This window comes from Palaemon carinicauda, chromosome 24 (assembly GCF_036898095.1).
Source record: "Palaemon carinicauda isolate YSFRI2023 chromosome 24, ASM3689809v2, whole genome shotgun sequence".
Classification (NCBI taxonomy): domain Eukaryota; kingdom Metazoa; phylum Arthropoda; class Malacostraca; order Decapoda; family Palaemonidae; genus Palaemon; species Palaemon carinicauda.
In genome coordinates, this window is record NC_090748.1 from 93,445,030 (window position 1) to 93,517,118 (window position 72,089).

At 43.4% G+C, this 72,089-nt stretch overlaps 2 protein-coding genes across 2 annotated transcripts in view; one reads left to right on the forward strand and one right to left on the reverse strand.

The window, feature by feature from the left end:
• Positions 1 to 2,181: 2,181 nt before the first annotated feature.
• On the reverse strand, positions 2,182 to 59,862 carry LOC137618216 (uncharacterized). Its single transcript, XM_068348334.1, has 8 exons — positions 59,718 to 59,862; positions 54,074 to 54,231; positions 28,044 to 28,503; positions 19,442 to 19,656; positions 16,336 to 16,713; positions 13,098 to 13,250; positions 12,421 to 12,498; positions 2,182 to 7,425 (listed from the first exon to the last, which is right to left on the reverse strand). The coding sequence occupies exons 2-8, from the start codon at positions 54,203 to 54,205 to the stop codon at positions 5,317 to 5,319; spliced, it is 3,525 nt and encodes a 1,174-aa protein (XP_068204435.1). The 5' UTR covers positions 54,206 to 54,231; positions 59,718 to 59,862; the 3' UTR covers positions 2,182 to 5,316.
• A 3,340-nt stretch (positions 59,863 to 63,202) lies between these two features.
• The window catches only part of LOC137618217 (lysosomal alpha-glucosidase-like), a 109,314-nt gene continuing 100,427 nt past the window's right edge, over positions 63,203 to 72,089 (forward strand). The window contains exon 1 of the mRNA XM_068348335.1: positions 63,203 to 63,358. The gene's annotated coding sequence lies outside the window, so the exon portion shown is untranslated. The remainder of the gene's footprint in view (positions 63,359 to 72,089) is intronic.

Here is a 72,089-nt window from a genome sequence, read left to right on the forward strand (position 1 = left end):
TTTCACCAGATAGTATAATTAGGATCACGGTGCACGTTGGATTAAAATTACAGCATAGTACAGGTATTACTATTAGGTAGTTAAGGCAGATCAAAGAGTTCAAATTGTAAACTCAATTATGGAAGGCCATAAAGGTTTACTCCTCAAAAAACAATTTACATTCTAACAAATTGCTGATCTCTGGAAATTTAATATTGATAAAAATTAAATTGAAGATCCTGAGAAAATTTCCTTAATTGTTAAAGATTCTGCCAAAATTTCCTTAAATGTTTCTAAAATCTGATATTTATTATTGGTTAAAGTTTCAACATTCACATAAAACACATTTAACATTTAGCGTTTGCCTGCATTCTGTGCAAAAAGGGACTGAGTTATGTGGACTAGAGTTATGGGAAATTTTCTTCAAAAGAGTATGAATAATTTTCAAATGAAATGAGCGAACTTCAATCTGTTGCTTCTTGTTTGAAAAATGCCACAATCTAATGTACTGTCAAATTTTAAATCTTCATTAGGCTAATTATTCAATGAAGTCAGCCACGTATTAAAGATGATGGTATAGGGATGCTAAACAGTCGCTCACAAAACGGCTGTATTAATCAAAGTCGGATCACAGTAGCTGTGGTTTGGCTATTGCAGCAGCATCTTTATTTACCCTTGATGGCCACATGGACACCTGTTCCAAAGTTTACAGAAAGTAGTTAGCCATCACTTTTCACCTTAAATTAGACTTTTGGTAATAATAATTAATTCAAAATATCTTTGTGATATCTTCTTAATTTCTCTCATAGATTGGCAAAAATCAGTTGATTTTGCAAAATCTTTCTCATCTCTGGAGACAAGTACAGTACCAACTCTGGAAATGACTGATTTATGTTGTCTTCAAGACAGCATTCCTTCCTTTATTAGCTTCTGTCTATATGTACTGTAATTTGTAGAGACCAAATTTTATATTGCTTTATGTGTATTAATTTCTATAAAAAAAGTGTTAATATTTTGTGTGATATTTCATCTTATATCTCATACAGGTATGCAATATTTTCATCTTCTATTTAGGACATCTACTCACCTTTCTAATAGCTTTGCTATTGCATCACATCATCAAAAGACTTCATGAATAATTAGAAGTGCCGTTAGAACATGGGATAGGCTTCTGTCCATAATTGGCAATGAATGTTGTGATGGATTTTTTAATTTAGTCATGCCTACTTATGCATTGACACTGGGAAAGAATTTATGGTGTCCAATAGATATAATTTCCAACCAGCCAGGTGGAGACTAAATTATGAAGTATGTGTGGTTATGCTGCTTTGCTGACATACTGTTAATACTGGAATCCACTTACTTTTGTAAAGATCACAGCATGTATTTAAATAAATCCTATTGACAATTCAATAGAAAATCATAGTTACATGAAATAATGAAAACGTTACACAGTTATTACACAACAGAACCCATTTATATCCATTAGCTGCTCAATGTAACATCCTCTATTACCAGCTGTAAGGCAAGCCTGTTATCAAGAGCAGCTGTTAAGAATTACTTAGAAATTATAAATAACACTAAGTCATAATTTCTAGTGGGTTTGTTGTAAAAATTAATTTTTGCAAAATTACCTTTAAAATAGTTTAAAAGGTAATACTTGGAGATTATTTATTGCCATGCATAACATTTTTTCAAGTACTGTATGCAAACTTTCATTCATAAAGTAATTTCTTCACAGTTTGATTAAAATGTTATGAAGTTACCAACTCAAAGAACTGTCAGTTGTACAGGTCTTTCATTTTTTATAACCCTAAAAGCAACAAGGACCTTTAAGTGTGATGTTATGAAGTTATCACCTTAAAGAATTGTCAGTTGTACAGACGGTCTTTCGCTATCTACAACTGCAAAAGCAACAAGGACCTTTAAGTGTGAGCCTAATCCTTCCTTCAATGTGTGTAAGAACAGAAGCATCTCCAGCAGTGGGGAGTTCAACAGAACTTCCACGAAGAGGTTCTTGTCATCTAACTATCAGTTGAGATTGTCCCTCAAGTTGGGTGAGAAGCTCCAGGAAATTGGACGGATTTCTAGAGGACAAACAGCGCTTACTTCACTAATGAAGCTAGCACTGGTGGAATTGCCATTGAGGCAAGAAGTTCTCCAAAAATGACAGATAACCAAGTAAAACCTGCTAAAACTCCAGAGACCAGAACTGCATTGTCAGTCTCTGAAGTTGAAGATATGAAAATCAAGAAAAAAAACATTTGCTGCTATAGTATCAATAACTATATCTTGGCATCTCAAGAACTATTAAGAGTGAAAATCAAAATTCTACCAATTTATCATAATCACCAGACACTCAAAAATATGCGGTATAAAATGTGCATCCATGATCTGATAATGCTAGTGCTAACTGACTGTCATAATACAGCAAAAGTCTTATACTATACAAATGGACCAATGCTGAATACAGGATAAATAGTCATATGAACACAAAGGTAGTCGTCTGTTCAAGGCACAGAACCTTGAACTGGATGGTAGTTCCTTTATAGACAAATCAAATGTATTTTCTGGTGGTGTGTTGAATAGGTATTTAAAAACACATACCTATCAAAAGGGCATGCAGCTGGTGCCCCTGATGGAAACCAAAAGAGAATAAGGAATTTCCATCTAGAGAGGAGTAAACGAACTTGTTCAACCAAGTGAAATAGTGATGACAAGCCTAAATCTCCTGTTGACTTCACCAGGAAAATCAAGACTTCACAAGCCCAGAGATATGTCTTCTATAACTTGCAGAGCATTCTTCTAAAACATTGTCTTCATGTCTACCAACAAGGCTAGGGTTTTGGGGAATGATGGTATGTAGGCTGGAAATCATCAATTAATGAAAGGTAATCTGCAACCATCCCAAAGGACACAGACTACCAGGACTCAAGTTCACTGACACTGCCACATTAGAGAACTCTTTGACCTTGATATCAGACTGTTCCCCTTCTCCATCAATACCTTAGCAAGCAGCAAACAGAGCCACCAGGGCAATAGTCTTACCTTATGAATGGACCTTAAGGTGCCCTCAATCATCATGAGCAGGCTCAAGGTACCTACCAAGGATGCTTTCCCAAGATTGTTACACTCACAAATAAGCCTAATGATTTCTCAGAAGTGCATCTGTGAGCACAGGAGCTTCTGTTCATAAAAGGTCGCTAGCAGATAGAGAAGGGGCATCAAGTCACAATGGAGGGCAGAGCTGCACCAACTCAGACTGGTTACTGCCCACAGGACCCTGGCACTGAATATTTGGAACTACAGATCCTGACACTAAACAAAACTCATAAGACATTGGTGTAGACTGAGCATAATCCATTCTCATTTGGAGCACCACATGTACCAGAAGAAATGGACTTGCTAGAACTGGTACCAGTCGTGAATGATACTGACATAGGAGCTGGACAAACCAGGTTCAGTATACGGCAAATGGCATGGGTGAATGGTAACGTTAAGGATCAGAAAGATCAAGTCATGAGGAGGGCTGACTCTTCCATCTAAAATTTCTGAACTAGCTTCTCATAAATATAAACAGAATCTGTCAGCCTTCTTCAAAGACGTGACTTCAGTGAAGCATACATAACCTTACAAGGGAAAGACTTTTAAGCCTTTTTCTTAGGCTTCCACAGAACACCAAGAGCAGCCAGTGATAAGGGAGCAGAGGTAGGAAGAACAGAGGCTTGGTAACCTTTCTCACCAAGGCCGGTGAACGCAGGTTTAATTTTCTCTGACCTGACATTTCAGTCCATGTACTGGGGAGCCTGGGGAGAATAAGCAGGGCCACCCTCCCCAGGTAAGATAGAGTCTGGGGAAGAAAACATCAGGGTATTGATATAAGGGTTAAAGGTAATGTATTAGCCACCCATGATAGTTGCAACAACTTTTTGTCCTATTTACGTCTGATCTCATACTTCAGGAATTGCAACAGAAACAAAACAGAATACTCTTCACACACATAGTCCAGAGTACACTTCTGGCTCTTGTCAAAGGAACAAAGACTAGGAGGATTTACCATCAAGGGTAACACTGCACATCTAACCTATTTACTTACACTTCTCAATAGAACAGCCTTCCATCATTCTTTTATACAATCAGTATACAAAGGCAAGTTTAGAAAAAAAAAAGTCAAAGATAAATCTTAACCACACCACAGCAATGGACACATCGGTCTGTACTTGATGACACCTAAAGAAACTATGACACATAGTCAAGGGAGTAGGGGTACACCGAAACCTCTCATATACCTGCTCATTAACTACTTTGATAAATAAAATTTCAATGACCAATTCCTGCCTGTGCCTGGGAATACTCTAATACAATATAATAGGATTTATATTTTTGTGAGAAAATAACATATGGTGGCTCACTCCAAATGGTGCATTTTTTGGACGTATCAATGAACATTTGAAGAAGTTTGTGTGCCAAAAACTGTCAAATCTTCACCAATACTCATTAAGAGTTCATCTCCGAGTTTCATTTAAATACAGATATTACCTTCCTGGTAAAAATAATAAAAAGAAGGGTAACCAATTATCGGTAAACATCACATTCCTAGACATAATAATAAAGAAGGACTACAATAAAAATATCAGCCAAAAGGACAATTGAAAAGTAATTCACATTACTGAAATGTTCCTAGATCATGAGTCAAAGCCATCAATGTTAGTCTGCTTGAGGAAACTCCACCAAAGCCTGAAATACTAACTGATGCAGAGCCAAGATCACCCTTCTCCTGCTGCACACTCCCCAAGGACTGAGACAGGAGTTTATACACAGATGCCTCAGCTACAAATGACCTCAACGCAGAGAGAAAGGAATTATAAAACTTCTTAAACATTATCTAGGGCGTTGCCAAGGCTGGAGACGTAGTCTTCCTTCTCCTCATCAAATCATAAGCCTGCTACTGAATGAGAGGCCATGATCTTCATGGGGATGACTGAAAACAATTCTGACCATTACAAGAAGCACAGAGAGAGTGTGGGTCTACTTCTGGTATTGCTTTAACTAGTTGCAGCACTCACCCTTTCACACCCCCACAAATACAAAATTAAATATCCATGGTCATAAAAAACTAATCCTAACAATAATCAACAATCAAAATCTCTGGATAAGGTCGCAACAGCATGTCTGTACTTCTTGCGGCTGAATACCAAAGTGAAGTGTCTTTGACAAGAGGGCGGTGGGGCTACTCACTAATGCGAACCACCTGTCATTAACTATCTCAAGAAATTCAATGACTGTTCAACCTTGGGCTGATGACATTCCCCTATTTTAAAGGACAAAAGGTTTGCATTAATATTTACTACGCAAATCACTATATGACCCTAACAACTTTGGACAAGAATTCCTTACTTTAGCGGTAGTTTGGTCTTGTAAAACATATGGCTGGAGCTCGGTTCTATTCACGTATTTCTCTTCCGTCTTTGAAAATCGACTCTGACTATATGAATGAAACTGATCTTGAAAAGTATTCTGGTAAATCTCAGAGTGAGGATGAAAGGATTCCCTTTCTTGTTCTTTACTGTTATCCTCAATGTGACTAAGTCTTTGCTGTCCCCGTTGTTGATGTACAGATTCTTGAACAACCTCTCTATTACTGCTTATAAAATTGCCAGAATGACGAAAGCTCATATGGAGATCTTCACAGGAATCCTGTTCTTGACTGATATCTTGAAGAACTGAACCTTGAAGCAAAGCAGACTCTTCATTGGTATCAAGATGATTGTAATGTTGATTGTGATGATGAGATGACTGCAAAGAAGGAACAGTTTTGTAGAATTCAGTTTGTGAAATATCAAAATCAAATGAATGATGTTGCATATCTTCTCGTAGTGAGTGTTGTGAAAGTGTTCCCTGAGTTTCTCCTTGCACAAGTGACTCTCGATCTACATTTTGAACATTATTATGAACAGAGTTGTGCCGAAGTGCTTCCTGCATTGAGTGCATAATATTAACATTTGCGGAATGTTGAGGGACTTCCTGAGCTGGCTGTTGATAAGAAATTTCTTGAGGAATTTCATTTACATGTTCGTATACACCACTGTGAGCAAGGCTGACTTGAGCCGATGTGCAATGCTGTGACTGCTGTGAGCTGGAAGTGGAAGCCACAGGTAATGGAACAGGCACTGGAGATGGATCCGAGCGTGGAGGAGCTTGATAACTAACTTCACTACCTGAGCTACTACCAGCTGCAGCCAACACTGCTGATACTAACTTCATGGCACTCACTTCCTTGCTGTTGTTCTGCGAAGAAATGTTTGGTTTGATTTCAACTGGTTCATTATCCACTGCATCGAGATCCCTACAGAGGCAGTACTTCCAATGTGCCCTTAACTGCCATTTCCTGAGGAAAGTCTGGTCACAATCTTCACAAACATATTTGTCTTTTATTGATTCCTCATTTGCTTCTGAAACAGGACTTAAAGTTTGATGATGTGTACTTTTATGTCTTGCAAGTTCACTTTGGTCTGAAAACCCTGAATGGCATGTTGGACACTCATACGCAAAATCCTTCGCCGTGTGAGCTTCTATCACGTGACTATCTAAAGACGTCTTTGTTTTGAAGACTTTTTTACAAAATTTACAAGTAAAGCTTTCTTTGGATGGAGATTCATCATCTGTTGCTAAATTAAGATGAATTCTTATATGCCTTGTCAAAGTTGCCCTTTGGTTGAAAGCTGCCCCACACTGTTCACATACATACTGATCAGAGCCTTTGTGAATTCTTAAATGTGATCGTAACGTCTCTTTTCTAGTAAACGTGGCATTACATTCTTCACACCTAACTGAACCTTTCCTATCATGAACCCTTTTCTTATGCTGTGTAAGATACTTTGGAGAAGCAAAACTTGAAGAGCACTTATTGCACTTATATGGTTTATCTCCACCATTATGGAGCATTTTATGAGTTTCAAGCTTTTTGCTATAGTTGAAACCTGCTCCACAAATGTCACACACAAATGGCCAAATTATCTTATGAAGGAGGAGATGCCTCCGGAGATTTTCTTTTTCTCGAAACTTGAAGCCGCAATGATCGCACTCGTAAGGCTTAACATTCAAGTGGGTTCTTTTGTGGCGACGTAAAGCTGCTTTCTGGGTGAATGACTTTCCGCACAGCTCACACGAAAAGGGTTTTTCTCCCGTGTGTCGGCGACTGTGACTTTTCAGCGTGGACAGAAGCCTGAAAGACGCACCACAGTCATTGCACACGTAAGGCTTTTCGCCGGTGTGTTTCCTTCTGTGTGAAGCTAACATTCCGGCACCACTGAAAGCTTCATTACAAAATGAACACTTGTATGGTCTATCTCCTGTGTGCTGCCTCATGTGAACTTTCAAACTCCCAGATTCAGTGAAACTCGTCTTGCACTCAATACATGAATAGGGTTTTTCACCGGTGTGTATCTATAAGAGATAAAATAAATCACATTCAACATACTTTATGAATATAATGCTTCATTAAATCATGAAAGCTTAATATTTGTATATATAATAAAAAAAGAATGAAAATCCTCATTAGTACTGTATCATAAAAGATCACAAAACTCTCAATGCAGCATTATACAATGATTTTATCTATATAAGTAAAATATCAATTGAATATATGATAAACAAAAGCAAATAAAAACAGGTAAGCAAAGAATAGAGAAATCAAATAGTGAAGAGCTTTTTGAATAAAATAATAATACATCAAGTTTTACAAGGACATGCAAAGGAGCACAGTTTTAAAGAATATTACAGACATAAGAGAATACAGATTTAAGACCAGGTAGCACCTTATTCCTTAACAAAAATTTCAAGTTCCATAAATACAATCAATTATTGTGGTGTAAAAAATACAGAAATCTTTGCTGATCTTAGCAAGCATATGATTATTAATCCCTTCTGTACCAAATATCATGACGAGTATAAGCGTACTCACTTCCTTAAAAACAATGATTTCTTCAGAAAAAAATTAGGAGTAAAATTGCACTCACTTATAAAGTTACTGTTTTCAAAACTACAGTATTCTTAGCTGTGCTGTTTTATTCCGTATCATCTTATGAATAATATTGGAACCTGACATGGTAATACCTGTTTCTTATAAGGTTCCAAAGGAAAAGCTGAGTGATGACATTATTATTTATGACCAATCATAATTAGCTTCATGTGATGAAATTACGAGTCTCCTAATGAAAAAAAAAAATTAATATTCTTAATCTTATCTATAATGCACAAACTAGAGTTGGCATTACTGAATAATCATCTAACAGAGGTCACTAGTACCATCTAGGGGTGCATAGATTATTTCGATCTTGTGATGGTGGTAAAAGAACCGAACTGATGATACCAAAGTTTAATGGTACATACATATACCAAGGCACTTCCCCCAATTTTGGGGGGTAGCCGACATCAACAGATGAAACAAACTACGTTCCTCCCAACCTAACAAGGGACTCAACCGAGTTCAGCTGGTACTGCTAGGGTGCCACAGCCCACCCTCCCACATTATCCACCACAGATGAAGCTTCATAATGCTGAATCCCCTACTGCTGCTACCTCCGCAGTCATCTAAGGCATCGGAGGAAGCAGCAGGGCCTACCAGAACTGCGTCACGATCGCTCGCCATTCATTCCTATTTCTAGCACGCTCTCTTGCCTCTCTCACATCAATCCTCCTATCACTCAGAGCTTCCTTCACTCCATCCATCCACCCAAACCTTGGCCTTCCTCTTGTACTTCTCCCATCAACTCTTGCATTCATCACCTTCTTTAGCAGACAGCCATTTTCCATTCTCTCAACATGGCCAAACCACCTCAACACATTCATATCCACTCTAGCTGCTAACTCATTTCTTACGCCCGTTCTCACTCTCACCACTTCGTTCCTAACCCTATCTACTCGAGATACACCAGCCATACTCCTTAGACACTTCATCTCGAACACATTCAATTTCTGTCTCACCATCACTTTCATTCCCCACAACTCCGATCCATACATCACAGTTGGTACAATCACTTAACAAGTTTAATGGTAACAATTATAAAATAGCTTGGCCCAAGAATGACACATTATGGACTCTTTTTTTCCTCCCCTTTTTCAGAACTTCTATTCTACTTTTGCTGCAAACTTTCCTTTGTGCCATACTTAATCAGTAATGGATTACTTTTATAATGAAAATATATTGTAATTCTACAAAACTGCAAAATATTTTCCACTGAAAAATTAGCACGTTTTCTTTGTGATGAGAAAGGCTTCTGCAAAAGCATCCACAATGACACCGCTGGACTTGGATTCTTTCTTGGTAAGTTGGGTTTGGAGAACAAGAAGGAAAAATGCCCAAGCCTACTTGAATAATTTATTGATATATATTCTTTATAATCCTCATATAAAATGGGTGAATTGTGATCAAAGAAACTATAGAAAACTTAACCTCCATAACTCTGCAGTAGGGGTATGAGAATAATACACTAGTATATCAAGTGCTTAGTTATTTTACAAAATATGTATAATAAATTCTACCTCATGATCATGAGATTTATTGGGGAACAAGAGGTCAGATTTTCTATAAAGAACTATTTTCATTAAAAAATGTTCTTATCATTACAGCCAGTGATCGAACAACAAACAGTACTCAATTGGCACCTACTGCCTGATGACTGTTAAATGGAGTTGAGGATAGAAAAAATTGTCAACTTTGTTATCTCCCAGAGCTTGTAAAATAATGATATCCTACATCATAAAGTACCTAACCATGCTGTAATATTGCAAAACTTTAAAATAATAAATCAACTCATCTTACATTTACCACATTTATCATGCCGATAGTGGTCACATACTGAAGTAATTTTACTACAAAAGTAAATCATAGGGTTAAAGGCCTAAAAACAAAAGCCTATAACTCGAGAATTATGATAGACATTTCCTTATCCTGTGACATTCATCTGATGATCAAGCAGATGTAACACCAACCTGGGCTCAACACCTCAGTAAGCATCATCTCTATGAGACCAGAAAAACTTCTAATACTAAGTGAATAGAGCCCTGCCACCACTGAAGTTCTTCGTGCTACCACTCAAAAGTTACGTATGAGTAATCTTCCTTGAGACTCACAGCTTATAACAACCTCAACAGCTACTGCTGGAAAGACTGCAACCTCCCATGGATGTGGAAAGTTTTTCACGAAGCACAAGATAACCATTAATGTATTGCAAGTTCAACTTGATTACAATTTTTTGACTGAACCAGACCTATTAGATCAAAGATGACAACCTCCTGAGCCTGTCCTCTGTTAGGTAAACAAGTTTTAAATCTTTGTAGATAACAATGCATAAGTAGTGTGCAGTACATAATTCTTATCTATGGAATTGCTCTAACTTTTATTTGATGGTCTTAGAAGTTGAATATCTGGACATAACATAAACAAATGTCATTTCTGCTGTTGCCACCATCACAAAGACTTAAGATGATCCTTTCAAACACTTCAAGGTTGTTTCTTCATATCAGGTGAATAAAAATAGGAATGTGAAAATGTGTAAGGAAGCTCACCTCCCCGGTGGATGATCATGCTCGCCCCACTATCCTCGTCTTGAAGTGGGTTTGCAGCACAAACCTTATATAGCAAGTGGAGATTGACGACTTATGCTGCCAGTGGCACCAAAAACGGGTGACCGTAAAATGAAGGCAATCAATCTCGCAGCGTCACAATTGTCTGTTTCTCAACAACAATCTTACCTTGGTGTCCAAATCCCAGGGTTGTATGCCAATACCTTCGCAGAGCAAGAGGCTCCAAAGAAAGATGTACATGTACAATCATCCCATCTGGCACATAAATAAAATGCCAAGTAGCCATGTATAAAATACTGTATTCACTTATAGAAGTTATCTCAAAGATGTTCTAGCATGTGATGGATGGCAAAGCTACAAATCCTGTTTTTTTACTTATATTTTAAATATTGATTTATAAGTTCATGGAGTTGGCAAAGGTAGTCTTATACTGGTTATCTTCAGTGTCTTTACAGTATGGATTTTCACTCCATAACAGTCTGTTAAAGAAGGTGATGAATGCAAGAGTTGATGGGAGAAGTACAAGAGGAAGGCCAAGGTTTGGGTGGATGGAAGGAGTGAAGGAAGCTCTGGGTGATAGGAGGATAGATGTGAGAGAGGCAAGAGAGCGTGCTAGAAATAGGAATGAATGGCGAGCGATTATGACGCAGTTCCGGTAGGCCCTGCTGCTGCCTCCAATGCCATAGATGACCGCGGAGGTAGCAGCAGTAGGGGATTCCGCATTATGAAGCTTCATCTGTGGTGGATAATGTGGGAGGGTGGGCTGTGGCACACTAGCAGTACCAGCTGAACTCGGTTGAGTCCCTTGTTAGGCTGGAGGAACGTAGAGAGTAGAGGTCCCCTTTTTTGTTTTTGTTTCATTTGTTGATGTCGGCTACCCCCCAAAATTGGGGGAAGTACCTTGGTATATGTATGTATGTAACAGTCCCTTACAAGTCTGTAATAGATGACGAAACTGAATCTAAGAGTGCATAATTACAACCTCTAATATCTCTTTCCAGACTGAGGGTTCTGTCTTTCTGTTACAGCTCCCTGATGTTTAAAGAACAAAATTTTGCAGTATGATGCTTAAATTAACTGAACACCACCAAACACATCCTTCATATTTCAATTAACTGAATGGTAGCTTAACAAATTTGTCACGCTTCACCTAGAGTGAAGTTCGAGTGTTATTACTGATGGGTCTTTGATACCCCTGTATGTTTGTATAACTCTTCCCACATTTTCAGTGGAAAATCCGCAGGTCCGGCCCTGTGGGTCAAAAAGCACAAAAATTTCAATGTATCAATCTATGTCCTGATTATGTCCGGAATTGATTCAGGGAGTCACTTTAGAAAATGTAAATACCCAGTAATTATAGGGTACACATTTTCCCCTCTTCTGACCCCTGTTCTTGCTGTCAATTGTGAACTGTATTGTTAGTTCAGTTTTCTTCCTTTTTCAGCCATTTACCACAAACACCCAAAGACCATAACAAACTGGTTTAATTATCCTAATTGACTTTACTTGGTGAATCCCAAAACTGTTACACACAGGCACTACAAAAACTACACAAATTATGAACAGAATTAAAAGGTCATGCACGAGCAGTACTCGCCAACTGAACGTAGTTTTTCTTCCTTCAGAATATTTGTCAGGGGCATTTTGTGGCAAACTAAATAGACAATGTAACAAGAGTAATGGATTTGCAAGAAATATTTTTTTTAAGCTTATTTTTAAGGAGCCTATTACCCCTACAAAAGCTCAATTTTTTATACAAAGTCTGAGAATATGAGTATGAATTCCTAAAGACAATCCTATCACAATGTTAAACTAAAATCTAAAAGTACAGAAAAGAGTAATATCTTATCCTACCTTTTTGTGCCTTGCTAACATTGTCTTGGTACTGCAAGTAGTAGTGCACTCACTGCAATGGAATGGCTTATCGTGTTCCTATAAATAACAAAGTATTAGCTTCAACTTTTATCAGTAAAGGGAATTGAATAATTTCTTGTTGTTTTCCAAGGTTTTTATCTTACAGTTATTACTTAAATTGCAATAATGCTTGAAATAATTAACTTTTAGATGATGGATTAAAAGATTCAAGTCAATTCATTTGTGTGTAGATTATGCAAACGATAAAGAAAAACAATTGGGCGACATATTGTTTTCATCTTTTTGTTTAAATTCTGTCACAATGAGATAATATATTTGATCTAGATAGATACTTCTTTATGAAACAGTCTTTTGAATTAAAAGAACAAATCTAGATAGATACTTCTTTATGAAACAGTCTTTTGAATTAAAAGAACAAATCTAGATAGATACTTCTTTATGAAACAGTCTTTTGAATTAAAAGAACAAATTACCTTCAATCAAATAATGAAGAAATTCTTGCTCAATTATCCTTGTTTTAAAATTTTTTTTTTAAATAAAATTTCTGACCATCAAAATAATAACTAAATTACAGTACAATATAGCTCTTTTTCATAGTGCTTATATCAACATTCAACAATTACAGAAGCTTAAATCTCTACCAAGATCAACTATACCTTTAATTTTTCTGGCTTAGAAACATTTTCCCCACACTGCTTGCATAAACTAGAGGTCTGACCTGCTTGATGCCTCTGAGGACGCTTATTCTCCTCTGTCACTTGCGATGACGGATTTTCTTCTACAACTTGTGCACAGCCCTCTGGTAACACCTGTTTATGATAATAATGATAATGATAAAGATTACAACAATAACAATTAGAATAATGAGGATGATGGTAACAATATTATTATCATAATCACTTACAATAATAATAAGTCTAGTACAGTAATACAGAACTATAATAATACTAGTGATAATAATAATATTCACATAATTTTGGTAATAACTATTATTAGTCTAGTACAGTAATACAGTACTATAATAATGATACTAGTAATAATGATACTGTATTCATATAATTATGGTAATAACACAAGAAAGCATTCTGAGTATATATCTCCCATACTGGATCCCAAGCATTTAAACTAATTTTAGCAACTGAATTTCTAGGTACTTGTGTCAATCAGTGCAGACTCATTTCTTATTAGGTTTTTAGTCATCAATTACCAAATTTTTTTATAACAGTACTTGTTTAACCCTTTTACCCCCAGGCTCTTTGGAAATTTCCAACCCTTAACCCCCAAGGGGTTATTTTTTCCCCAGCACATTTTGCAGTATATTTTATTTAATTTGCTCTTACAGCCTTAATTTTTGTCATAGAGAGGTCAGGTTGGTCTCATTCTCTTGGAAAATGCCTGAATTTTCTCAAAAAATTATCAAAAATAGGAAAAAAAAAAATTTTTATAGCATTTTTTTGCAAGGACGTACCGGTACGTCCATGGGGGTAAAGGGATGAGTTTTGTGAAACGTACCAGTACGTCCTTTGGGGGTAAAAGGGTTAAATGCTCTCTCATAGTACTATTGCTTTCTCTTGCATGCCCCTATTATGACAGGTATTTCAACTAGATCTATCAGCTCCAACTTTCCATCTTCGATGTTATTTTCCAAAATTGTGAAGTTGATGTCCTCAAAGATCATGATAATGGTTATCATAGCACTAGCAGGCTTTTGTCTTTAACTTCTGTTAGTTCATGTTTTTAACTTTATAGTCCATAGTCCTTTGGTAAGTCCTTAATTATGACATATAAAGAATCTACTTTCACTGTTATCAGTGTGCTTTTTCACATCCATCTTGTTGACCTTGAGTTTCAAGGTTACCCCACTGGTCAACTCCCCTTAACTTCATTGATCTCATACAATGCATTATGCTTATCCCATAAGCTTTATGTAGGGCTCAGCAAGCTTTATCATCTCTCCAGTTTTTTTTTTTAGGAATAATATCATATCAGTCATTCAAATATGTATTGAAAAACTGTTCGCTTATGAGCAATTCTGTTAAGTCGTTAAAACTTTTTTCTGCACACAACCATTTCAATTCATCTGTTGAAATATCTTACAGTACTACTACAAACTTCTCCAGTTACATTGCATCACATCAAAACTGCTCTCATCAGCCTGTCATAGTTCAGAACTTATCTGATGGCACACTACAAACTACTTGAGGACCTTTATCTGTAAGTAACACACTGAGAAAACACCCCCAATCATCCCTAAGCTAACCTTAGCTCTCAGCAAATAACTAAATTCATCCGGTGAAATTATTCATACAGCCTAAGTTATCCAGATGGGAGTGTGGGTTGCCCTCCCATTAGGGTAATTTAGGCTTCATAGTATCTACAAGGGAGCAAATGTTGGTTACATGATCCACTTGAGTTCCACTACCATTCTTTGCCATGAGTCTTAATACTTCAAGTTCATATACATGCCCTTCTGCTTGCACCTTCTCTTGAGGAGCTCTGTCGCTCTTCATCAGCTCTTGTCTTCCCTACTCTTTTCTTTGTTTTAGCCTCCTTTTGTCTTTTATCCTTCTCATGGCATATTTTCTCTTTATAATGTCTTTATAATTCAGCCTCTTCTTTTGCTCCTCTTCCTACTTGCCGGAATATTTCCCAGTATGTGTCTTGCTGTTCTTCAACAAAATCTCCCAATTTTTTACCAACAAGTGCAATTTTGTTATCCAAGTAAATAGGGTTTGTATTACGCCAAATTTAATACATTTGAAACTTCAATGAAGTTCAGGCCTATAAGCAGAATCACACTGAAACACTTTCAAATCTTGTCAGACTTGCCAATTGTTTATATGCATATAATGTTATAAGATTAGTAAGATTGGGGCCAATTACTTCATAAAAAATTTAATTAGAACATCTTTTTAAATTTCATATAAAAATACAATGATTACTACAATACTTGCACAGTAATATATAGAGGTACTTTAGTACTCGTCACTAATTGGTTCCAGATGGCATATCCAGTGCCAGAAATTATGCATACCAAGGGAATTTTCTTCACAAAGAATAATGCAAATTGAACTGATCTATTCCAGGCTCCCTGTAAGGCTTATGCATTAAAGGAATTTCACTATGTTTTCAACCACTAATAACTACTAAAATAAAAGGAATTGGTGTAATCAACACTCACAAATAGGAAATCTCCTGAGAGGGGATCAGAACTAATTTCTGCATGTTCACCATAATTCTTCATTGCTTGGAGGGCATAGCTCTCATACTTTCTTTAGTACCACAACCATCACTACAGGATACAGGTTACTGCTTAAAGAGTGCTTTTTGCTACAAGTTGTAGCCAGTGTTAAGGATTCTTTGCAGATATTTTGGACTGCAGCTGTTTGGCTTTTAGCCATTTATTCTTCATTCGATATCTTAGCTCTCTTTCCACTAAGTTGTCTGGTTTATTCAATATTACCTAACTCAAATTTTTAACTTTCCTTCCTATCAAAATCTTTCATCAAATCGGATATTGTTACCCTAATCCACTCTTATACTTTAATACTTAAAATAACAATTTATCTTTTAATAATCATCTTAATGTTTTAAACCAGACCACCAAAATGGAGCTGGCTGGAGAGATTGGTTCTTATTTGGGAAGTGAACGATGATGTAAGAGAAGGTTTAATAGCTGGATTATCAGGGGGTGAAGACGTCAAATGGAATGAATCAAAAGTAAAAGCAAAAAGAAATGTAGTTGGAAGCTAAAAGGACTTTGCAAATAACCTTTAACACAGTTTACACCTGCCCAAGGTATGTAGAACTTCAAATGGAAGATTTCTAAAAATCTAATGAATTAGACAACGAAAACCCAATAAATAAAAGTAATAACTACAATATATTACTTACAATTGCACAGTTACTCTCCTCAATATGTTGATTCAAGTGTTGGGCATGAGAAAAAGTAGCTCCACAACGATCGCATTTTAGTTCAGGTGGATAGGCCAATACATCATCTGGGTTTTCCTCATTTTCTTCATCAGGAGGTGCAAGGCTGATACTGCCTTCAAGATTTTGGTGGTAAGATAGTTCTTGCTGTTGTGTTCCTGTGTCAAAATCACCAAGAGGATTCTGTGACGGTAATAACTGGTGGGCTGAGGAGGACTGAACAGTAGGAAGGGGGGATGTCTGAGACGGAGGCACTGGAGACACCTGAACGGGTGAAACTGGAGACAGATCGAGCGCAGACGAAGACATAGGCATTGACGACTGCTGCATACGCTGAAGCTGCAATTATAAAAAATTTCATTACTTAATACTCGGGGTTGTTACACATACAGGATTTCCTCATTACCTCTCACCACAGTAACTATGGAGCTATAATAAACTAGTCAATTAATCTATTTTGTTCTTGCAAACATGGGAGAAAGTGCTGAGGGAAAAGTTCAGAAAATTTATAAAACTAACAACGGTATCTATGATGCAAAAGCAAGGATATCAAGCAGAGGGGATTTTGATGATGATACAGCTACAAAAAATGCCAAGAAAATGAGATGAAATTATATCATATATTTTAAACATTCAACATTACCTATAAAAGCCATTTATCTGTCTAATGCAAAAGCAGATATATTGAAATATCTAATGAGTAAGAGAAAATACTATATCATGGCTCAAATACAGAATACAGATAAGGGAAAATAAACACAAGTTCATAAAAAATTAATACCAAGGCGAGTGTCCATTTAAAATGAGCAGTAAGTCTTCTATTGTTTAATATTATCATTGCAATAAAAGAGGTTATGAAAGAGTACAGAAAGGGAGAGATCTTGGAGCAAATGGATGAAGATGATTTGCTGGTGACAGAAGAATCAAAGAAATAGGCCTTCAAACTATGTATCAAAATTAATACATGAAATCACAAGAGATGTTAACAATTTCAAAATTTAAAGAGAATAAAGAATTATTGATATCAAGAATGATAAATGTATCTGAAAGCAAAGGGATGAAGCATTGTGATCATCCTACTATGGATATGTCAACCTTGAAAGTAGCAAAACATTTTAATGTGTGAAGCTCATTTGTAACCATACAGTACAAACCCAAGTCCTTTCAATGGGAGTATGTCTTAGTGAGTTGAAACAGCCATTGAAACTTTTAAAAGCTAAGTGCAGTAGTTATCAGGAGATAGGAGTGGAGACATCTTTTTGCTAGACTGCATCAAATCACTTTTGACCTTCGGTGCTATGGAAGTGTAACTTAAAGGAATCAGGCTTGTGTAGTTAGGAAAAATACAAATCACTTTCAAATATGTGATTTATTCTTATACGAATACAGACCATCATTTTTTAAATAGAAGACTCATTCTTTGGTGCGAAGTAGTCCCTTAGAACCAAACTGGAATATTCTTTTCTTTCCCAGACATGTCGACCTTCCTGGACCCAAGCGGGAACATGGAAGGTGGCTCCAGCAACCTCCTTAGCAATTGGTCTTCTTTGCCCTCTCTGACATCTTTTAAGCAACAGCGTGGGAAGAAGCATATGAAAACAAGGTGAAACTTGAAGAGGGGAAGCCCATAAGCTTCTTCTACTAGCCAGTCGTTTTTGGAGTCTGGTTGTTTAACGACATTCACATGGAAGAAGAAGCCTCAGGGGCTTCCTTAACAGGGGGCAAGCTCCCTCCAATGTTGAGGTTTGACCCAATGAGTTACACCAAGCTTCTTTCCAGGAAAAGGTCCCCATCCTAAATCATCTAAGGAGTTGGTGTCCAGTCTAAGAGGAACCATTCACCTGAGTTAATACAAACAGCTGTCACAACAGTCTCAATTCTACTAATCAACCCGAAAGGTACAAATCGCAAATAAAATACTAAGAGAATCAATAAGTAACAATAAAAATTCATATGAGCACCACAAGGCTCAGGGAAGAACAAGACAAATAACCCTCATTGGGCTACTATCAAGATAAAATGTTAACTAACCCTGAAGGTACCAGTCAGCAGGGAGCCCCAAACAGGGAAGTATGCTAAGAGAAAGGAACAAACTTGCCTTGTCATGACAGGAAACAGGAAAGATGAATGCAATGCCCAACATTTCCCTGCCCTCTATACTCAGATCTGCTTGACTGATCCCCATGGAGAAGAGAGATTACCAAGTCAAGAGAAACTAAGCATGAGGCCTTCCTGCACGACTATCCCCCTTTGTCAACAACTTTCTCAGGGGAAGTGCCCAATGAAGAGAATGGGAAGGAAGAGAACACTGGCATTTAACAAAGGTTACTGACTACCAAGAAAGAAGGAAAGAACTAACACTAGGGCTTCAATGGAAAATTTCCTCCTAAATGGAAATCCAAGCAAACCAAGTAACACCCCAAAAGAAATTCATCACTTTGCTGATCAACAGCACGATTCCTTTGGCAGCAAGATCTCTATTGGGGGACTGCAAACAGTCCTGCCCTTCAGTAGGGGAGTCTATGTACTGTGCAAGTCCCACTCCTCAGGAAGGTGACTGCTTATAATCCCATCCTTCAGGAGGGGAACTGAACACAATCCAGCCCTTCAAAAGGTACACAACACGTGGGACAAGTTTGTATCATCGTGAAAACCTATTTCACCTTGCCACATGCACACCTTTGATGTGCTTCAAGCGTTAGGTAAAGGCGCTCACAAACACAAAAACAAACACTTATCACAAGCAAAGAAAAGATCCAACAGTCTCTGCGGTGAAAGACAAAAGTGATGTGATACGGTCAGACAGGTGGGTGTCACCTCCTACCTCCCTCCTGCTAACTACCGCATCTATCTTTTTTAAAGCTTCAATGGTTGTTGCACCTCGCTCAAGATATATTCCTATTTAAAGGACAACAGTTTGCATTTATGTAAGAACAAATTACATAAGCATCTTAAATGTGCAGTAACAGCTTATATGTAGATGAAGTGCATAATCTTATTTTCTCTACAGTACTAATTTATTACTGTATTAAAAACTAACACAGTTTATCAATATCAATTACCCTACCCCTGAATTTGATGATGGAATGGAAGTCTGTGCTTCTGAAATCGTCAAAGGTGGAAATGATGATGGAAATGAATCCGCAACCAACTGTGAAGGCACAAGGTACTGGATCGTACCAACTGTTGTACTTTCGACCAAAATTTTGTTTGAAGAAGTACCAGTATAGCTACGCTCATCACCAGCAGAGCGCGCCCACACCCACTGCTGTGCATCTGAAACTAAAATCAATATGGAATTAGAAAAAGTTCCACAATATTTAAACCAGTAAACCTGGATACAGTAATTACTGAACAAACCTCACTTCCCATTTTCACACTAAGCCAGTAACCACCATTTTTTCCAATTATCATATTTGCTGTCCTTGAAGAGGTTGAATTACAAAACTTTTGTATACCTAAAGTTGATTAAGCTGATTATGTATTTTGAGAGAGAGAGAGAGAGAGAGAGAGAGAGAGAGAGAGAGAGAGAGAGAGAGAGAGAGAGAGAGAGAGAGAGAGAGAGATTTTGGCAAAAGGCAGGTGTACAGTACCTACTTGTCCATATACCATTCAAATTAATACAGTACATGAAAATTTCCAATGGATATTATAAGTAAAGACAAGCATCAAAAGTGAAGTAAAAAGTCACAAACTGTAGCATATCTAAACTCCAAACAAAACACTAGGCTTTATTACACAAAATATCAAGCAACAATTCACCAATCCAAGTTATAATTAGTATTAGCTTTTTAATATAAAAAAAAAATTCTATGATATGCTTTAACTTTATATATGGACAAGAAAGTTTTAAAAAAAATAAGAAAGTCCATACTGATGAAAATAAAAATAATGAAGTAATAGCTCGGGGGAGGAGCTTAGGTGCTCATCAAATGTACCGGTATTTACAGACTAATCGGCCTCTCAAACACTGTCCTGTCCTTAGCATAAGCAACTCACGAGGAACATTTAAACCTTAATTCGTAAATGGTTCAAGCATCATACGACATTCCAAGGGTCTTAATCTTATATTGGCTTTTAATGTCAAATCACATTCATACATCATTTAATATTCCAGTTCCCCGAATGTCTTAAATGGGTGGTAAACTGGATAATCACTTTCCTGGAAGTATCTGGTATTTTGTGATTCATGACTTTTCATCACAATGAAAGGAGCATATATAAGTTCTTTGGGACACACTTTTGCTTGTTCATTAAATGCTTCTAAATATTGTTTATAGGAGGAATATGTCAATAACAGACTGATATTGATGCTTAATTGCTAACCTAATTAATACTATAACGGTGAATTTATATATACATGTTGAAAACTGGAAAGAAATACTCACTACCAAACTTTGTTACTGAATTTGTATGACAACTTTTTGAGGAGAACACCATACTACTTTAATATTGAATTACACAAATCTTCTAATCTTAATAATTACACAGAAATGTTATTTTCATTAGTAAAATAAATTTTTGAATATACTTACCCGATGATCATGTAGCTGTCAACTCTGTTGCCCGACAGAAAAAACCTAAGGTCGGGATACGCCAGCGATCGCTATACAGGTGGGGGTGTACAACAACAGCGCCATCTGTCAAGTAGGTACTCAGGTACTTCTTGTCAACAAGAACCAATTTTCTCCTCGGTCCACTGGGTCTCTATGGGGAGGAAGGGAGGGTCCTTAAATTCATGATCATCGGGTAAGTATATTCAAAAATTTATTTTACTAATGAAAATAACATTTTTCAATATTAATCTTACCCGATGATCATGTAGCTGATTCACACCCAGGGGGGTGGGTGGAGACCAGCATACATGTTAACATAGAAGCTAAGTATCCCGTATTTCATTTTAGCAGTTATTCAAAATAACAAACATAAAATAAATAAGTACCTGGTAAGGAAGTCGACTTGAACCATTACTCTGCCTTTTTAAGTACGTCTTCCTTACTGAGCCTAGCGATCCTCATAGGATGCTGAGAGACTCCTAGGTGCTGAAGTATGAAGGGCTGCAACCCATACTAAAGGACCTCATCACAACCTCTAATCTAGGCGCTTCTCAAGAAAGAATTTGACCACCCGCCAAATCAACCAGGATGCGAAAGGCTTCTTAGCCTTCCGTACAACCCAAAAACAACAATAAAAAGCATTTCAAGAGAAAGATTAAAAAAGGTTATGGGATTATGGGAATGTAGTGGTTGAGCCCTCACCTACTACTGCACTCGCTGCTACGAATGGTCCCAGGGTGTAGCAGTTCTCGTAAAGAGACTGGACATCTTTAAGGTAAAATGATGCGAACACTGACTTGCTTCTCCAATAGGTTGCATCCATTACACTCTGCAGAGAACGGTTCTGTTTGAAGGCCACTGAAGTAGCGACAGCTCTAACTTCATGTGTCCTTACCTTCAGCAAAGCAAGGTCTTCCTCCTTCAGATGAGAATGGGCCTCTCTAATCAAAAGCCTGATGTAATAAGAAACTGCGTTCTTAGACATCGGTAAAGCAGGTTTCTTAATAGAACACCATAAAGCTTCTGATTGTCCTCGTAATGGCTTTGTACGTCTTAAATAGTACTTATGAGCTCTTACAGGGCATAGTACTCTCTCTTGTTCGTTTCCAACCAAGTTGGACAGGCTTGGGATCTCGAACGACTTGGGCCAAGGACGAGAAGGAAGCTCGTTTTTAGCTAAAAAACCAAGCTGTAAGGAACATGTAGCCGTTTCAGATGTAAAACCTATGTTCCTGCTGAAGGCGTGAATCTCACTGACTCTTTTAGCTGTTGCTAAGCAAACGAGGAAAAGAGTCTTCAAAGTGAGATCTTTAAAAGAGGCTGATTGAAGCGGTTCGAACCTTGCTGACATCAGGAACCTTAAAACCACATCTAGGTTCCAACCTGGTGTGGCTAACCGACGCTCCTTTGAGGTCTCAAAAGACCTAAGGAGGTCCTGTAGATCTTTGTTGGTGGAAAGATCTAAGCCTCTGTGTCGGAAGACTGCTGCCAACATGCTTCTGTAACCCTTGATCGTAGGAGCTGATAGGGATCTTACATTCCTTAGATGTAAAAGGAAATCAGCTATCTGCGTTACAGAGGTACTGGTTGAGGAAACTGAATTCGCCTTGCACCAGCTTCGGAAGACTTCCCATTTTGACTGGTAGACCTTGAGAGTGGATGTCCTCCTTGCTCTGGCAATCGCTCTGGCTGCCTCCTTCGAAAAGCCTCTAGCTCTTGAGAGTCTTTCGATAGTCTGAAGGCAGTCAGACGAAGAGCGTGGAGGCTTGGGTGTACCTTCTTTACGTGCGGCTGACGCAGAAGGTCCACTCTTAGAGGAAGAGTCCTGGGAACATCCACTAGCCATTGCAGTACCTCGGTGAACCATTCTCTCGCGGGCCAGAGGGGAGCAACCAACGTCAACCGTGTCCCTTCGTGAGAGGCGAACTTCTGCCGTACCTTGTTGACAATCTTGAACGGAGGGAACGCATACAGGTCTAGATGGGACCAATCCAGAAGAAAGGCATCTACGTGAACTGCTGCTGGGTCCGGAATCGGAGAGCAATAATTTGGGAGCCTCTTGGTCATCGAGGTAGCGAACAGATCTATGGTGGGCTGACCCCACAGGGCCCATAGTCTGTTGCAAACATTCTTGTGAAGGGTCCACTCTGTGGGGATGACCTGACCCTTCCGGCTGAGGCGGTCTGCCATGACATTCATGTCGCCTTGAATGAACCTCGTTACCAGCGATATCTTTCGATCTCTTGACCAAGTGAGGAGGTCCCTTGCGATCTCGAACAACTTCCTCGAATGAGTCCCTCCTTGCTTGGAGATGTACGCCAAGGCTGTAGTGTTGTCGGAGTTCACCTCCACCACCTTGCCTAGAAGGAGGGACTTGAAGTTTCTCAAGGCCAGATGAACTGCCAAGAGCTCCTTGCAGTTGATGTGGAGTGTTCTTTGATCTGGATTCCATGTGCCCGAGCATTCCCGTCCGTCCAGTGTCGCACCCCAGCCCGTGTCCGATGCGTCCGAGAAGAGAAGGTGGTCTGGGATCTGAACAGCTAACGGAAGACCTTCCTTGAGAAGAATGCTGTTCTTCCACCACGTCAGCGCAGACTTCATCTCCTCGGATATAGGAACTGAGACCGCTTCTAGAGTCATGTCCTTTCTCCAGTGAGCAGCAAGATGATACTGAAGGGGGCGGAGGTGGAGTCTCCCTAACGCGATGAACTGGGCCAGCGATGAAAGCGTCCCTGTTAGACTCATCCACTGCCTGACTGAACATCGGTTCCTTCTCAGCATGCTCTGGATGCATTCTTGGGCTTGACTGATTCTGGGGGCCGACGGAAAAGCCCGAAAAGCTCGACTCAGAATCTCCATACCGAGATAAACAATGGTTTGGGATGGGACGAGTTGGGACTTCTCTATATTGACCAGGAGGCCCAATTCCTTGGTCAGATCCATAGTCCAATTGAGATTCTCCAGACAGCGACGACTTGACGGAGCTCTTAAAAGCCAGTCGTCCAAATAGAGGGAGGCTCTGATGTCTGCCAAATGCAGGAATTTGGCAATATTCCTCATCAGTTTGGTAAACACAAGGGGTGCCGTGCTTAGGCCAAAGCACAGGGCTTGGAACTGGTAAACGACCTTTCCAAAGACGAACCTTAGGAAAGGTTGGGAGTCTGGATGGACGGGGACGTGAAAGTACGCGTCTTTCAGGTCCAACGAGACCATACAGTCTTCCTTCCTGACCGCTGCAAGCACCGACTTTGTCGTCTCCATGGTGAACGTCTGCTTGGTGACAAAAGCATTGAGAGCACTGACGTCCAGCACCGGTCTCCACCCTCCTGTCTTCTTCGCTACCAGGAAGAGACGGTTGTAGAAGCCCGGGGATTGATGGTCCCGGACTATGATTACCGCTCCCTTTTGTAGCAAGAGAGACACCTCTTGCTGTAAAGCTAGCCTCTTGTCCTTCTCCTTGTAGTTGGGAGAGAGGTTGATGGGAGTAGTTGCTAGAGGGGGATTGCGCCAGAACGGAATCCTGTACCCCTCTCTTAGCAACTTCACAGACTGAGCGTCTGCACCTCTGCTCTCCCAAGCCTGCCAGTAGTTCTTAAGCCTGGCTCCCACTGCTGTCTGGAGAGGTAGGCAGTCAGACTCTGCCTTTTGAGGACTTGGAACCCTTCTTCCTTTTGCCACGTTGACTGTCGGCACGGGTACCTCCTCTGCTGGAGGTTCTGCCACGAAAGGGCGGGATGAACCTAGACGCTGGTGTGTCCATCCTAGATCTAGGCACGGAAGGTAAAGCTGTGACTTTACGTGCGGAAGACGCCACCAGGTCATGGGTATCCTTCTGGATCAACGAGGCAGCAATCCCCTTGATCAGCTCTTCCGGAAAGAGACACTTGGAAAGCGGAGCAAACATCAACTCCGACTTCTGGCATGGTGTGATCCCCGCAGACAAGAAGGAGCAAAGGTGATCTCGCTTCTTAAGCACTCCGGACACGTACGAAGCCGCAAGCTCGCCAGACCCATCCCGAATGGCTTTGTCCATGCTTGACATGATAAGCATGGCAGAGTCCTTATCCGAAGGGGAGGTCTTTCTGCTTAACGCTCCCAAACACCAGTCGAGGAAGTTGAAGATCTCAAAAGCACAAAAAACTCCCTTCAACAGATGGTCCATGTCTGAAAAGGTCCAGCAAATCTTGGAACGTCTCATAGCCAGCCTGCGGGGAGAGTCAACCAGACTTGAGAAGTCGCCCTGGGCAGAGGCAGGAACTCCCAAGCCGGGTTCCTCTCCCGTGGCATACCAGACGCTAGATTTGGAAGCAAGCTTGGTAGGTGGAAAGATGAAAGCAGTCTTCCCCAGTTGCTTCTTGGACTGCAACCACTCTCCCAGTACCCTCAAAGCTCTCTTGGATGAGCGCGCGAGTACGAGTTTCGTAAAGGCAGGAGCTGCTGACTGCATGCCTAAAGCGAACTCAGAGGGAGGTGAGCGCGGGGTTGCAGACACAAACTGGTCCGGATATAACTCCCTAAACAGGGCAAGGACTTTCCTAAAGTCTAGGGAGGGAGGCGTAGACTTGGGTTCTTCTATGTCGGAGTGCGGATCGTCCAAGTGCGCAGCTTCGTCGTCATCAGATACTCCTTCATCCGAAAGCTGAGGAGGAAGTGGCAAAGGTGGAGCAGACAGCTGAACGGCTGAATCCGGCAGCACGGGTGCATGCGTAGCTGCACTGGATCCAACATCATGCCGCCGATGGTCAGACTGAGCGCTGGCAACAACAAAAACAGAGTGCTGTTGCGTGGGAGGGACTGCCGTGGGTTGCGGAGACTGCCGCATTGCGTCATAACACGGCAGCTGAACAGCACCTTCCCACTGCTGATGCGGTAGCTCACGCATGTCAACGGAGGTTGCCGCATGTCGGCTAACGTCAACATGCGTCTGGCAGGGTCGACTGCGCATCGGTGGTGGAGCCCTCACAGGCGGAGTGTGGGAGCAGGCAGCCGCAGTATCCGCTGAGCGCACAACCGTGGCAGGTTGTAGGTTAACAGGTGCAGTGTCAACCTTCTCAGCCCGATACTCCTGCATGAAGGAAGCAAGCTGAGACTGCATAGTCTGCAGCATAGACCATTTAGGGTCTACCGTGGTTGGTGCGGCAACAGACGGAGTGATTGTCTGCTGCGGAACCACTCTACCTCTCTTGGGAGGTGTGCAGTCTTCGGAAGACTGCGGCGAGTCCGAACTGACCCAGTGGCTACACCTGGGCCGTTGGACTCGCTCGGAAGGGACCTTGCGCTTGAGAGGTCGTGAGACCTTGGTCCAACATTTCTTCCTAGAAACTTCTTCCACAGACGAGGAATGAATGGGCTCACTCGTCTGTTTGTGGATGGGACGATCTCTGCAAGATGCGTCCGCAACCACTGAGGGTACATCTGTACGCTGATCAAGGCCTGTCGAACCCTTTGGTCCTTCGACATTGCTTCTCCCCTGGGCTTGGGAGCTTGCAAGAGGTCCCGGACTGGGAGGACGACTAGCACGAACAGATGCACCCTCATGCGTAACACTGACACTGACACTTTTCACCGCACTTGCACTCACTACACTTCCCACTGCACTTTTCTCTTTCAACTCTTTGACATCGGCCAAAAGTTGATTCCGGTCATTAGCTAATGACTCCACTCTGTCACCAAGAGCCTGAATGGCACGCATCATGTCCGCCATAGAGGGTTGAGCACTAGTAGCAGGGTCGGGAGTCACCACTACAGGGGAAGGAATAGGTTGAGGGGCATGGGGAGAGGAAAAATCAAACGAGCGAGAAGAACTCCTCCTGATCCTATCCTTCTCTAGCCTACGTGCATATTTAAGGAATTCATTAAAATTGAATTCCGAAAGCCCAGCGCATTCCTCACATCGATCTTCCAATTGACAGGATTTACCCCTACAATTGGAACAAACGGTGTGAGGATCTATAGAGGCCTTCGGAAGACGCCTAGAACAGTCCCTAGCGCTACACTGCCTGTACTTAGGGACTTGAGAATGGTCAGACATCTTGAATTAGCCAAGGAGGGAATCCAAAATCTATCAAAGTCGTCAACGATAAAGCCAAAACTAATCAAAAAAGCTTGATAAGTTAAAGATAGTAAATCCTGAACAGCGAAAGCTAATATCTAGAGCGAATACATCACCAAAAAGCGTGAAATCAACTCCAGAAACAACAGCGTATCCAAGTAGGTCTTGCCGGTGGCACGACAGAGGAAAAATTGGTTCTTGTTGACAAGAAGTACCTGAGTACCTACTCGACAGATGGCGCTGTTGTTGTACACCCCCACCTGTATAGCGATCGCTGGCGTATCCCGACCTTAGGTTTTTTCTGTCGGGCAACAGAGTTGACAGCTACATGATCATCGGGTAAGATTAATATTGAAAAATCTAATACAGTAATGATATAGAGAACTAATCATGAACTATTTGAGACAATGTTTCTAAAGCTGATTTAGAGTATGCTACTCTTCAAAACATGGCTCATTGCAAAGTTAGTAGTGTGTCTTTGTTGCTAACAGAAGAATGTATGCTTTCATATGAAACACACTCTCTGAGCTCTTTTATTTTTTTGACTGATGGTGCCTATATCATCCAACAAATGTGACAGCCCACAAGACATAGGAGATTCAAGCAAATTAAAGCATCTATATAAGAGGAACAAGAAGATTTTGATCTGTGTACAAACTACAATAAAAACAATACAAATTTAATGTGATAGGCCACCTGGAAATATTATCATTATATAAAACTATGTGTATTTTTTCAAATTACACAGCGAACTTTAATGCTTTCGTCCATAATTTTTTTTTTTTTGTGACTAAGTACACAGAAGATGGTCGAAAAGTTTAAAGTCCACTGTATAATTTACAAAAATACACAGAGTTTTATACACATCTTGTGAAACCTTTTTATCATAATATACTTATTTGCACCATTTACCATAATAATTTATTTGCTTAAATAAAATGATGCATGATTTCACGATTGAACCGTTTGTTACAGTTCTCTAAATATTCACCAATCTTTGAGGTTATCACTGATAAAAACTTGTTTGTAACAAAAAATATCAGTCATAAAAAGAAACTCACAGGCATAATCAGCTTCAGAAGTATGAGGCACATCAGAAACTATATTATAGGTCCGGTAATTAGAAGACGACAAAGACGAAGTATTGTAAGGTTCAAAACTCTCGGCTGCTCTCGTGATTTCTTGAAGAAGCTGGCCTTTGAGTCGACTGTCTTCTACTGTATCTGTTGACAGTGACACTCCACTTCCAATAGCAGGTAAAGTATTTCCAGTATTACAGAATCTTGACAGATTTTCTGGGTCATTTTTAACTTGCACATAACTTTGATGAGACTCCAACATGTTCTGTTGGGGAGTTGGTTCCAACACCTGTAAGGATGTCGGTGGTGATGTTACACATCCATTGGCTGGTAAAGTGTTCACAGTATTACATAATCTTGACAAATTCACTGGGTCATTTCTAATCTGCATAAAATTCTGCTGAGGTTGCAACATATTCTGTCGAGGAGTTGGTTCTTGCACCTGCAATGAAACAGAGATCAGGATATATAAAACAAAGCTCATGTTATTTACAATATGACAAAATTCCATGCAAGGCTAAATACTGTATATAATGGACTACCTAACTGAGGAATATATAAAATTATAAATTTCAAATCAACATGACAAATTCGAAGATAATTTGTATTTTTCCTAACCATACAAACCTTAGCTATTTACAAAGGGTATTACTTTTAGCGTAGCTGAAATGGCGAGCCATTAGAATTTAACGAGGGTGTATTACCCCCGCGCTAGTTAGCGGGGGGGTAGGGGAGTGGTAGCTAGCTACCCCTCCTCCCCCTCACACACAGGTGAATACTCACTTTCACTTAGAGGTAGGACTTGTCTTGGGGGACAGGGCTGGCGGGAAAATATGTGTAAATAGCTAAGGTTTGTATGGTTAGGAAAAATACAAATTATCTTTGAATTTGTCATTTGTTCCGTAACCGAAATACAAACCACGCTATTTACAAAGGGTGACTTATCCCTTAGGAAGGGTGGAAAGTCCCCAGCCATACTGGCTTTGGCTTTACCCGGGGACTCAGAATCCGAGTGAGTCGCACTCGAGAAAAGGAGTCCCTGCACCTCACAAGTTCCTTGCTCCGCAAGGAACCATGTGGCCTACGTAAGCTTGTGTGTGAAGGAAGAAGTGTGACCCGTCCTAGGCAGTTGACCTGGAGTTCCAGAAGGAACTCTGGGTTAGGACGTTCCCAATACCACCTCGTCAGGGTATGGGGGACGCGACAGTATTGACTCAATACTCGGAACACAAGGAAGCATGGTTTACCTGCAGAGGTTCGAGGTCAGCTATGCAGAGACCAGGATGCTGCTTCCCCGTAGAGGGGATGATGAAGAAAGAAGTAAGGGCCAGACATACTTCTTTCGTTCATGCAGACTAAAACCTGATAACAATGCCCTCAACCTTCTGCTATCTGTCCAAAAAGGAGCCTGAGGTTAGACCAGCTGTTGTGTAGCCACCACAGAGCGATAGAAAACGTATCGAGACTCCTGTGGGTCACTCCCTGCAGGAAGCGGGCTGCGAAGGTCATTAGACGCTTCCAGACTCCAGCTTGTAGCACCTGCGTCACAGAGTAGTATTACTCGAAGGCGAGGGACGTTGCGATGTATCCAACATCGTGCTGTAGGGCGACGTGACGGGGGAGGGTCTGGAGACAGGTCGAGATGAATGTCCTTGAGTCCGGGCTGAAGAGGTATACTGGTGACTCTCCCCCCATGTCCTCCTTGTGCTCCCAAATCGGCTGCAACTGAGGACAAACTGCAGCTGTTCCCAGCGCTAACCTCTCGATTCCTTTACTGGCAAGAAAGAGAAGGTCTTGGGACATCAGATACAGAATGGAGACTCGAAATCTTGAATGAATCGGACCGAAGGGCCGGGACCCTCAGATTCTGAGTCTAGCCAACAACTCAGGAGCGAGCCTGAATGTTGCCTTCCCCTCTTCCTTAGAAAGGGGGGGAGTAGTAAGAGACCAAGAAGATTGCTTACACACTGGCCGTGGCCAGAGTGAGCAGAAGACCCAAGGCGGAATACAATCCGAGGCCTGTCGTAAAGGGTCTTGAGAAGATCTCTTAAAGGACTAAAAGTCCGAGCCATGCTCCAAGTTGGAGGTCTTCCTCCGACTAGGGCAGGGACGATCGTAGCTTCGCATGAGCGAGGATAGATCCAGCGGGCAGAAAAAAGTTATTCCTTTAAGCCTGAAGGTCAGGGAAAGGCTGAGCGACAGGCTTCATTGCCGAGAGCGGAAAGGAGTTTCCTCCCGCCGAAAGGCAATAAGACCGTTATTGCTGGAGAAGAGGCCTCAAGGGAAGAGGTATATCTCCCACGGCACCAACCACCTTAGACTTCACTTTGCCTGGGAGACCCCTGTGGATAACTATCGCCGAAGACGCGACCTCCGTACCGCGACTGTAGCGGGTTGTCTCTTCTTGAGGAGGAAGCGTAGTGTCTCCAGGCATGAAGCCGAAGCGACGCCCCGGTTCGGGAGAGATGTCGCAGTGTGGTTGCTTGAGTAGTCTGCGCCGTGGGAGAAGCTCTCCCGGGAGTTCCATCAGGGGATGCAGAGGGCCCAGAAACCGTTCTGCGCATAGTCCCAGTGGAGCTCTCCCATTGAAAGGTTGACAGACAACCTGGTCTTGTTGAGACCCATTGTCCACAGACAAAAAGGAGGGAAGACGCAGGCGTCGAAGTTGTCCCACCATCACCGGAATGCATCTTGCCAGAGTCTCGGGGTCTGAGACTGGGGGGAAGAATAGCGGAAGCTTGAGGTTCCAAGCTGTCGCGATCAGGTCCCCCAGACCAGCACTTGCTGGTTACCCAAGGTCAAAGACCCCCAGGTACACTCTCTCTACGAGGCTCTGCTCGGATAGTCTGAGAGAAACATTCCCCTGCCTGGAATGAGAGAGCCGATGGTGGTATTGAGAGAATCTCAATCATCCCGGTATCTTTACTGCAAGATGTGAAGGTGTGAAAATGCGTCCCCTGATGGTTAGAATGAAGTCGACGCGCAAACGGGGCGACTCGGCAGGAGCTGTAGGATCTGAAGAGGGGCCAGACTAAGGCCCCTAAGCCTGCCTGAATGATGGAGAGGTATCCTTCAGGTCTTGACCATAGGCCTGGACCGGAACATGCCCCCCCCCCCCCCTTTCCTTTGACGAGTCCGAGAACCGCATCAAGAATGTGGGGAAAGGACGAGAATATCCACTACCATCAAGAGGCTCCATAGGTCAACACCCATTGCAGGTCTAATAGTTCCGCTGGTCCCCTAGGGCCAGGGAGTCCGGTTAAACATTGCCTGAAGCCACCGGAACTTGGATCACCCCACATGGAACTTATCCTGAGGCGACCGTTCGGACTATAGACGGGTCAATGAGGAAAGGAGAACTAGGAAACGTTCCAAGGTAGGGCTGAAAGCTCTGCTTGACTGAAACAGGTACTGCGACTCTCCTCAGTCTTGCCACAGTCAACCGAAAGGAAGGCTCGGAGGATGTGGTAACAGAATCTGGCGTCCCCAGGTGGTCACCCATCCAAGTACCGACGTTGCTTAACCTCGCTGGACGGACGAGAAGCGGGGTTTCCAACGTGGTAAGGCCGTTGACTCAATATCATGGCCAGATACTCCAGATGTTGAGGCAGAGGAAGAGAAGGCTCCAAGCAAAATACCATGAGCCCACACTCATGGTAAGCGTCCGGAAGCTTGTCCCGGCGCTGAAGAAGGTCGAACCCGAGCCTACCGGAGTTGACCAGCCCTCCAAACAGCAGAGGAGGCGGAAGCCTGCACCTGAGCGGCTAAGAGGAAGGCAGGGAGAGTTCTCTGGGGAAACAAACCTGCTATGCCACGGCAGGATAGCCACACTGCATCATAAGCAGGAATACTTGCAGTCTAGGCTGAATTCGACGAGCACCCTGGAAGATGGATGGAATGGAAACTGAAAGTACCCGTCCTTCCGATCCAGGGTTTAAGGAGTCCTGTCGCCTCGCTACCAGTCTGATCGATTCTGCTGGTCTACGCTGGCCGAAGTTTGTTCGACAAACTTGATCAGGGCTGAGAGGTCGACTACGGACATCCCCTCTCAGATCCTTCCTTACAAGAAAGGATCGACTGAGGGGGCCGGGGGTGAAGCCGTCGATGATCCTAAGGAAGACCTTCGCCTAAGGTATGGATCATTCTGCCCAACCGGGCAACTCTGCTGACGCTATGGCAAGAGGTTCAGAGACACTGAATTCGCTGACAGAGACGGCAGGCGCGATATCCTTGGCTAATCACAGAGATTGTGCGGGAATGGGCATCGGGAAGCTGTCATTCGGATGAGTAACCTTAAGCATCCTCCCAGCGAAAAACCTGCAATCCTAGAGTTCGTGAACTCCTTTTAGGACTATGCCCCCCCAGGGGAGTCTCCCGTACCATCTGTTCCTGACAGGAGGAAACTGCAATTGGACACCTTGTCCCAGTTGTCGTAGCCGATAACTTAGGCCGACGTGGTTGAAAGAAAAGGGCGCTGGAGCCCTGCAGAGTCTGGAAGAAAGCGCCTTGGAGGAGTGAAACCGGAAGTCGATTTACTCCGCACAGCAGCTGTCTAAGTCTCTGTCCTTGGGTACAAACAAACTCTTCTCAAGGATGGAAGGGTGTCTGAGGTCGTCGACCTCCACAGATGAGACACCCGAAGGAAGCCCTCAGTCAGCGCGTCCAGATGGTACAACATCGAGCTTGTCCGCAAGTTAGATACTTAACGACGAAAGGCCAAGGTGCCTGAGCTCGAGAGGAGGAAAGTACCCTTGATCTTCCTGTAGCTTCCTTGAACCAAACCTCGGGCCGTAACCGAGGAGGGAAAGAACCTGGTCAGCTCCCAGAGGAAGAGGTAAGCAGTCACCCCTCGTCCGATGGAGAAATCTCGAACGGAAAGCCCCCCCGCCAAAAATCCTTCCAGGTAATGACGGGGAAGGGCTAACCCAGGTTCAGGAAAGAGGAGTGCTGCTCAGATCTCCCTTAAGTTTCTCCTATTCTTGCAAGTGCCATGCTCTGCGTTTACGGGGTGAGGCCGTGTTCTGGAAATACGCTCCAGAAGAACTCGCCAGGCTGGTCATGCTGCGAAAACCCCATTGGGAATCGTGGTCGCAATCGCCCTGGAGCTCGCGCGACGGAAATTCAAAGATTTTCGCATGGGCGAACGTGGAAGCGCTCATGCGCGGTAACGCAAACGAAGGTGAGCGAAGGAGCGCAGAAGGAGGGCGAGCGTGGTAGGGAGGGCGAGCGTGGTAGGAAGGGCGAGAGCTGGTGGTCGGCGAGCGATAACCCATAGACGAGCAATGGATACTGCAAGAAATAAGCCGACATTTGTGCGAAGAAACACTGTAGGTTCGCGCGACGGAACACCATCCGTCCGCGCGATGGAAAAACCATTGGTTCGCGCGTGGGCGAACATAGGAGAGCATGAGCGTAGACGTGCAGGCACGTGGGAGTGTGGGCGCGCAGGCGAGTGGTCGCGCGGGCGCGCGGGCGAGCAGTCGCGCGGGCGAGCGGTCGCGCAGGCGAGCGGTCGTGAGGGTGGGCAGGTGGATGAGAGCGAGTCTGAGGCGGCGAACGCAAGCGTTAGCGCGATGGCGAGGAAACGCGCTGCCGCGTGGGCGAGGAAGACCGCTTGCGATATGGATCAACAAGCGATCGGTGGTGAGCTGGTGAGCGCTAATGCGCAGGTTGGCGATGGCGCGTTGTGTTATGCCGACGCGATGGTCGAGCAGTTTGCAAAGGTGAGCGATCGCGAGCAGCCTGTGCAGGAGGGCGATCGCGCGATGGTGATCAGCATGCGCCGGGTCGCGCGATGGTGATCAGTATGCGCAGGGTCGCGCGATGGTGATCAGCATGCCAGGGTCGCGCGATGGCGATGAGCATGCGCAGGTCGGCGATGGCGAGCAGCATCTGCAGGTGGGCGATCGCGCGATGGCGAACAGCATACGCAGTTGAGGGTCGCGCGATGGTGATCAGCATGCGCAGGGTCGAGCGATGGTGATCAGCATCCGCAGGTGTGCGGTCGCGCGATGGCGATCAGCATCCGCAGTTGAGGGTCGCGCGATGGCGATCAGCATCCGCAGTTGAGGGTCGCGCGATGGCGATCAGTATCCGCAGTTGAGGGTCGCGCGATGGCGATCAGCATCCGCAGTTGAGGGTCGCGCGATGGCAATCAGCATCCGCAATTGAGGGTCGCGCGATGGCGATCAGCATCCGCAGTTTGAGGGTCGCGCGATGGCGATCAGCATCCGCAGTTTGAGGGTCGCGCGATGGCGATCAGCATCCGCAGTTGAGGGTCACGCGATGGTGATCAGCATGCGCAGGTGAGCTAGTAGCTGGCGAACCATGTTCCTTCAGAAGTGTTGAAGAACGTTGGCGTGCCGGCTGTAACACACGTGGGCGATCCGGAGATCGCCGAGAGACAGGTGATTGCTGGCGAGCTGATGATCGCTGGCAAGCTGATGATCGCTGACGAGCTGATGATCGCTGGCGAGCTGATGATCGCTGGCGATCTGATGATCGCTGACGAGCAGAAGGCTACGCGTGGAAGCCTGCGCAAAGAAGAAGAGTCCTTGACCCCGACCTGAACCGAAGTTCTAGATCGCGAGGGCGAAACGTGGGCGCACAGGGCGCGTAACAGGAACCAACAGGAACCGCAGGGATGATCATCTTGAAAGCGCTGACGAACAGGAGAGCGCTGATGAGCAGAAGAGCGCCTGTGTGCTAACACTGAGCAGGAGCAGGAGAGAACACAGCAGAAGGGCGCGCAGGGAAACCCTGACACGCAAGGGAAGAACCCCCGTGGGGGCAACCCCTTGCCCCGAAGGGATCGTTGTCCGCCGGAAGACTGATGTCCGTCGGAAGACCGCTGTCCGTCGGGAAGACCGTTGTCCGTCGGGAAGACCGTTGCCCGTCGTAAGACGAGATCAGACTGCTGTCCATCTGCACCAAGGCGGAAGATCGAGAAAAAGGAGTTGTAGGCTGCAAACGGATCCAAAAAGGCGCCTCAAGCACCCTTATAGGGAGATGAGAGGCCCTTACGACGAGGCGGACGGTGGGCCTTACGGCGAGGGAGGCCAACAGCAACAGCAACAGCAACAGAAGAAACCTCCAAAGAGGAGTCTCTATGAGTGTACTCTCTCGCGAACGAAAGAGAAACACTTCGTGGAAGAGACTGGTCAGCCAGTGACCTAAAAGGAGCAATCCTCCGAAGAGGAGCTCCTGCAGTTGCCCAGCCCCTTGAGCGAAACTGCAGGTGCGACCACTCAGCACCAAGAGCATAGTCGCACGAAAAAAAGGCAAGAGAAGAACCCCCCAAAAGGGGAAAAACTCAAGCCTGGACAGGAAAAACTTCCCTCGGAAGGAAAGTTACCCGCCCAAGGAGGCAAGCCTCCTGAGAGTTCTAAAATGAACTGGAGAGCTGTCCGTCGTCACGGGAGTACTTCCAGTAGAAGGAGACACGCCCCTGACGAAAATACAAGGGGGGAGGCAGCAACAGCCGAATCCCCAGGACTCAACCAGACAGCTCACACCGTTGCCATATTACAGAAACGAACTAGATCGGTAACTGTAAAAAAATGAAAACAAATAATATTAGTACACATTCATTCCCCCGGGAAGGCTCCGAAGAGGAATCCCGAGGGAAAGGAACAAGAATTACACAACAGGCACGTGCCCTCACAACCACTTACACTCACGGAAGGAGAGCTGTAACCAAAACAGAATTATAACAATTATAATTATGTAACTATGTAATTATGTAATTTAAAAATGAACACTAAAGAAAGAACGAAAACCCCGAAAGGAATCGTTCTACAAGCTGAAAAACAAAAATCAACTACAATTAGATTCATAACTAATTGAGACAAACGTACGGCGTAGCAACCCCCCCACACGGAAAGGAAGCTACAAGGCCGTAGTAACACGTAGTAAAAGGGTGAACGACCTCAAGAGAGAGAGAGAGAAAGACATAAGTCAAACTCGATCGCCACCCATAAAATTACGCCGTGGGGGCCTAACTGCCGAGGCCTCCACGTAGATATCGTACACTACACACACAAAGCTGAAAAGGAAACTTACTTATTTCTATACTCAAATATATATACAAACATGAAAACATGTTTACATATATATAGAGTAAAAGAAAAGTAAGCGATTAAGTAAAGACAAAACAAACAAAGGCTGCCAAGAGAGGACCAAGACAGAGACGTCTGTCACAGTCCGAGCCAAAAGTGAAAGTGGGTATTCACCTGTGTGTGAGGGGGAGGAGGGGTAGCTAGCTACCACTCCCCTACCCCCCCGCTAACTAGCGTGGGGGTAATACACCCTCGTTAAATTCTAATGGCTCGCCATTTCAGCTACGCTAAAAGTAATACCCTTTGTAAATAGCGTGGTTTGTATTTCGGTTACGGAACAATTATATTTTTCCTAACCATACAAAGCTGCGACCTTTAATAGGAACACGAATCCTGCGGAGCTGGCTGCCGGGTGGCAGGGAAGCCGTACCCAGCTGACATGTAGCGCTACATGCACTTTGACCTTTGACCTTTGACCTAAGAGTTTCAGCGCAATTGAGGGAATCAGGGTAACTTAGAGGTAAGTTTGTATGGTTAGGAAAAATACAAATTGATTAAAAAATTTGCGATTTGTTTCTATGTGCAATATAAATTTTCGACTTTTAATAAGAGACTTATCCTCGGGATGTGCAGAAGTCCCTATTTGACCAAAGTGGCTGGTTTTACAGACCAGGTAAATGTCAATGTACTTTGGTCCTGTATGGGATTTTAAGTTATTACTCTGCTCAACCTCCTAACTACCTGAGCATAGAGATGTCAGAGATGGAGGAGACCCTTCAATACAAACAAATGTAAAGAAAATTTACTATACAGAGTTCTTACCAGCATCAATCATCTGGTCGAGCTCCTTAACGGCATGATGTACAGCTCACAAAATGTTAAGTGGAATGTATCAAAGGGAGATGCTGCCCAGGCAAGCATCACTGCCGTACGTGAAGCTGCGCTCAGTAGGTTAATTAGCGGCCAGGGTACAGATTACCCTGCCCTGATTGGCAGACTCTCATATGTCAGCCAATAGCATGTGGTGTATGATCTCACATAAGAAACACAGATGTACGCAGTTCGAGCGCAGCGTCAACAAATGTTAGCCTAGGGCAGCCGTTTTCCAAACTTTTTTTACTGCGACCCACAGCAAAGAACCACAGTTTGCATCGCGACTCATAAAACCTAGGTGTAATAAGACAAACTCTGTTCACTAGGCTCATTTATTCAGCATCAACAATTTATATGTTCAGTATATTTCTTTATGATCTGCACATTTTTTTATTTATGTGTATGAATAAAATATTACTACTTTTAGAAAAACAAATATGAAGAAAATTCTGATACAAAGATAATGTGCATAATATTAAGGAAAAATGTTATTTTTATTAATAAAATAAATTTTTGAATATACTTACCCGATAATCATGTAGCTGTCAACTCCGTTGCCCGACAGAATTCTATGGAGGGATACGCCAGCTATCACAATACTAGAAGGGGGTGTATTTACCAGCGCCACCTGTGGCCAGGTACTCAAGTACTTCTTGTTGACACCTCCTCAATTATTCCTCGGTCCACTGGTTCTCTATGGGGAGGAAGGGAGGGTCGATTAAATCATGATTATCGGGTAAGTATATTCAAAAATTTATTTTATTAATAAAAATAACATTTTTCAATATTAAACTTACCCGATAATCATGTAGCTGATTCACACCCAGGGGGGTGGGTGAAAACCAGTGTACAAGATTAAAGGATAGCTAAGTATCCCATATTTCATATAATCAGTTATCCACAATAACAATGAAATAATAAGTACCTGGTAAGGAAGTCGACTTGAACCGTTACTCTGCCTTTAATAAGATCGTCTTCCTTACTGAGCGCAGCGTTCCTCTTGGAAGGCTGAATCAACTCAAAGGTGCTAAAGTATACAGGGCTGCAACCCATACTAAAGGACCTCATCACAACCTTTAACCTTGGCGCTTCTCAAGAAAGAATTGACCACCCGCCAAATCAACAAGGATGTGGAAGGCTTCTTAGCCGACCGTACAACCCATAAAAAGTATTCAAGAGAAAGGTTAAAAAGTTATGGGATTATGGGAATGTAGTGGCTGAGCCCTCGCCTACTACTGCATTCGTTGCTACGAATAGACCCAGGGTGTAGCAGTACTCGTAAAGAGACTGGACATCTTTGAGATAGAATGATGCGAACACTGACTTGTTTCTCCAATAGGTTGCATCCATAACACTCTGCAGAGAACGGTTCTGTTTGAAGGCCACTGAAGTAGCCACAGCTCTCACTTCGTGTGTCCTTACCTTCAGCAAAGCAAGGTCTTCTTCCTTCAGATGAGAATTTGCTTCTCTAATCAGAAGCCTGATGTAGTAAGAAACTGAGTTCTTAGACATTGGTAGAGAAGGCTTCTTGATAGCACACCATAAGGCTTCTGATTGTCCTCGTAATGGTTTTGACCTTTAGATAGTACTTAAGAGCTCTAACTGGGCAAAGTACTCTCTCCAGTTCGTTCCCCACCATGTTGGACAGGCTTGGGATCTCGAACGACTTAGGCCAAGGACGGGAAGGAAGCTCGTTTTTAGCCAAAAAACCGAGCTGTAAGGAACATGTAGCCGTTTCAGATGTGAAACCTATGTTCCTGCTGAAGGCGTGGATCTCACTTACTCTTTTACCTGTTGCTAAGCACACGAGGAAAAGAGTTTTTCAATGTGAGGTCCTTAAAAGAGGCTGATTGGAACGGTTCAAATCCTGATGACATTAGGAACCTTAGGACCACGTCTAGATTCCAGCCTGGAGTGGACAACCGACGTTCCTTTGAGGTCTCAAAAGACCTAAGGAGGTCCTGTAGATCTTTGTTGGAGGAAAGATCCAAGCCTCTGTGGCGGAAAACCGCTGCCAACAAACTTCTGTAACCCTTGATCGTAGGAGCTGATAGGGAGCTTACGTTCCTTAGATGTAACAGGAAGTCAGCAATCTGGGTTACATTGGTACTGGTTGAGGAAAAACTGCATTGGCCTTGCACCAGCTTCGGAAGACTTCCCATAAAGACTGATAGACTCTGAGAGTGGATGTCGTCCTTGCTCTGGCAATCGCTCTGGCTGCCTCCTTCGAAAAGCCTCTAGCTCTTGAGAGTCTTTCGATAGTCTGAAGGCAGTCAGACGAAGAGCGTGGAGGTTGGGAGTACCTTCTTTACGTGAGGTTGACGCAGAAGGTCCACTCTAGGAGGAAGAGTCCTGGGAACGTCGACCAGCCATTGCAGTACCTCAGTGAAACATTCTCTCGCGGGCCAGAGGGGAGCAACCAACGTCAGCCGTGTCCCTTTGTGAGAGGCGAACTTCTGAAGTACCCTGTTGACAATCTTGAACGGCGGGAATGCATACAGGTTGAGATGGGACCAATCCAGCAGAAAGGCATCCACGCGAACTGCTGCTGGGTCTGGAATCGGAGAACAATACAAGAGGAGCCTCTTGGTCATCGAGGTAGCGAATAGATCTATGGTTGGCTGATCCCACAGGGCCCAAAGTCTGCTGCAAACATTCTTGAGAAGGGTCCACTCTGTGGGGAAGACCTGACCCTTCCGGCTGAGGCGATCTGCCATGACATTCATATCGCCCTGAATGAGCCTCGTTACCAGCGTGAGCTTTCGATCTTTTGACCAAATGAGGAGGTCCCTTGCGATCTCGAACAACTTCCTCGAATGAGTCCCTCCCTGCTTGGAGATGTAAGCCAAGGCTGTGGTGTAGTCGGAGTTCACCTCCACCACCTTGTTAAGCTGGAGGGACTTGAAGTTTATCAAGGCCAAATGAACTGCCAACAACTCCTTGCAATAGATGTGAAGTGTCCTTTGTTCCTGATTCCATGTTCCCGAGCATTCCTGTCCGTCCAGTGTCGCACCCCAGCCCGTGTCCGATGCGTCCGAGAAGAGACGGTGGTCGGAGGACTGAACAGCCAATGGTAGACCTTCCTTGAGAAGAATGCTGTTCTTCCACCACGTTAGAGTAGACCTCATCTCTTCGGAAACAGGAACTGAGCCCGTCTCTAGCGTCATGTCCTTTATCCAGTGAGCAGCTAGATGATACTGAAGGGGGCGGAGGTGGAGTCTCCCTAACTCGATGAACAGGGCCAGCGATGAAAGTGTCCCTGTTAGACTCATCCACTGCCTGACTAAGCATCGGTTCCTTCTCAGCATGCTCTGGATGCATTCTAGGGCTTGGAAGATCCTTGGGGCCGACGGACAAGTCCGAAAAGCTCGACTCTGAAGATCCATACCCAAGGAGACAATGGTCTGGGATGGAACGAGCTGAGACTCCTCAAAATTGACCAGGAGGCCCAGTTCCTTGGTCAGATCCATAGTCCATTTGAAAATCTCCAGACAGCGACGACTTGAGGGAGCTCTTAAAAGCCAGTCGTCTGACGGAGCCGGACACAAGATCATGATACTGCTGCACAGTCTGTAAACTGTCAATCATGGGCAAGCGAGGAAGTACAGTGACAACCCGAATCTGTCTAGACTGTCTGGGTCGTACAGACAACTCCTTAACGGGTTGCTGAGGTTGCCCACTGCGTCACAACAAGTCCCTTCTGTTGGTTGTTGAACGTCTTCCCCGTGACACATTGACTCCGTAAACAAAAAAATCCTCTAACAAGGACTAAGCTTGGACTGCATGTCATGCAACACAGCTCAAGGTCTATGGGAGCAGGTGTGGTAACAGACGGGATAAGCGGCTGAAGTGTAACCATTACCTTCCCTGTAAGCATGTTATGCTTAAATAAAAGTCCATAAGAGGTTATGCAGCTAAAGGCTCCCTCCAAATGACAGAGTCCTCAAGGGAATATCAGAAGGAGGGAGAAAAGAACTTTCTCATCTACAGGGACCTTATCCTAGAAAAGCTAAGTTCTCTGAGTGAGGGTTCACTGGTGCAAAGCAGCAGACTAGAAGGCAACGTTATGAAACTGCTTGACAGTCTAGTGAGTTGGCAACAACCCAAGATGTGTTGAGAAGCATGCGGTAAGGTATGCAGAGCATGATGTATGCAGAGTATGCTGTATGCAGAGCATGCTGAATGCAGAGCATGCTGTATGCAGAGCATGTTGTATGCAGAGCATGCTGAATGCAGAGCATGCTGAATGCTGAGCATGTAGGAAGTAGAGCCTGCTGTAAGCAGAGCCTGCTGAAAGGAAAGCAGAGCGTGTGCATGGCGTTTAAAATTTCTCAGAAATTCCATGACCAGTGCTAGAGTGCTTAATGCATGCTTGCATGGGGTTTAAACCATGGTATGCTGAACAGCAGAGTCAGAACGAGCTGGAACAACAACAGAGGTTTCCTCAACTTGAGGGAAAACCTGAGGTTCAGACTGCATAGGCTGAACAACAGACGGAGCAGAAGGCAGGTGCAAGGGTGAAGGAGGTTGACTCCTAGCAAGAGTTGCACCCAAGGATTGTACCAGCTGAGCGGAGGACGGAGGCGGAGTAGTCCGTTCCTGTTCCTGAGAGATGAGTGGTGCGCAGAACAAGGTAAAGTTCTAGCAAGCTGAGGCTCCTGAGGCGCAAGTGCATGGTGTAGATGAGCTTGCCTAGATGAGGGTTGAACTCGGTGCAGCGCTGGTTGAGCAGACAGACTCACGGAGGGGAGAGGTTGTTGTACCCCAACCGAGAGTTGCACCACTGGAGGAGCAGCAAGGGGAGGAGGAGGAAGAGTGTAACTCTCCTGATCCCAAAGCAAGGGTTGCCTTAAAGAAGGCTGAGGCTGAACAACACTGTGAACAGCAAACTCCGAAAGTGGTTCAACATCGTACGCCTGGCAGAAGGAGCTGCGACTGGGTGCAGCGAGTGCAGGCGGGTGCAGCACAGGCTGAACGGGTGCAGGAGGTTGGTGCACCACCGGTGCAGGCGGGTGCAGCATAGGCTGAACGGGTGCAGGAGGTTGGTGCACCACCGGTGCAGGCGGGTGCAGCACAGGCTGAACGGGTGCAGGAGGTTGGTGCACCACCGGTGCAGGCGGGTGCAGCACAGGCTGAACGGGTGCAGGAGGTTGGTGCACCACAGGTGCAGGAGGGGCAACACTCTCAGCACGACACTCACGCATCAAGTCCGAAAGCTGTGCTTGCATGGACTGTAGTAGAGTCCACAACATCATACGCCTGGCAGATGGTACTGTGATCAGGCGGAGCGAGTGTAGGAGGAGGGAGTGTAGGCGGAGGCGGTGGAGCAACACTCTCAGCCCGACACTCACTCATCAAGTCCGAAAACTGTGCTTGCATGGACTGTAGTAGAGTTCACAACATCGTACGCCTGGCAGATGGTGCTGCGACCAGGCGGAGCAGGTGCAGGCTGGGCGAGCACAGGTGCAGCGAGAACAGGTGGAGGGAGTGCAGGCGGTGCAACACTCTCAGCCCGACACTCACGCATCAAGACCGAAAGTTGTGACTGTATGGACTGCAGTAGAGTTAACAATGGGTCGGCAGACACTAAGGTCTGCTGAGGTAAAGCCTTAACAGCAGAGATCTGTTGTGGCAGAACCTTACTCCTCTTAGTCGGAGTGTAATCACTGCATTCGGGTTGTGAACTTTAACTTCGTACGTCTGGCATAGGTCTGGACTTAACGTTTAAGAAGTCTTGAGACCTGAGACCAGCGTTACTCTGCCTTTATTTCCTCCCCTAATCTCTTCTGCAGACGAGCAAAATAAGGGCTCAATCGTCTGCGGGTGGGAGTGACGGTCTCGGTAAGACACGCCCACAACCACCGAGAATACTTCTGTGCGCCGATCAAGGCCTGCTGAACCCTTATGCCCTTCGACATTGCTTCTCCCCTGGGCTTGGGAGCTTGCAAGAGGTCCCGGACTGGGAGGACAACTGGCGCGCACAAAAGTACCCTCACGCACTAATCACTTATCACTTTGATTTCTGTTTGCACTTATTTCACTGAACTCGAAACTTTAAGTGGTTTGTACCTGAAATACGCAATTCTATCCTTTCTCAAAGTTAGTAATTGCTAAAACAGAATTACAATGTAACAGAAAAATCTAATGAAAGATAAATCAGTGGTTGGAAAGAGACTAAACACTAGATCACTCTAGAAACGTTTAGTTTCTTCCCCTAAAGAGACTAGGGAGAAGAGCCAAAAATCGATAATGACGTTACTCGTACGCCTGGCAGGCTTGAATGAAACGTTTATCCTCTTTCTCCCTCCGTCTCTATCTCTCTCTCTCTCTCTCTCTCTCTCTCTGAGAGAAGAGCCCAATCATATATATCGTTAAAACATATTATTGTTAAAGGAAAAAAACTGAAAAGTTCCTTTATTAGGATCAAAACCATTAAGTTAAGAAAGAATGAACAAAACGCTAGACACGGTTACTCTTACTGCAACGTGAAACCGTGAACATTCTTTCTCTATCGTAACGATAGAGTGCAAGTTGAACGTTCTGAACGTCAACAACTGCAGAGACAAAACAAAACGTTAGTTCAGCTTTGAAAACAGTACGAGACTGTCAAAGAAAATCTTTCAAACTCTGTGGCGGAAATAGCATAATATGTTAACAGGTAAAACCGAAATGACGGGCTCAAAGTTTATTAACTTCGGTAAAAGACCGCCTACTATTAGGAAGGTCGAATATAAACAAATATAAAAATTAATTTTAATGAGTTTATAATAAAAGGAAGTTAATCGAAGAGGCCTATAAGAGGCGGAGAGATATAAAATAAATCTATAACTTTGTTAAGCAAAATTAAGAAAGAGAGTCTATACTCTCTTAGACACCAACACTTCCGTCTAAGGGAAGGGTCGGCCATTGAAAGGTGAACGAGAGTTCATACTCTCTCGTCACCAAAATTAATCAAATTAATTCCAAAAGCTAACTAAGCTAATATAGAAGTTTTCCAGTAAAGCGACAGCCGAAATCAAAGAGAAATACTTCACCAAAGTCGTGAAAATACTCCAAGAACATAAGCGTATCCCAGAACGTCTTGCCGGAAGCACGACAGAGGAATAATTGAGGAGGTGTCAACAAGAAGTACTTGAGTACCTGGCCACAGGTGGCGCTGGTAAATACACCCCCTTCTAGTATTGTGATAGCTGGCGTATCCCTCCATAGAATTCTGTCGGGCAACGGAGTTGACAGCTACATGATTATCGGGTAAGTTTAATATTGAAAAATATTTTATGTGATGGATGTGCTTGTTTGTTCATAAACATCTGTTTCAAATTAGGAATACAGTACAGAAAGACAATGTTACACACGTATCAAGTGCAGTGTTGAGCCTGTTCCTGTCATTAGTCTTTGAGTTTATGTGGAACATCCAAGTTCACACAGGTTAAGTAGATAATAGTAACAGAATACTCTTTGTACTTAGTAGTGGAAATTCCCCTTTGTTCTTAAACCAAAATGAGCACATTGAATTTCTCAAAATTGTTTTACGTGTAAAGAAACAACTAAGATGCAGAAATTCAGCTTCTGCATCAGGTATCAAGTTTAACTCAATCACTGTATTGATTCAGGACTTTGGAAACCAAATGGATTTTTATCCAAAGAGTTTTCTGAAATGGTTCAAATTTCACTTCAAGAAAATAATTATCAAAGGTATGAAATGGGAAAGTAAGATGTAAAAAATCCTATGAAATGGGAAAGTAAGATGTAAAGAATCCTATGAAATGGGAAAGTAAGATGTACAAAATCCTGAGTTTTCATTTTGTTAATATGTCGTCAAAAACAATCTCAGCAATGTGTTGTAACAATGTTGGAAACGTATAATAGATTTGATGATCATCTTTAAGCATTCCTTGTCATACCCTTAATATTCAATATGTTGAAGTATGTTGCAGCTTTTTCCTTGAAGTTTCATGTTTAAATCATTATAAGGTTGAAAACATCCATTAAGTAAGCTAGTTTATTGATCCATACATCATCTCCCAAAAGTAGCGCCACGGGATTATTTCTTTCAACCAAATACCTATGAAGCTCAGTTCTAAGTTCATACACCCTGGTAAGCATCTTGCCTTGTAAAAACTAACAAACTTCTGAGTGATACAGTAAGTGGGTGTATTGGGCTCCAATCTCTGAATAGAAAATTTTAAATATTCTACTGTTTAGTGAGCTTCCTTTTATAAAATTTACAATTTTAACTACTCTTTTCAACAATTCCTTAAGATTCTCATAAAGTCCCTTTGATACCAGAGCTTGTCGGTGTATAAAACCGTGATTCCAAACTGCATTCTTATCGGCTGCGACCAAGCAAAAAATCTCTTAATAACACCACTATTGTTCCAGGTCATATTCACAGCTCCACCACTTATAACCACTCATCAGTTTTTCAAGTTTCCTTTATATTTCCCAACTAGACTCCCTTCTAATGCAGCAAATACATCTGAACCAGTTGTGTACAATGTCAAATTTAGACAGCATAACAAGTCTTCCCACATACTTTGCCACATGTATCTGACAAACTAAAAGTGTAACACAATTCGCGATATCAGTGCTTTCATCTAGCTGTATTACAAAATCTATACCAGATTGCAGTCTTGCAATAAGCATTTCTTCTAAATGCTCTGCAATTGAACAAATTCAGTGTGATGTTTTATTGTCACTGATAGGTCCTATTGCTAATTTTTCCGAAGATTTCCCATCAAACATAAAGCAAACAATATCCAAATATGAAGAAAGAATAACCTTTTCAGTTAATATGTGTGGCAACTTCTTTTTTGCTACAAGATATGCAATGAAATATGATGCCAATATGGATTTCTCATTTAACAGTTGTAAAGTGACAAAGAACTTTTACTGATGACTGCAAATCTTTTTCTTTCTTTGAAAATATTCTACAGGTTTCTCTGAAAGTTTGTTGTGTTGTCTACCAAAGTGTCTCTTTTGTTTTGAAGGTTTCAAACTCTCATTAGCAAGAACATCATAACAGACCAAGCATTAAGGCCCATAGTTTCCATTGGAATCCACCCACTTCATAAAACCATCTTGTAAATATTCCTTTACCATAATGTCTTGTTACTTTCATCATCTTACTTGATGTCTCAAAAGAAGTCAGTATTTCCTTGCTAAGATTATTATCTTTAACAACATTTGTGTTATGAATGGTTTGCAATACTGTATTCTAAGTTGTTTATATTATTCACTTTGCTCTCATTTGCATAATTTTGATTTCCTTAATTTTTGGTCCAGACCCATTTTATTGTTCACATGACCCACAGTTTTAAAAAAACTGGCCTAAGGTATTTTCCATCACACTTTTGTTCAACCATGTCTGTGATATTTTATACAATGTGTTTTAATTTAGTATTTATTATATACTTATTCATTTATAATTTCTTAGGCAGAAAATTTTTTATTGTTAAAATGTTGAAAAATGTTATTTTCATTAGTAAAATAAATTTTTGAATATACTTACCCGACGATCATGTAGCTGTCAACTCCGTTGCCCGACAGAAATCTACGGTCGGGATACGCCAGCGATCGCTATCCAGGTGGGGGTGTACACAACAGCGCCATCTGTGAGTAGGTACTCAAGTACTTCTTGTCAACAAGAACTCAATTTTCTCCTCGGTCCACTGGTTCTCTATGGGGAGGAAGGGCGGGTTCTTAAATTCATGATCGTCGGGTAAGTATATTCAAAAATTTATTTTACTAATGAAAATAACATTTTTCAATATTAATCTTACCCGACGATCATGTAGCTGATTCACACCCAGGGTGGTGGGTGGAGACCAGCATACATGTTAACAAAGAAGCTAAGTATCCCGTATTTCATTTTATCAGTTATTCAAAATAACAAACATAAAATAAATAAGTACCTGGTAAGGAAGTCGACTTGAACTATTACTCTGCCTTTTTTAAGTACGTCTTCCTTACTGAGCCTAGCGGTCCTCTTAGGATGCTGAACGACTCCTAGGTGCTGAAGTATAAAGGGCTGCAACCCATACTAAAGGACCTCATCACAACCTCTAACCTAGGCGCTTCTCAAGAAAGAATTTGACCACCCGCCAAATCAACCAGGATGCGGAAGGCTTCTTAGCCTTCCGTACAACCCAAAAAACAATAAAAAGTATTCAAGAGAAAGGTTAAAAAGGTTATGGGATTATGGGAATGTAGTGGCTGAGCCCTCACCTACTACTGCACTCGCTGCTACGAATGGTCCCAGGGTGTAGCAGTTCTCGTAAAGAGACTGGACATCTTTGAGATAGAATGATGCGAACACTGACTTGCTTCTCCAATAGGTTGCATCCATAACACTCTGCAGAGAACGGTTCTGTTTGAAGGCCACTGAAGTAGCAACAGCTCTCACTTCATGTGTCCTTACCTTCAGCAAAGCAAGGTCTTCTTCCTTCAGATGAGAATGTGCTTCTCTAATCAGAAGCCTGATGTAGTAAGAAACTGCGTTCTTAGACATCGGTAGAGAAGGCTTCTTGATAGCACACCATAAAGCTTCTGATTGTCCTCGTAATCGCTTTGACCTTCTTAAATAGTACCTAAGAGCTCTTACTGGGCAAAGTACTCTCTCTAGTTCGTTCCCCACCAAGTTGGACAGGCTTGGGATCTCGAACGACTTAGGCCAAGGACGGGAAGGAAGCTCGTTTTTAGCCAAAAAACCGAGCTGCAAGGAACATGTAGCCGTTTCAGATGTAAAACCTATGTTCCTGCTGAAGGCGTGGATCTCATTTACTCTTTTAGCTGTTGCTAAGCACACGACGAAAAGAGTTTTTAATGTGAGGTCCTTAAAAGAGGCTGATTGGAGCGGTTCAAATCTTGATGACATTAGGAACCTTAAAACCACGTCTAGATTCCAGCCTGGAGTGGACAACCGACGTTCCTTTGAGGTCTCAAAAGACCTAAGGAGGTCCTGTAGATCTTTGTTGGTGGAAAGATCCAAGCCTCTGTGGCGGAATACCGCTGCCAACATACTTCTGTAACCCTTGATCGTAGGAGCTGATAGGGATCTTACGTTCCTTAGATATAACAGGAAGTCAGCAATCTGGGTTACAGTGGTACTGGTTGAGGAAACTGCATTCGCCTTGCACCAGCTTCGGAAGACTTCCCATTTAGACTGATAGACTCTGAGAGTGGATGTCCTCCTTGCTCTGGCAATCGCTCTGGCTGCCTCCTTCGAAAAGCCTTTAGCTCTTGAGAGTCTTTCGATAGTCTGAAGGCAGTCAGACGAAGACCGTGGAGGTTTGGGTGTACCTTCTTTACGTGAGGTTGACGCAGAAGGTCCACTCTTAGAGGAAGAGTCCTGGGAACGTCGACTAGCCATTGCAGTACCTCGGTGAACCATTCTCTCGCGGGCCAGAGGGGAGCAACCAACGTCAGCCGTGTCCCTTTGTGAGAGGCGAACTTCTGAAGTACCCTGTTGACAATCTTGAACGGCGGGAACGCATACAGGTCGAGATGGGACCAATCCAGCAGAAAGGCATCCACGTGAACTGCTGCTGGGTCTGGAATCGGAGAACAATACATCGGGAGCCTCTTGGTCATCGAGGTAGCAAATAGATCTATGGTTGGCTGACCCCACAGGGCCCATAGTCTGCTGCAAACATTCTTGTGAAGGGTCCACTCTGTGGGGATGACCTGACCCTTCCGGCTGAGGCGATCTGCCATGACATTCATATCGCCCTGAATGAACCTCGTTACCAGCGAAAGCTTTCGATCTTTTGACCAAATGAGGAGGTCCCTTGCGATCTCGAACAACTTCCTCGAATGAGTCCCTCCCTGCTTGGAGATGTAAGCCAAGGCTGTGGTGTTGTCGGAGTTCACCTCCACCACCTTGTTTAGCTGGAGGGACTTGAAGTTTATCAAGGCCAGATGAACTGCCAACAACTCCTTGCAATTGATGTGAAGTGTCCTTTGCTCCTGATTCCATGTGCCCGAGCATTCCTGTCCGTCCAGTGTCGCACCCCAGCCCGTGTCCGATGCGTCCGAGAAGAGACGGTGGTCGGGGGTCTGAACAGCCAATGGTAGACCTTCCTTGAGAAGAATGCTGTTCTTCCACCACGTTAGAGTAGACCTCATCTCTTCGGAAACAGGAACTGAGACCGCCTCTAGCGTCATGTCCTTTATCCAGTGAGCAGCTAGATGATACTGAAGGGGGCGGAGGTGGAGTCTCCCTAACGCGATGAACTGGGCCAGCGATGAAAGTGTCCCTGTTAGACTCATCCACTGCCTGACTGAACATCGGTTCCTTCTCAGCATGCTCTGGATGCATTCTAGGGCTTGATTGATCCTTGGGGCCGACGGAAAAGCCCGAAAAGCTCGACTCTGAATCTCCATACCGAGATAGACAATGGTCTGGGATGGGACGAGCTGGGACTTCTCTAAATTGACCAGGAGGCCCAGTTCCTTGGTCAGATCCATAGTCCATCTGAGATTCTCCAGACAGCGACGACTTGTTGGAGCTCTTAAAACCAGTCGTCTAAATAGAGGGAGGCTCTGATGTCTGCCAAGTGAAGGAATTTCGCAATATTCCTCATCAGTCTGGTAAACACAAGAGGTGCCGTGCTTAGGCCAAAGCACAGGGCTTGGAACTGGTACACAACATTTCCAAAGACGAACCTTAGGAAAGGTTGGGAGTCTGGATGGATGGGGACGTGAAAGTACGCGTCTTTCAGGTCTAACGAGACCATCCAGTCCTCCTGCCTGACCACTGCTAGGACCGACTTCGTCGTCTCCATCGTGAACGTCTGCTTGGTGACAAAAGCATTGAGAGCACTGACGTCCAGCACCGGTCTCCAACCTCCTGTCTTCTTCGCTACCAGGAAGAGACGGTTGTAGAAGCCCGGGGATTGATGGTCCCGGACTATGACTACCGCTTCCTTTTGTAGCAAGAGCGACACCTCTTGTTGCAACGCTAGCCTCTTGTCCTTCTCCTTGTAGTTGGGAGAGAGGTTGATGGGAGATGTAGCTAGAGGGGGACTGCGGCAGAACGGAATTCTGTATCCCTCCCTTAGCCACTTCACAGACTGAGCGTCTGCACCTCTGCTCTCCCAAGCTTGCCAGAAGGTCTTGAGTCTGGCCCCCACTGCTGTCTGGAGAGGAAGGAAGTCAGAACTTGCCTTTTGCGGACTTGGAACCCTTCTTGGATTTGCCACGGTGACTGTCGGCACGGGTACCTCCTCTGCTGGAGGTTCTGCCACGAAAGGGCGGGATGAACCGAGTTGCAGGAGTGTCTACTGCTGCAGGGCGGAAGGGTCTAGGCACGGAAGGTAAGGTTTTAGCCTTACGTGCAGAAGATGCCATCAGATCATGGGTATCCTTCTGGATAAGAGAGGCAGCCATACCCTTAATCAGCTCCTCCGGAAACAGACACTTGGAGAGAGGAGCGAACAACAACTCTGACTTCTGGCAAGGAGTGATACCAGCCGATAAGAAGGAGCAAAGATGTTCTCTCTTCTTGAGCACTCCTGACACGTACGAAGCCGCAAGTTCACCGGACCCATCCCGAATGGCTTTGTCCATGCTAGACATGATCAGCATGGCAGAGTCCTTATCTGAAGGGGAAGTCTTCCTGCTTAAGGCTCCCAAACACCAATCGAGGAAGTTGAAGATCTCGAAGGCACGAAAGACTCCCTTCAACAGATGATCCATATCAGAAAAGAACCAGCAGATCTTCGATCGTCTCATAGCCAACCTGCGGGGAGAGTCAACCAGACTTGAGAAGTCGCCCTGGGCAGAGGCAGGAACTCCCAAGCCGGGTTCCTCTCCCGTGGCATACCAGACGCTCGACTTGGAAGCAAGCTTGGTAGGCGGAAAGATGAATGCAGTCTTTCCCAGTTGCTTCTTGGAATGCAACCATTCTCCCATAACCCTCAAAGCTCTCTTAGATGAACGTGCGAGAACAAGCTTGGTGAAGGCAGGCGCAGCAGACTGCATGCCCAGAGCAAACTCGGAGGGAGGAGAGCGAGGGGTTGCAGACACAAACTGCTCAGGATACAAGTCCCTGAACAAGGCAAGGACTTTACGAAAGTCTAAGGAGGGAGGCGTAGACTTGGGCCCTTCAAAGTCAGAGTGCGGCTCATCCAAGTGTGCAGCTTCGTCATCCGATACTCCATCATCCGAAAGCTGAGTAGGAAGTGGCAAAGGCAGAGCAGAAAGCTGAACGGCTGAATCCGGCAGAACGGGTGCATGCGTAGCTGCGGATCCAACATCATGCCGCTGCTGGTCTGTCTGCGAGCTGGCAACAACAAAAGCAGAGTGCTGGTGCGTGGGTGGGGCTGCGGTGGGTTGCGGAGCATGCTGTATGGTATGCGGAGCATGCTGTATGGTATGCGGCGCATGCCGCATGGGTTGCGGAGAAAGCCGCATAATGCTGGAACCCGGCAGCTCTACAGCAGCAAGAACATGCGTCTGGCAGGGTGGACTACGCATCGGTGGTGGAGCTCTCACAGGTGGAGTGTGGGAGCAGGCAGCCGCAGTATCTGCTGAGCGCACAACCTCGGCGGGTTGTAGGTTAACAGGTGCAGTGTTAACCTTCTCAGCATGATACTCCTGCATGAATGCCGCAAGCTGAGACTGCATAGTCTGCAGCATGGACCACTTAGGGTCTACCGTGGTCGGAGCAACAACAGACGGAGCAGAGGCCTGTTGTGGAACCACTCTACCTCTCTTGGGAGGTGTGCAGTCATCAGATGACTGCAGCGAGTCCGAACTGACCCAGTGGCTACACCTGGGCCGTTGGACTCGCTCGGAAGGGACCTTACGTTTGAGCGGTCGTGAGACCTTGGTCCATCGTTTCCTCCTGGAAACTTCTTCCACAGACGAGGAATGTAAGGGCTCATTCGTCTGTTTGTGGATGGGACGATCTTGAACAGATACGTCCGCAACCACTGGGGATACATCCGTGCGCCGATCAAGGCCTGCCGAACCCTTTGGTCCTTCGACATTGCTTCTCCCCTGGGCTTGGGAGCTTGCAAGAGGTCCCGGACTGGGAGGACAACTGGCACGCACAGATGTACCCTCATGCGCAACACTGACACTGACACTTTTCACATCACTAGCACTAACACTTCCCACTGCACTTTTCGCTTTCAGCTCTCTGACATCTGCCAAGAGCTGATTACGGTCATTAGCCAATGACTCCACTCGGTCACCTAGAGCCTGAATGGCACGCAACATATCCGCCATGGATGGCTGAGCACTAGTAGCAGGTTCGGGAGTCACCACCACAGGGGAAGGAAAAGGTTGAGGGGCATGGGGAGAGGAAAAATCCACAGAGCGAGAAGAACTCCTCCTGATTCTCTCCTTCTCTAACCTACGTGCATTTTTGAGGAATTCGTTAAAATCGAATTCCGAAAGCCCAGCCCATTCCCCACATCGATCTTCCAATTGACAGGATTTACCCCTACAATTGAAACAAACGGTGTGAGGATCTAAAGAGGCCTTCGGAAGACGCCTAGCACAAGTCCTAACACTACACTGCCTGTATTTAGGGACTTGAGACTGGTCAGACATCTTGAATTTAGAAGTAGTCAAGGGGGAATTCCAAAATCTAGCAAAGTTCGTTAACAATTAATCCAAATTAATTCCAAAAGCTTGCTAAGCTAATGATAAAGCTTCCTGAATAGCGAAGGCTAAACTCTAGAGTAAATACATCACCAAATCGTGAACAACAACTCCAGAATCAACAGCGTATCCAAGTAGGTCTTGCCGGCGGCACGACAGAGGAAAAATTGAGTTCTTGTTGACAAGAAGTACTTGAGTACCTACTCACAGATGGCGCTGTTGTGTACACCCCCACCTGGATAGCGATCGCTGGCGTATCCCGACCGTAGATTTCTGTCGGGCAACGGAGTTGACAGCTACATGATCGTCGGGTAAGATTAATATTGAAAATAATGAATTTTCAAACTTTTTTATTTATGGTGCAATTAGGTCCATTTCGAAGATTGCTGTGATATTTGGGACTACGGCTTGCCAGAAAAACTTGGCACAAAGTGAATTTGCAAAAAGCAAGTGATGACTGTGGTTGCAAAGGAGACCCGCATGGAGAAGTGGGGTACTTCTCCATGCGACACCAATTGCAGATGACCCCTTTTCCCTGGTAAACAGCTGCAGAGGATTTACAGAGATATCCAGACATTCCCTGTGCAGTGCCTCACGAAAAGCCTTTAGTTTTGAGGAGATGTTGGAGGACTTGCAGCAGGCTTTGATCACTAAGGAGGGATGAAGGATCTAGAGAGCTTCCTAGGCATCAAATTGGGTCTACACAAGACCAAGTCCAAAGTACAGTATCTCTCTTGGACTTCTTCCTCTTCTTCGCAAACTCAGAAAACTGCGCCAAAGGCCACTTTATACACTTAGTATAGGAGGAATTCTGCAAACAGTCCTGCTCCCTGCAGCAGCTACGAAGTTGATGAGAGTCAACTTCCAACTTCCTAACATACCAGCTACACCCTTTGCTGAATTTTCTAAGACACAACTGCATGTTTGACCAAGGAGCTGACATCAATCAAGCAAACAGCAAACAAACCTGAAAGTGGAAAAGCTGATCGATTAGAAAATCTTTCAAAATGAGTGCTGAGAAGTACGTTTCTTCTGATCAGCGGCCAAAATACAAGTGAAGGTAGAGCTACATGTTAAGTGGGTGGGGCTTCCCTGTCTCCCAGCAGCCAGCTCTGTTTACCTCGTTAAAAAGCTTAACAACCGTTTCCAGCTCTGCCAAAGTTACCTCCTATTAAAGTTCAAAGATTTGCATTACGTATAGGAACAAATTACGATTTAAAAGACATATCAATGGAGCCACTCACGTAAATCCTCAATTCTTGACCAGGAATACATAAATTATTTAGTAAAAATACTTTTAAAGTATATTCTATTTCTGCGTATTGCAATGCATCTACTGTATACTAAGTCTATGGGTAATCAGTCATTGAAACCTTGATGGTTTATATGAAAACTAGCCTTCCAGCATATACATGATAAATAATTACTTATGTACCTGTTGTTAATGAATATAATCACTAGAAGCAGTACCTGTCCATTTTGTCTCCAAGATGACAATCGAGGTGTCTGATGAGCATGATAATAGCCAACGTTGGATGATGTAGAAAGTGCCAATTCAGATTCCTCAAAATGATCTCTCGTTTCTTCTCCAAAATCTACCATTTTTGTAACTTTCACTGAATTCAACTCTGAAAAAAAAAATGAAAAATACATCAAAATGACATAAAGTTTCTAAATCTGTTTTTGTTATCTTATTAAATTATCATTGTCGACTAATTTTTAAAAAATTGCATCAAAACCATTGCAATTTATTCTTAACTTAAAAAGTTCACACAGAAGTAATAATTGCTAGGATTTTGAAAGTAAAACAACTTTACATATAATAAAAAAATTCAATTCCCATTACTTTGTTTAATGTTTAAATGTACTGTACTCTTATGCATTGCAATATTTGAATATACAATTGTCAAATAAAAACCTGATATGCTACCTTTTGACCACCAAAGAAAAGTCTGCAAACCAATACAGGCAAGCAAAGCATGACAAATTTAAAAGTAATTTGTATTTTTCCTAACGATACAAACTTGGAGCTTTTTATTAGGGATATACTTTCAGCAAAGCTGGAAGACTAGCCATAAGACTTTTAGCGAGGTGTAACTAACCCCCCCGAAAATTAACGGGGGGTTAGCTGGCCACCCCGCTCACACACACGCACACACACAGTGTTATCTCGTCACTTTTTATTGCAGGGAGGACTTACAGGGGGATAGGTGATGGCAGGCTAAATTTGTATAAAGAGCTCAAGGTATGTATCATTAGGGAAAATACAAATTACTATACTCTCAAATTTATCATTTATTCCAACACTAAATACCCACCTTTTCGCTCTTTATTAGGGATGACTCACCCTTTAGATAGGTGGAAGTCCAAACCAACTGGTTAGTTTTTGACCCACGGTTTTCCCGTACATGCTCTGCATGTATCAGGGAGGAACCCTGACAACTCTATAAATTTTGTGCAAAGCACGGTTACCGCCTTAGCAATGTGTGCGCTTGTATGATATTAGTAATGTGACTAGTCTAGGTAAGAATTCTCTGAAATGTAGGAATCTTTAAATCAACCATAGACACTTCCCAATCCCACCTCACCAGGGGGTATGGGGATGCAACAAGTATTATTTCTATATTAGGTTACACAAGGGAAATGGTTTTACCTACAGACAGATGAGGCCAGCTGACAGAGCTGCTGTTCTCCAAGAGAGGGGAAGATGAAAAAAGAAAGTCAGTTATTTTTAGCATTCATCAGACTAATCCTGGGTAACCTCTGCCCTCAACCATCAGCTACTTGTCCATCAAGGGGCCTAAAGTATTTAAACCACTTGTTTTGCAGATGCCACAAGGCTCATGGAGAGCCTCTCCATGTTCCTGTAGGTCACGTCTTGCAGGTAGTGGGCAGTGGAGGTCATCTGATGCTTCCACACTCCTGCATGTAAGACCTGCTTTACAGAGTAATTCTTCTTGAACACTAGGGACGTGCTGATGTCCCTAACGGCACTAGCTCTGGGTTGTCTTGTCTGTGGAGGAGGATCAGGATTCAGCACTAAGTCTATGACCTTACAAATCCAAGCAGAGATGGTCTTCTTGTTGATCCTCCTCCTGACCTTCTATGTGCTGATGAAGACTGCCGACATCAGGGGCTAGCTGCTGCTGTTCTCTTGAGATAGTACCTCAAAATCCTTACTGGACAAAGTAACAGTTGCTCTGGATCATCAGTTACATTAGGAAGACTCCCAATCCGGAAGGACCCGAATCTAGGATCCGCTACTCCCGGATTTTAAGTCTTGGCAATAAACTCAAGAACGAAGCCGAGCATTAAACCCCCCCCCCCCCCATCCCCAAGAATGGGAGACTTCTAAGGAAAGACCATGGAGTTCGCTAACTCTTTTGGTCGAAGTCAACACGACCAGGAAAACTGTTTTCAGAGTCAGGTGAAGATCTGATGCCAGGCATAATGGTTCGTAGGGAACACCCTTCAGGGACTGAAGGACGCGAACTACGTTCCATGGGGATGGTCTAACTTCAGACTGAGGGCAGGTAAGCTCAAAACCATGTATGAAAGACACCTCCAACGAAGATCAAATATTAACTCCTTTCAGCCTGAAGGCAAGACTCAAGGCTGAGCGGTAGCCTTTCACTGCCGAGACCAAGAGAAGTTTTTCCTTTCAATGGTATACAAGGAACTCCACGATTGATGGAATACCTGTAGTGGCATCAAGGGGAGAGATACCCCTTCCACGACACCAACCACAGAAGACAGTCCACTTGGCGAGATAGACTGAGGCTGAAGATCTTCGATGGTATCCAGACATCCTCTTTGCAACTTGTTATGAAAAGCCTCTCTGAGGGAGATGCTGCTTAGTTTTCAGGCCTGAAGTCGTAGGGATACCACAGCTTTGTGAAAGATGTTCAAGTGTGGTTGTCTGAGTAGATCGTATTGTGGAAGGAGCTCTCTAGGGACCTTCATCAGAAATTGAAGAAGGTTCCGGAACCATTAGGCGTGATGACATAGCGGAGCTATGAGGGTCATTAATAGGTCCTCGGATGATCTGGTCTTGCTGAGTACTCTTCTCATCAGACATAGAAGGTGAAAAGCGTAAACATTGCTGTTGTCTCACTGTTGCTGGACTGCATCTCGCCAGAGGGCCTGAGAATCCGGGACTGGGAGCAGTAGAGCGGGAGCCTGTTATTCATGGACTTTGCGAACAGATCCTCAGTCGGGGAAGCCCACAGTCAGGACTTTGTTGGCTACCAAATGATTCAAAGATCACTCAGAGCCCACTATCTGAGTCACTCTGCTAAGATTGTCTGTGAGCACATTCCGCTTGCCGGGAATGAAGCAGGCTAATAGGGACAGAGTTGTCTTCAGCCCATCTTAGCATCTCCACTGCTAGATGGCAAAGGGGTTGAGAAAAGGTACCACCTTGCTTGTTTACGTAAGCCACTACCATGGTGTTGTCACTCATCAACAGTAAAAAGTGACCAGCCAGGAACTGATGGAACAGTTGTAGGGCTAGAAATGCTGCCCTCATCTCTAAGAGATTTTTGTGCTGACACCTTTCAGACTCTGACCACATCCTGGAGGCAGTGTGGTGCAGCATGTGGGGCTCCCACCTTTTTTTTTGGCACATCTGAAAAGAGCATCATTTCCAAGGGAGGAACAAAAATGTCAACTCCTTGGCAGAGATTCTCGTCTGCAAAAGATAATCAAATGAGAAGGATTGCCCGAAGGAAATGGCAGGGCCGCTTCACTGGGGGAAGGGACAGCATCCTCCGAACCTTGGGGTTGTCCTGGAGTTAATCGGTCAACACTCCAGTTCGACGGTCCACGGAGAAAACCGAGCAAGCAGGAGCTTCGGGAAGAGATCAGGGGGTTGAAAAGGAAGTCCAAGGTTTCTTCGACTTTGAGGAAGAACTCAAAGGAGAAGAGTCCCTCTTAGACTACTTCTTACGCCACCGTCCAAATCTCTCCCACTGGGAGGAAGACCAATCCCGGCATTCCTCGCAGGTATTATCCTATGTACATGGGGGTCCTCTGCAGGCCAGACACAAAGAGTGAGGGTCAGTCTTGACCGAGGACATGAAGGTGCTGCATGTGCACCCCTCAGGTTCTGGACATGTCCACATGATGACATAAGAAGAAAACAGTTACAACTGAAAAGAGAAAAGTAAAACAGAATTAGTCAAATGACAGTCAGAATAAGGAAGCAGAAAGAGACAGCGTCCGCTCTTAGCCAAGCCAAAAGAAATTTTTGAGACAATACCAGTGTGTGTATGTGTGTGAGCAGGACTTATGGACTATTCTTCAAAAACAATTACTCGAAAACAGTTGTTCGGATATAATGCCTTGAAAACCACTTGTTCAATTTGGTAATTGTTCGAACCAACATTTTAAGAAAAAATCTTTGAAAACCGTTGTTTGATAGTACTGTACAGTACTCTAATTATTAGTTAAAACTTTATTTATTTCAATGCTTGCATTCCAAGAAAACTCAGTAAGATTTTCTTTAAGTTTATACCAAATTTCTTAGAACTGTTAAAATAACAGTACCGACTTTAGATGTTAAATATGTAAACACAGATTTTGAGGCCACTACAGTAACGGCAATTAAGGAAGAATTCCCATCTAATAATCGTTATGGGCATTTTTGTCATTTGTGTCAGTGTGTATAAAGAAAAGTACTGTATGTTAATTCGGCTTCAAGAGAAGGCATGATACTGATGTTGAGCTTTTGTTAAACATGCGCATGTTGTTAGTACTTTGGTTAATTCTTGCAGAAAGAGTGATTAAAACTTTCAATGCAGTACACTATGGATAAAAATATATATCAAGCTAAAGCTTTGCTTATAGTTGACTGATATGAAGATACGAGGATTGGGCAGCCTTGTCTTAAGAATACGTGTCGCCCTCCTAGGTTCGAAATGAAGATGTGATCCTATTTTGAAAGGGGGCAAGGAGATTTGTCCAAGAGAAACATAATTGAAGGATGGCACTGCAGATTTCAATTTTCTGGTTGTCATTCAACCATCTGAAAAGTTTTAGCATCACTCAGAAGAGAATTGATATATAAAATTCATCAAGTGGAATCGAGTGTGACATACTGTAGTGTTTCACTAAAGGATCCCACAGGTAGTTAAGTAGATCAAGATATAGCTCCTTGTTAGATTAGGTGAGGAACCTCAGGTTAGATGGTGCCCTTGCTTGTTTCCCTTTTAAAATGGGGTTTTTCAGTCTTAACCTTTACAATATTAAAACATCGGCAATATGAAAAATAGGGATTTCTTCTGTGGATCTCCTTCGTTCAAAGCATCAATAAATACACATGTCCAAACTCATATTTAACTATACAGCAATAAAAACTTCTAAACAATATAGCTACTAGGTCATGATAAATGACATTATGCAATAAACAAAGATAACATATTTCTGAAGTTAAGCATGACAATCAAAAGAAAATTATAGAAACAGGAATGAAAATTATAGGCTTCGTGAGTTGTGATGACATGCAGATGATACAACAGAGAATTTGTTATGTCTAGTGTAGTAACCAAGAAACTGCACCGCTTCGAGAAATTTCTACGTCATATGGTGAAAATTACATCGGGTGTGGAGTTGAATATTTGATGGAATTCGTATGTTTAGCTAATCGTATGTTGAGGGTCTACTGTTAATTTAAAACTTTTAGATGAAGGCACTTACGAAAAGAGATGATTTTTTCATGTTTTACAACAAACATTGTTAGTGCAATTATTCAAAATAAATGTGTAATTATTTACAACAAAATGGATAAATAAATTTGAATAGACTTGTCACTGCCAATACCTTATACTAACCATTTAAAGTACAAAGTATGGCAATTGATAACACAGCTCAATCACACGGATTGTGAATATTGGTTAGACTTGACAGTGGTCCATGGAGGAGAGAGGTGATGGTGGTCTTAAACCTGCTTTTATACTCCCAGGGTACAATAGTTTGTTACATAGACATGGCAAATATATCGAGTGAGAATTATCATGTGACTTTACACAAATATTAAACAGTTTATGGAGGTAGCTAATGAAAATTATGAATGGGGAACCTGGAACCTGATGACAAATATATAATTTTGGCTTACAGCATCCAGTCTGGGAAGCCAAGGGTGAATTCTCCAAATCCACAGGGTCCGTATTATCAGTTATCAAAACGTTACACTGAATGCAACATTTATAAATCCATCGATAAGATAACACAAGCTTCCAAAAGTCAGACTTTGTTATGATTAGTATTCTTCTTCTTCTTGTGTTCATATAGCAATTGAAGCAAATGCTTTCAGTCATAAAAACAAATATCAATCCTTCATAAAAAATCAATTATATTTATGTTAATGCAACATTCAGTAAGAATAATTATATAGCATATATGCATCTATATTGGACTATCTTAATAATAATCTTACTCTACATTGCATAGTTTCAAATGAACAACTAAAAGAATTTTTCTCTCAATGTGCCTTGATCGGTTCCGAAACTAAGCTGAGAAGTAAAAAATATTCTTATTTTTCACATATTGTCTTGGGTCAGATTACAATAATCAAGTGGTTTAACAAGTTAACTGGGTTATATTTTTGACGTACAAGGGGGTGGCTAATTTGCATTAAAAAAAAGAAAAGACGAACTCGGAAGAAATGCAAAATGTAAAAAAGTACAATACCAAATGTTTACAAATAAGATAATGGTGAATGTGAAGATGCTGTCAGAGGAAGAACTTGGGTGTGACTTAATGTAGTGGGGAAAGTTTAGGGAGTACTGTAAACGGAACTTTATAATAGAACAACCTGCGATAGTGAAAGTAATATGGGAACCTCAAATGGAAATGCAGCTAAACAAATAACTTGTAGAAATATATGTCTGTAATGTCAGCAAATTTAACTATTAATGTAGAAGAATTCATGAATAAAAGTAGGAAATGTATAGTAATAAATGGCCAAATGACAAACAAAAACTATTATAAAGTCTGTCAAGAAGAGGTTGAAGTCATTCATATTTTCTGATTGTTATGAAAATGTAGATTTGACAATTAACACAAACTACCCCATATGATTCTCCAAATACTTAGGGAATGTACACGACAAACAAAAGAATCTCCAAATAAAAAAAAGACAAGAATGAAGATGCTTTTAATATTAGATCAGAATATATGATTAACGTAGAAAGACATCCTATTGACTGTATTATTGGTAAAACAAAAGCCGAGTATGAATGAATAATACACTTTCCCAATTTCTGCAAAGGGCCAATGTGGGACCTAGAATATGCGAGTGAATTCTGTTTTCTTAATTAAGTTAATCTTATTAATAACGTCTAATAAAAAAAGTCTTATCTATAAAAGTGGTTGAAATGCTGTCCAAAAGAGAACCTTTTCTATTTACTTATTTGAAGGGCTGTTTTTCTGGTCCTATCACACATGAAAAAACTGTGTCCTAGATAGAACCTATATGAACTGTTTGTCATATACAGTCTTAGATACTTAGAGTATCATACTGTGACAGCGTATTCAACATTGTCAAATCTACATTATCGAAGCACTTTAAAAACAAGAAAGTCTCGAGTCTTCTTGAAAGCCTTAATATCATCAGTCTTTCGGATGTTTAGTAGGATCTTGTTGTATATTCTTTGGGCCACATATTTGAAAGTTCTAGAATCTATAGTAGACATACATATCGTGGTTCTAATAATGTCATTTGAAATCAGCTGTAACTATACTCGTGTCGACATGAATTGCTGGTTGCACGCTATATAGCATACCTTAAACTCTCATCATCATCATTATCTTTACCTATTGACGCAAAGGACTTCGGTTAGATTTTTTAAAACTCTATTCTATCTTTAATAGACAGCTAATGTAATTTAACTAGTACAGAAGTGGTCCTTCCTTGGAGTGAGACACTTTTTATCAGTCTTGCTCTTCTGTTTACTATATTTTGTAATTTCCCGAGTTGCACTTTGAGTAGATTGTGGTAGATAGAGTTGCAGTGTCAAACCTGGTAATAACGCAGTTTAACACAAGTTTCTTTACAGAATGGTCACCCAGGTACTTCTTTACAAAAGCAAAGTTTCTAAGATGACATGCAACGGATTTTATTGCATTATCTATTTGAGCATTGACAGACAAGTTACACTCAGGAGTTATTCCTAGCTCACGAACTTTAGAAAATATTGGGGCCGGGTTGTTATTCATTTTCATTTGGATATTCCCCAAGTTTCTTACTTTACTTACTGTAGTTTAAGGGCTGCTTAGCTGGTCCCGTACAGCAGAGGAACCCCACTCTCTACAAGACATCGACTTGTATCTTTACAATCACCATAAACTCAGTTTTATTTTCATTTAGTTTTAGCCGTTAATTAATTGCCATCCATTCCCTAACACTGGTAAGAATTGGGTCCTGTAGTGCATAGTGTCTCCATGTGGGATAGGAACAGGAAAAAACCCCTTATAGTAAAAGTTGAAATGAAGCAAGTCATAAATTTGTTCTGCACATACTAATCCCTTTGGAAAATAGAACCTCCTCCCAGAAATGGTAAATTTTTTTTTATGGAGTATACATTATGCTTTGAAAAGAAATATATATCAGAAAAGAAAAAGAAATTTATAAACCAAGTTACCAATTTTATAGGAAGTAGGCTGGCAAAGGCACCAGCCATCCGTTGAGGTATTACCGCTAGAGAGATTTTGGGGTTTTTGACTGGCCAGACAATACTGCATTGGATCCTCTCTCTCTCTCTCTCTCTCTCTCTCTCTCTCTCTCTCTCTCTCTCTCTCTCTCTCTCTCTCTCTCTCTCTCTCTCTCTCTCTCTCTCTCTCTCTGCCCATTTTCCTTTGCCTTCAGATACATCAAATAGTCTGGCCTATTCTTTCTACACTCTACTCTGTCCTCACCCACCTGACTACATTGAGATTACTAAAGAATTCTTCTTCGCTTAAGGGGCTAAGAAATTCAGTTTCAGTGGCTACTTGCTTCCTGGTGAGGGTAGGAGAGACTCTTTAGGCATGGTAAGCAGCTCTTCTTTAAAAAATCAAACCAATGATCTGTAGTTTTGGGTAGTGCCATAGCCCTTGTACCATGGTTTTCCCATCTTAAGGTAGAGTTCTATTATTATTATTATCATTATTATTATTATTATTATTATTATTATTATTATTATTATAATTATTATTATTATTATTGCTAAGCCACACCCGAGTTAGAAAAGCAGGATGCTTCTGCTTGAGGATACACTTGGGCACACTATTCTACCTTATTTATGTTCCTCTTTTTTTAGGTTTTCATGGTTTATATAAGAAATGTCTATTTTAATGTTGTTACTGTTCTTAATTTTCTTTTTATTTTATTTTAATTGTTCATTACTTCTATAGAATTTATATATATTTCCTTGTTTCCTTTCCTCTCTGAGCTATTTTTCCCTTTTGCGGCCATTTGTATTATAGCATCCTGCTATTCCAACTACGGTTATAGCTTATCTAATAATGATAATAATAATTTCGTTCAGTGCAACCATAGATAATGCGCACTTCCAGTCTAACCAGTTTCTTCCTGTACCCTCGTAACTTACATAACAAACAGGAAGAAGAAGAAGAGACCGTGAGTCCGAGAAAGGAAGTAAACAAACGCAGAATTGTCGCTGTTGCCTAGAGGATAGAGTTTCTTGTTACTTGTCAGTGTCGTTGCCAGGGAAATTTACGTGTTTGAGTTCTTATAGTCTTCGTCTTCAAACAAAAGTGTGTTAAGTAATTTATATGTTTATTTTTCTATTTGTAACTCTATTGCAATTTTCCTGTCATTGTATGATATTTTTTGCGTGTTATTAACAATTTAGTGTATTGTAAACTGTGGTTCGTGGATAGACTATTCATGAACCTAAATAGGCAATTAGGGAAATTATTGAAATATGTTAGGCTTAATTCATGTCAATGTCAAACCTAAACCAGATGTCTACCATATAAATAGCTAAGGATGAGTACTTCTCACAATCCGCAGAGTAATATAGTAGCTTTAAACATGGCTAATAGGATGAGGGTGAGGGATTGTTGCAATAGTGTTGGAAGGATTGTGCCTTTACGTATTCTAGCTTAGAATGATCCAAGTTTACCTTAACAGCTCTTTTGAGGTCCTATACTATACTACAGGGCACCCCTACTCGGTAATGTTACGGTAGATTCCCACACAGCGCCATTACTGCTTGCTAGTACGTAGGAGCTTGATGTTTTTCATTTTTGGTGAGTGCATGGTGGAGCATAAACCATTAGACTATAGAAATAATACTAAAATCTAATGGTTTTTTCTCTGTCGTCCGCCTGCTTTGCTCGCGAAAAAAAAAAAATCAAGGTCCTATGTACTTTACCGTAATATTACCATTTACACTCTACACGACCATTAGTAATTCATTTTATTGTACACATTCCAAGATATTCAGCATTCCACACCACATAATGCTCATTTATTGCCAAATCCACATCAAAGTAATTAGAAAACAAAGTCTTCAGTTTTCTCTTGAAAGTCTAGATATCTTCAGTCTTTTGAATGCCTTCTGGGAGATTATTGTAAAGATTTAAGCTTAATTGATATCAGGGAACAGGTTTTATGTAGTTGGTTGGGAGAGACATAACTTTCTTATTACTTGTCAAATCAATTTTTTTTATTGCGAAGATGTTTATCTTCGTCTGAAATACAATATTATGAAGCTAGTTTTACGATTTACGAAAATATTATGGTTTAGTGTTACCTTGCCAGGAGTGAATCCGACTGGAAAGCAAATACAGGGTTGAGACTTAATCTTATGAGAAGCAAAGGACTCTGTTGTGAAAGGGTGGGAATGAGTTGTAGCAAGGGGGCGTAGCCCTCAGCCTGTCTCTTAGGTAAGTTAGATGGGGAACCTTAGGTTGTTTTCCTTTTAAAATGTGGTTTTTTACTCTTAACGTTTGGAATTTTAGAACATCTAAAATTTGAAAAATATGGTTTTCAATATTAATCTTACCCAATGATCATGTAGCTGTCAACTCTGTTGCCCGACAGAAATCTAAGGTCGGGATACGCCAGCGATCGCTATACAGGTGGGGGTGTGTACACAACAGCGCCATCTGTCGAGCAGGTACTCAGGTACTTCTTGTCAACAAGAACTCAATTTTTCCTCTGTCGTGCCACCGGCAAGACCTACTTGGATACGCTGTTGATTCTGGAGTTGTTTTTCACGATTTTGGTGATGTATTCGCTCTAGATTTTAGCCTTCGCTATTCAGGAATCTTTATCATTAGCTTAGCAAGCTTTTTGATTAAATTTGGATTATTTGTTAACGAACTTTGCTAGATTTTGGAATTCCCCCCTTGACTATTTCTACAATTCAAGATGTCTGACCAGTCTCAAGTCCCTAAGTACAGGCAGTGTAGCGTTAGGGCTTGTTCTAGGCGTCTTCCGAAGGCCTCCATAGATCCTCACACCGTTTGTTCCAATTGTAGGGGTAAATCCTGTCAATTGGAAGATCGATGTGAGGAATGCGCTGGGCTTTCGGAATTCGATTTTAACGAATTCCTTAAAAATGCACGTAGGCTAGAGAAGGATAGGATCAGGAGGAGTTCTTCTCGCTCTTTTGATTTTTCCTCTCCCCATGCCCCTCAACCTATTCCTTCCCCTGTAGTGGTGACTCCCGACCCTGCTACTAGTGCTCAGCCCTCCATGGCGGACATGATGCGTGCCATTCAGGCTCTTGGTGACAGAGTGGAGTCATTAGCTAATGACCGGAATCAGCTTTTGGCAGATGTCAAAGAGCTGAAAGCGCAAAGTGCAGTGGGAAGTGTTGTGAGTGCTACTAGTGAAGTGAAAAGTGTCAGTGTCAGTGTTGCGCATGAGGGTACATCTGTTCGTGCCAGTCGTCCTCCCAGTCCGGGACCTCTTGCAAGCTCCCAAGCCCAGGGGAGAAGCAATGTCGAAGGACCAAAGGGTTCGGCAGGCCTTGATCAGCGTACGGATGTACCCTCAGTGGTTGCGGACGTATCTGTCAGAGATCGTCCCATCCACAAACAGACGAATGAGCCCTATCATTCCTCGTCTGTGGAAGAAGTTTCGAGGAAGAAACGTTGGACCAAGGTCTCACGACCGCTCAAGCGTAAGGTCCCTTCCGAGCGAGTCCAACGGCCCAGGTGTAGCCACTGGGTCAGTTCGGACTCGCCGCAGTCTTCCGAAGACTGCACACCTCCCAAGAGAGGTAGAGTGGTTCCGCAGCAGGCAACTACTCCGTCTGTTGCCGCACCAACCACGGTAGATCCTAAGTGGTCCATGCTGCAGACTATGCAGTCTCAGCTTGCTTCCTTTATGCAGGAGTATCGTGCTGAGAAGGTTGACACGGCACCAGTTAACCTACAACCTGCCACGGTTGTGCGCTCAGCAGATACTGCGGCTGCCTGCTCCCACACTCCACCTGTGAGAGCTCCACCACCGATGCGCAGTCCACCCTGCCAGACGCATGTTCATGCTGCACCCTCCGTTGACATGCGTGAGCTTCCGCATCAGCAGTGGGAAGGTGCTGTCGAGCTGCCGTGTTTTGACACGATGCGGCATGCTCCGCAACCCATGCGGCATGCTCCGCATCCCATACGGCATGCTCCGCAACCCACGGCAGTCCCTCCCACGCACCAGCACTCTGCTTTTGTTGTTGCCAGCTCGCAGACTGACCAGCAGCGGCATGATGTTGGATCCGCAGCAGCTACGCATGCACCCGTGCTGCCGGATTCAGCCGTTCAGCTTTCTGCTCCACCTTTGCCACTTCCTACTCAGCTTTCGGATGATGGAGTATCTGATGACGAAGCTGCACATTTGGACGATCCGCACTCCGACTTAGAAGGACCCAAGTCTACGCCTCCCTCCTTAGACTTTCGGAAAGTCCTTGCCTTGTTCAGGGACTTGTATCCGGAACAGTTTGTGTCTGCAACCCCTCGCTCTCCTCCCTCCGAGTTTGCTCTGGGCATGCAGTCAGCAGCTCCTGCCTTCACCAAACTTGTCCTCGCACGCTCATCCAAGAGAGCTTTGAGGGTTATGGGAGAGTGGTTGCAGTCCAAGAAGCAACTGGGAAAGACTGCTTTCATCTTTCCGCCTACCAAGCTTGCTTCCAAATCTAGCGTCTGGTATGCCACGGGAGAGGAACCCGGCTTGGGAGTTCCTGCCTCTGCCCAGGGCGACTTCTCAAGTCTGGTTGACTCTCCCCGCAGGCTGGCTATGAGACGATCTAAGATTTGCTGGTCCTTTTCTGACATGGATCATCTGTTGAAGGGAGTCTTTCGTGCTTTTGAGATCTTCAACTTCCTCGATTGGTGTTTGGGAGCGTTAAGCAGAAAGACTTCCCCTTCGGATAAGGACTCTGCCATGCTTATCATGTCTAGCATGGACAAAGCCATTCGGGATGGGTCTGGTGAGCTTGCGGCTTCGTACGTGTCGGGAGTGCTTAAGAAGAGAGAACATCTTTGCTCCTTCTTGTCGTCTGGGATCACTCCTTGCCAGAAGTCGGAGTTGTTGTTTGCTCCTCTCTCCAAGTGTCTCTTTCCGGAGGAGCTGATCAAGGGGATGGCTGCCTCGTTGATCCAGAAGGATACCCATGACCTGGTGGCGTCCTCCGCACGTAAGGCTAAAGCTTTACCTTCCGTGCCTAGACCTAGGATGGACACACCAGCGTCTAGGTTCATCCCGCCCTTTCGTGGCAGAACCTCCAGCAGAGGAGGTACCCGTGCCGACAGTCACCGTGGCAAATCGAAGAAGGGTTCCAAGTCCTCAAAAGGCAGAATCTGACTGCCTACCTCTCCAGACAGCAGTGGGAGCCAGGCTCAAGAACTTCTGGCAAGCTTGGGAGAGCAGAGGTGCAGACGCTCAGTCTGTGAAGTTGCTAAGGGAGGGGTACAGAATTCCGTTCTGCCGCAGTCCCCCTCTAGCAACGTCTCCCATCAACCTCTCTCCCAACTACAAGGAGAAGGACAAGAGGCTAGCGTTGCAACAAGAGGTGTCGCTCTTGCTACAAAAGGGAGCGGTAGTCATAGTCCGGGACCATCAATCCCCGGGCTTCTACAACCGTCTCTTCCTGGTAGCGAAGAAGACAGGAGGTTGGAGACCGGTGCTGGACGTCAGTGCTCTCAATGCTTTTGTCACCAAGCAGACGTTCACGATGGAGACGACGAAGTCGGTCCTAGCAGCGGTCAGGAAGGAAGACTGGATGGTCTCGTTAGACCTGAAAGACGCATACTTTCATGGCCCCGTCCATCCAGACTCCCAACCTTTCCTAAGGTTCGTCTTTGGAAAGGTCGTGTACCAGTTCCAAGCCCTGTGCTTTGGCCTAAGCACGGCACCTCTTGTGTTTACCAAACTGATGAGGAATATTGCCAAATTCCTTCACTTGGCAGACATCAGAGCCTCCCTCTATTTGGACGACTGGCTTTTAAGAGCTCCGTCAAGTCGTCGCTGTCTGGAGAATCTCAGATGGACTATGGATCTGACCAAGGAATTGGGCCTTCTGGTCAATATAGAGAAGTCCCAACTCGTCCCATCCCAAACCATTGTCTATCTCGGTATGGAGATTCAGAGTCGAGCTTTTCGGGCTTTTCCGTCGGCCCCAAGGATCAGTCAAGCCCTAGAATGCATCCAGAGCATGCTGAGAAGGAACCGATATTCAGTCAGGCAGTGGATGAGTCTAACAGGGACACTTTCATCGCTGGCCCAGTTCATCGAGTTAGGGAGACTCCACCTCCGCCCCCTTCAGTTTCATCTAGCTGCTCACTGGAGAAAGGACATGACGCTAGAGGCGGTCTCAGTGCCTATTTCCGAAGAGATGAGGTCTACACTGACGTGGTGGAAGAACAGCATTCTTCTCAAGGAAGGTCTTCCATTGGCTGTTCAGACCCCCGACCACCGTCTCTTCTCGGACGCATCGGACACGGGCTGGGGTGCGACACTGGACGGACAGGAATGCTCGGGCACGTGGAATCAGGAGCAAAGGACACTTCACATCAACTGCAAGGAGCTTTTGGCAGTTCATCTGGCCTTGATAAACTTCAAGTCCCTCCATCTAAGCAAGGTGGTGGAGGTGAACTCCGACAACACCACAGCCTTGGCGTACATCTCCAAGCAAGGAGGGACTCATTCGAGGAAGTTGTTCGAGATCGCAAGGGACCTCCTCATTTGGTCAAAAGATCGAAAGATTGCGCTGGTATGCGTTCCCTCCGTTCAAGATTGTCAACAGGGTACTTCAGAAGTTCGCCTCTCACGAAGGGACACGGTTGACGTTGGTTGCTCCCCTCTGGCCCGCGAGAGAATGGTTCACCGAGGTACTGCAATGGCTAGTGGACGTTCCCAGGACTCTTCCTCTAAGAGTGGACCTTCTGCGTCAGCCGCACGTAAAGAAGGTACACCCAAGCCTCCACGCTCTTCGTCTAACTGCCTTCAGACTATCGAAAGACTCTCAAGAGCTAGAGGCTTTTCGAAGGAGGCAGCCAGAGCCATTGCCAGAGCTAGGAGGACATCCACTCTCAGAGTCTATCAGTCAAAATGGGAAGTCTTCCGAAGCTGGTGCAAGGCGAATGCAGTTTCCTTAACCAGTACCTCTGTAACGCAGATAGCTGACTTCCTGTTACATCTAAGGAATGTAAGATCCCTATCAGCTCCTACGATCAAGGGTTACAGAAGCATGTTGGCAGCGGTCTTCCGCCACAGAGGCTTAGATCTTTCCTCCAACAAAGATCTACAGGACCTCCTTAGGTCTTTTGAAACCTCAAAGGAGCGTCGGTTGACCACACCAGGCTGGAACCTAGACGTGGTTTTAAGGTTCCTGATGTCAGCAAGATTCGAACCGCTTCAATCAGCCTCTTTTAAGGATCTCACATTAAAGACTCTTTTCCTCGTTTGCTTAGCAACAGCTAAAAGAGTCAGTGAGATCCACGCCTTCAGCAGGAACATAGGTTTTACATCTGAAACGGCTACATGTTCCTTGCAGCTCGGTTTTTTAGCTAAAAACGAGCTTCCTTCTCGTCCTTGGCCCAAGTCGTTCGAGATCCCAAGCCTGTCCAACTTGGTGGGGAACGAACGAGAGAGAGTACTTTGCCCAGTAAGAGCTCTTAAGTACTATTTAAGACGTACAAAGCCATTACGAGGACAATCAGAAGCTTTATGGTGTTCTATCAAGAAACCTGCTTTACCGATGTCTAAGAACGCAGTTTCTTATTACATCAGGCTTTTGATTAGAGAGGCCCATTCTCATCTGAAGGAAGAAGACCTTGCTTTGCTGAAGGTAAGGACACATGAAGTTAGGGCTGTCGCTACTTCAGTGGCCTTCAAACAGAACCGTTCTCTGCAGAGTGTTATGGATGCAACCTATTGGAGAAGCAAGTCAGTGTTCGCATCATTTTACCTCAAAGATGTCCAGTCTCTTTACGAGAACTGCTACACCCTGGGACCATTCGTAGCAGCGAGTGCAGTAGTAGGTGAGGGCTCAACCACTACATTCCCATAATCCCATAACCTTTTTTTTAATCTTTCTCTTGAAATGCTTTTTATTGTTGTTTTTTTGGGTTGTACGGAAGGCTAAGAAGCCTTCCGCATCCTGGTTGATTTGGCGGGTGGTCAAATTCTTTCTTGAGAAGCGGCTAGATTAGAGGTTGTGATGAGGTCCTTTAGTATGGGTTGCAGCCCTTCATACTTCAGCACCTAGGAGTCGCTCAGCATCCTAAGAGGATCGCTAGGCTCAGTAAGGAAGACGTACTTAAAAAGGCAGAGTAATGGTTCAAGTCGACTTCCTTACCAGGTACTTATTTATTTTATGTTTGTTATTTTGAATAACTGCTAAAATGAAATACGGGATACTTAGCTTCTAATGTTAACATGTATGCTGGTCTCCACCCACCCCCCTGGGTGTGAATCAGCTACATGATCATCGGGTAAGATTAATATTGAAAAATTTTATTTTCCTTAGTAAAATAAATTTTTGAATATACTTACCCGATGATCATGAATTTAAGGACCCTCCCTTCCTCCCCATAGAGAACCAGTGGACCGAGGAGAAAATTGAGTTCTTGTTGACAAGAAGTACCTGAGTACCTGCTCGACAGATGGCGCTGTTGTGTACACACCCCCACCTGTATAGCGATCGCTGGCGTATCCCGACCTTAGATTTCTGTCGGGCAACAGAGTTGACAGCTACATGATCATCGGGTAAGTATATTCAAAATTTATTTTACTAAGGAAAATAACATTTGTTCCGTAACCGAAATACAAACCACGCTATTTACAAAGGGTTATTACTTTTAGCGTAGCTGAAATGGCGAGCCATTAGAATTTAACGAGGGTGTATTACCCCCGCGCTAGTTAGCGGGGGGGTAGGGGAGTGGTAGCTAGCTACCCCTCCTCCCCCTCACACACAGGTGAATACTCACTTTCACTTTTGGCTCGGACTGTGACAGACGTCTCTGTCTTGGTCCTCGCTTGGCAGCCATTGTCTGTTTTGTCTTTACTTATTCGCTTACTTTTCTTTTACTCAATATATATGTAAACATGTTTTCATGTTTGTATATATATTTGAGTATAGAAATAAGTAAGTTTCCTTTTCAGATGTGTGTGTGTAGTGTACGATATCTACGTGGAGGCCTCGGCAGTTAGGCCACCACGGCCTAATTTTATGGGTTGCGATCGAGTTTGACTTCGGTCTTTCTCTCTCTCTCTCTCTTGAGGTCGTTCACCCTTTTACTATGTTTTACTACGCCCTTGTAGCTTCCTTCCCGTGTGGGTGGGGTTGCTACGCCGTACATTTTGTCTCAATTAGTTTATGAATCTAATTGTAGTTGTTAATTTTTCAGCTTGTAGAACGATTCCTTTCGGGGTTTTCGTTTTTTCTTTAGTGTTCATTCATTTTTAAATTACATAATTACATAGTTACATAATTATAATTGTTATAATTCTGTTTTGGTTACAGCTCTCCTTCCGCGAGTGTAAGTGGTTGTGAGGGCACGTGCCTGTTGTGTAATTCTTGTTCCTTTTCCTCGGGATTCCTCTTCGGAGCCTTCCCGGGGGAATGAATGTGTACTAATATTATTTGTTTTATTTTTTTACAGTTACCGATCTAGTTCGTTTCTGTAATATAGCAACGGTGTGAGCTGTCTGGTTGAGTCCTGGGGATTCGGCTGTTGCTGCCTCCCCCCTTGTATTGTCGTCAGGGGCGTGTCTCCTTCTACTGGTAGTACTCCCGTGTCGACGGACAGCTCTCCAGTTCCTTTTAGAACAGTCAGGAGGCTTGCCTCCTTGGGCGGATAACTTTCCTTCCGAGGGAAGTTTTTTCCTGTCCAGGCTTGAGCTTTTCCTCTTTTGGGGGGTTCTTCTCTTGCCTTTTTTTCGTGCGACTATGCTCTTGGTGCTGAGCGGTCGCACCTGCAGTTTCGCTCAAGGGGCTGGGCAACTGCAGGAGCTCCTCTTCGGAGGATTGCCCCTTTT

Excerpts from the sequence above, each read along its gene's own strand:
- LOC137618216 (XM_068348334.1), bottom strand. The coding sequence starts at position 54,205 with ATGGTAGATTTTGGAGAAGAAACGAGAGATCATTTTGAGGAATCTGAA. Across the intron at positions 19,657-28,043 it reads TTCTGAAGCTGATTATGCCT|TTTCAGATGCACAGCAGTGG; the intron begins GTGAGTTTCTTT and ends TATTGATTTTAG. Across the intron at positions 12,499-13,097 it reads CTAAGCCAGAAAAATTAAAG|GAACACGATAAGCCATTCCA; the intron begins GTATAGTTGATC and ends TGTTATTTATAG.